Genomic DNA, 72,089 nt, shown 5'->3' on the forward strand with positions numbered 1-72,089 from the left:
CAAGGGTCTATTGCTTGTTGTGGCACCTAATGGTCGTTCTCCTGTGAGTCTAGATGTTCGAATCCGACGAAAAACGGATAGTTAATTGTAACGTTCAGGGCCACCTAATGACGATGGAACACTCAAATGGCGTCGAGATTCAATTCATCGTCCTCCAGCCGACTTGTCGTCAAGGGGATATTGCTGCCTTGGTACCATACGGTTCGTCTCTTGTGAGTCTAGGTTATCGAATCCGACCCGATACTGAATGTTTATTGTAACGTTCAGGTCCTCCTAATGACGATGGAACTCTCAAATTCCGTCGGGATTCAATACATCGTCCTCCAGTAGATTTGTCTCCAAGGGTCTATTGTTGCCTCGGGCGCCTTTTGGTCGTCCTCCTGTGAGTCTAGATTATCGAATCCGACGCAAAGCGGATAGTTAATTGTAACGTTCAGGGCCTCCTAATGACGATGGAACACTCAAAAGGCGTCGAGATTCCATGCATCGTCCTCCAGCCGATTTGTCTCCAAAGGTCTATTGCTGCGTGTGGCACCTAATGGTCGTCCTCCTGTGAGTCTAGATTTTCGCATCCGACGCGAAACTGATGCTTAATTGTAACGTTCAGGGCCTCCTAATGACGATGGAACACTCAAACTGCGTCGCGATTCAATACATCGTCCTCCAGCCGATTTGTCTCCAAGGGTCTATTGCTGCCTGTGGCACCTAATGGTCGTTCTCCAGTGAGTCTAGATTTTCGAATCCGACGCTAAACTGATAGTTAATTGTAACGTTCAGGGCGTTCTAATGACGATGGAACCCTCAATTTGCATCGAGATTCAATACATCGTCCTCCAGCCGATTTGTCTCCAAGGGTCTATTGCTGCCTTGGGCATCTTCTTGTCGTTCTCCTGTGACTCTAGATTTTCGATTCCCACGCATAACTGATAGTTAATTGTAAAGTTCAGGGTCTCCGAGAGACGATGCAACACTCAAAATGCGTCGAAATTTAATACATCGTCCTCCAGCCGACTTGTCTCCAAGGGTCTACTGCTGCCTCTGGCACCTTATGGTCGTGCACCTGTGAGTCCAGATTTTCTAATCCGACGCTAAACTCATCTTTGATTGTAAGGTTCAGGGCCTCCTAATGATGATGGAACACTCAAATTGCGTCGAGATTCAATACATCTTCCTCCAGCCGACTTGTCTCCAAGGGGATATTGCTGCCTCGGGAACCTTATGGTCCGTATCCTGTGAGAATAGATTTTCGAATCCGACGCAAAACTGATGGTTAATTGTAATGTTCAGGGCCTTCTAATGACGATGGAACACTCAAATTGCGTCGCGATTCAATACATCGTCCTCCAGCCGATTTGTCTTCAAGGGTCTATTGCTGCCTGTGGCACCTAATGGTCGTTCTCCTGTGAGTCTAGATTTTCGAATCCGACGCAAAACGGATAGTTAATTGTAACGTTCAGGGCCTCCTAATGACGATGGAACCCTCAATTTGCGTCGAGATTCAATACATCGTCCTCCAGCCGACTTGTCTCCAACGGGATATTGCTGCGTCGGGCACCATATGATCCGTCCCTGCGAGTCTAGATTTTCGAATCCGACGAAAAACAGATGGTTAATTGTAACGTTCTGGGCCTCCTAATGACGATGGGACACTCAAATTGCGTCGCGATTCAATACATCGTCCTCCAGCTGACTTGTCTTCAAGTGGATTTTGCTGCCTTGGGTACAATACGGTCCGTCTCTTGTGAGTCTACATTATCAAATCGGACGCGGTACTGATAGTTTATTGTAACGTTCACGACCTCCTAATGACGATGGAACACTCAAATTCCGTCGCGATTCAATACATCGTCGTCCAGTCGTCTTGTCTCCAAGGGTCTATTGTTGCCTCGGGCGCCTTTTGGTCGTCCTCCTGTGAGTCTAGACTATCGAATCCGACGCAAAACTGATAGTTAATTGTAACGTTCAGGGCCTCCTAATGACGAAGGGTCTATTGCTGCCTCGGGCATCTTCTTGTCGTTCTCCTGTGACTCTAGATTTTCGATTCCCACGCAAAACTCATAGTTAATTGTAAAGTTCAGGGCCTACGAGAGACGATGAAACAATCAAATTTCGTCGAAATTCAATACATCGACCTCCAGCCGACTTGTCTCCAAGGGGATACTGCTGTCTCGGGCACCATATGGTCCGTCTCTAGATTTTCGAATCCGACGCAAAACTGATAGTTAATTTTAACGTTCAGGGCCTCCTAATGACGAAGGGTCTATTGCTGCCTCGGGCATCTTCTTGTCGTTCTCCTGTGACTCTAGATTTTCGATGCCCACGCAAAACTGATAGTTAATTGTAACGTTCAGGGCCTCCTAATGACGATGGAACACTCAATTTGCGTCGAGATTCAATACATCGTCCTCCAGCCGACTTGTCCCCAAGGGTCTATTACTCCCTCTGGCACCTTATGGTCGTGCTCCTGTGAGTCCAGATTTTCGAATCCGACGCTTAACTGATGGTTAATTGTAACGTTCATGGTCTTCTAATGACGATGGAACACTCAAATTGCCTCGAGTTTCAGTCTATCGTCTTCCAGGCGACTTGTCTCCAAGAGGATATTGCTGCCTCGGGAACCTTATGGTTCGTCTCCTGTGAGAATCGATTTTCGAATCCGACGCAAAACTGATGGTTAATTGTAATGTTCAGGGCCTCCTAATGACGATGGAACACTCAAATTGCGTCGCGATTCAATACATCGTCCTCCAGCCGATTTGTCTTCTAGGGTCTATTGCTGCCTGTGGCACCTAATGGTCGTTCAACTGTGACTCTAGATTTTCGATTCCCACGCAAAACTGATAGTAATTGTAAAGATCAGGGCCTCCAAGAGACGGTGGAACACTCAAATTGCGTCGAGATTCAATACATCGTCCTCCAGCCGACTTGTCTCCAAAAGGATATTGCTGCCTCGGGAACCTTCTGGTCCGTCTCCTGTGAGAATAGATTTTCGAATCCGACGCAAAACTGATAGTTAATTGTAATGTTCAGGGCCTCCTAATGACGATGGAACACTCAAATTGCGTCGCGATTCAATACACCGTCCTCCAGCCGATTTGTCTTCAAGGGTCTATTGCTGCCTGTGGCACCTAATGGTCGTTCTCTTGTGAGTCTAGATTTTCGAATCCGACGCAAAACGGATAGTAACGTTCAGGGCCTCCTAATGACGATGGAATACTCAAATGGCGTCGAGATTCAATTCATCGTCCTCCAGCCGACTTGTCTTCAAGGGGATATTGCTGCCTTGGGTACCATACGGTCCGAATCTTGTGAGTCTAGATTATCGAATCCGACGCGATACTGATAGTTTATTGTAACGTTCAGGTCCTCCTAATGACGATGGAACACTCAAATTCCGTCGCGATTCAATACATCGTCCTCCAGTCGACTTGTCTCCAAGGGTCTATTGTTGCCTCGGGCGCCTTTTGGTCGTCCTCCTGTGAGTCTAGATTATCGAATCCGACGCAAAACGGATAGTTAATTATAACGTTCAGGGCCTCCTAATGACGATGGAACACTCAAATAGCGTCGAGATTCAATACATCGTCCTCCAGCCGACTTGTCTCCAAGGGGATATTGCTGCGTCGGGCACCATATGATCCGTCCCTGCGAGTCTAGATTTTCGAATCCGACGCGATACTGATAGTTAATTGTAACGTTCAGGGCCTCCTAATGACGATGGATCATTCAAATTGCGTCGCGATTCAATACATCGTCCTCCAGCCGACTTGTATCCAAGGCTCCATTGTTGCCTCGGGCGCCTTTTGGACGTCCTCCTGTGAGTCTAGTTTTTCGAATCCATCGCATAACTAATAGTTAATTGTAATGTTCACGGCCTCGTAATGACGTTGGAACACTGAAATTGCGTCGAGAAACAATACACCGTCCTCTAGCCGACTTGTCTCCAAGGGGATATAGCTGCCTCGGGCACATTATGTTCGTTCTCCTGTGAGTCTAGTTTTTGGAATCCGACGCAAAACTGATACTCAGTTGTAATGCTGAGGGCCTCCTAATGACGATGGAACACTCAAATGGCGTCGAGATTGAATTCATCGTCCTCTAGCCGGCTTGTCACCAAGGGGATATTGCTGCCTCGGGCACCAAATGGTCCGTCTCCTGTGAGTCTAGATTTTCGAATCCGACCCGAAGCTGATTGTTAACTGTAACGTTCAGGGCCTCCTAATGACGATGGAACACTCAAATTGCGTAGAGATTCAATACATCGTCCTCCAGCCGACTTGTCTCCAAGGGTCTATTGCTGCCTCGGGCACTTTATGGTCGATCTCCTGTGAGTCTAGATTATCGAATCCGACGCAAAACTGATACTTAATTTTAACGTTCAGGACCTCCTAATGACGATGGAACATTGAAATTGGTTCGAGATTCAATACATCGTCCTTCAGCCGACTTGTCTTTAAGGGTCTGTTGCTGCCTCGGGCACCTTATGGTCGTTCTCCTGTGACTCTAGATTTTCGAATCCGACGCAAAACTGGTAGTTAATTGTAACGTTCAGGGCCTCCTAATGACGATGGAGCACTCAAATTGCTTCGAGATTCAATACATCGTCCTTCAGCCGACTTGTCTCCAAGGGTCTATTGCTGCATCGGGCACCTTATGGTCGATCTCCTGTGAGTCTAGATTTTCGAATCCGACGCAAAACTGATAGTTAATTGTAACGTTCAGAGCGTCCTAATGACGATGGAACACTCAATTTGCGTCGAAATTCAATACATCGTTCTCCAGCCGACTCGTCTCCAAGGGGATATTGCTGCGTCGGGCACCATATGATCTGTCCCGGCGAGTCTAGATTTTCGAATCCGACGCGATACTGATAGTTAATTGTAACGTTCGGGGCCTCCTAATGACGATGGAACACTCAAATTGCGTCGAGATTCAATAGATCGTCCTTCAGCCGAATTGTCTCCAAGGGTCTATTGCTGCCTCGGGCACCTTATGGTCGATCTCTTGTGAGTCTAGATTTTCGAATCCAACGTAAAACCGATAGTTAATTGTATCTTCCGGGTCTCCTAATGACGATGAAACACTCAAATGTCGTCGTGATTCAATTCATCGTCCTCTAGCCGACTTGTCACCAAGGGGATATTGCTGCCTCGGGCACCTTATGGTCCGTCTCCTGTGAGTCTAGATTATCGAATCCGACGCAAAACTGATACTTAATTTTAACGTTCAGGACCTCCTAATGACGTTGGAACACTCAAATTGCGTCGAGATTCAATACATCGTCCTCCAGCCGACTTGTCTCCAAGGGATAATTGATGCCTCGGGCACCATATGTTCCGTCTTCTGTGAGTCTTGATTTTCGAATCCGTCACATAACTGATAGTTAATTGTAACATTCAGGGCCACCTAATGACGATGGAACACTCAAATTGCGTCGAGATTCAATACATCGTCCTCCAGCCGACTTGTCTCCAAGGGTCTATTGCTGCCTCGGGCACCATTATGGTCGTTCTCCTGTGAGTCTAGATGTTCGAATCCACCGCAAAACTGATAGTTAATTGTAACGTTAAGGGCCTCCTAATGACGATGGAACACTCAAATTGCGTCGCGATTCAATACATCGTCCTCCAGCCGACGTGTCTCCCAAGGTCTATTGCTGCCTCGGACACCTTATGGTCGTTCTCCTATGAGTGTAGATTATCGAATCCGACGCAAAACTGATAGTTAATTGTAGCGTTCATGGCCTCCTAAAGACGGTGGAACACTCAAATTGCGTCTAGATTCAATACATCGTTTCACGGGGCACCAAATGATCCGTCTCCTGTGAGTCCACATTTTCGCATCCGACGCGAAACTGATAGTTAATTGTAACGTTCAGGTCCTCCTAATGACGATGGAACACTCAAATTGCCTCGCGATTGAATTCATCGTCCTCCAGCCGACTAGTCTCCAAGGGTCTATTGCTGCCTCGGGCACAAGACTTAAGTGGTCATTGTGCCTTTTGTATTTAATTCCGATGCAATTTCTGTGTTTCATCGTCAGGTTTACTGTATCCCTCTGACCTTCTTATTGACGATGAAACACAGAAATTGCATCGGAATTACATACAAAAGGCACAATGCCGACTTAAGTACAAGAAAACTGATCTTGTTACTGTCTATGTTTTGAACCATTCCTGTGAAACTAGTTATAGATTCCGATGCTTCACTTCAGGTTTACTGTATCCCTCGCACCTTCTTATTGACGATGAAACACAGAAATTGCATCAGAATTAAATACAAAATGCACAATGTCGACTTAACTACAAGAAAACTGACTCTTCTAACTGTTTATATTTTGAACCATTCCTGTGACACTAGTTCTAGATTCCTACGCTTCTCTTCAGGTTTACTGTATCCCTGTGACCCTCTTATTGACGATGAAACACAGAAATTGCATCGGAATTAAATACAAAAGGCACAATGCCGACTTAAGTACAAGAAGACTGACTCTTCTTACTGTCAATGTTTTGAACTATTCCTGTGACACTAGTTATAGATTCCGATGCTTCACGTCAGGTTTACTGTATCCCTCTGACCGTCGTATTGACGATGAAACACAGAAATTGCATCGGAATTAAATGCAAAAGGCACAATGCCGACTCAAGTACAAGAAGAGTGGCTCTTCTTACTGTCTATGTTTTGAATCTTTCCTGTGGGACCAGTTTAGATTCCGACGCTTCACTTGAGGTTTACTGTATCCCGTGGACCTTCTCTTTGACGACGAAACACAGAAATTGCATCGGAATTAAATAGAAAAAGCACAATGCCGACTTAAGTACAAGAAAAAAGACTCTTCTTAATATCTATGTATTGAACCATTTCTGTGACACTAGTTATAGATTCCGATGCTTCACTTCAGATTCACTGTATCCCTCTGACCTTCTTATTGACGACGAAACACAGAACTAGCATCGGAACTAAATAGAAAAAGCACAATGCCGACTTAAGTACAAGAAAACAGACTCTTTTTAATATCTATGTTTTGAACCATTCCTGTGACACTAGTAATAGACTCCGGTGCATCACTTCATGTTACTGTATCAATCTGACCTTCTTATTGACGATGAAACACAGAAATTGTATCGGAATTAAATACAAAAGGCACAATGCCGACATAAGTACAAGAAGACTGCCTCTTCTTACTGTCTATGTTTTGAAACATTCCTGTGACACTAGTTATAGATTCCGATGCTTCACTTCAGGTTTACTGTATCCCTCTGACCTTCTGATTGACGATGAAACACAGAAATTGCATCAGAATTAAATACAAAAGCCACTATGCCGACTCAAGTACAAGAAGACTGGCTATACTTCCTGTCTATGTTTGAACGATTTCTGTGACACTAGTCGTAGATTCCGATGCTTCACTTCAGGTTTACTGTATCCAGGTGACCTTCTTAGTGACGATGAAGCACAGAAATTGCATCGGAATTAAATACAAAAGGCACAATGCCGACTTAAGTACAAGAAAACTCACTCTTCTTACTGTTTATGTTTTGAATTATTCCTGTGACACTAGTTATAGATTCCGATGCTTCACTTCAGGTTTACTGTATCCCTCTGACCTTCGAATTGACGATGAAACACAGAAATTGCATCGGAATTAAATACAAAAGGCACAATGCCGACTCAAGTAAAAAAAGACTGACTCTTCTTACTGTCTATGTTTTGAAACATTCCTGTGACACTAGTTATAGATTCCGATGCTTCACTTCAGGTTTACTGTATCCCTCTGACCATCTTATTGACGATGAAACACAGTAATTGCATCGGAATTAAATACAAAAGGCACAATGCCGACTTAAGTACCTCTTACTGTCTATGGTTTGAACTATTCCTGTGACACTAGTTATAGATTCCGATGCTTCACTTCAGGTTTACTGTATCCCTCTGACCTTCTTATTGACGATCAAACACAGAAAATTCATCGGAATTAAATACAAAGGGCACAATGCCGACTCCAGTACAAGAACACTGACTCTTCTTACTGTCTATGGTTTGAACCATTCCTGTGACACTAGTTATAGATTCCGATGCTTCACTTCAGGTTTACTGGATCCCTCTGACCTTCTTATTGATGATCAAACACAGAAAATTCATCGGAATTAAATACAAAAGGCACAATGCCGACTCAAGTACAAGAAGACTGGCTCTTCTTACTCTCTAAGTTTTGAACCATTCTTGTGACACTAGTTATAGATTCCGATGCTTCACTTCAGGTTTATTGTATCCAGCTGACCTGCTTATTGACGATGAAGCACATAAATTGCATCGGAATTAAATACAAAAGGCACAATGCCAACGTAAGTAAAAGAAGTCTGGCTCTTCTTACTGACTATGTTTTGAACCTTACCTGTGAGACCGGTTTTAGATTCCAGTGCTTCACTTCAGGTTTACTGTATCCCTTGGACCTTATTGACGACGAAACACAGAAATTGCATCGGAATTAAATAGAGAAAACACAATGCCGACTTAAGTACAAGAAAACAGACTCTTCTTAATATCTATGCTTTGAACCATTCCTGTGACACTAGTTATAGATTCCGGTGCATCACTTCAGTTTTACTGTATCATTCTGACATTCTTATTGACGACGAAACACAGAAAATGCATCGGAATTATATACAAAAGGCACAATGCCGACATAAGTACAAGAAGACTGACTCTTCTTACTGTCTATGTTTTGAACCATTCCTGTGACACTAGTTATAGATTCCGGTGCATCACTTCAGTTTTACTGTATCATTCTGACATTCTTATTGACGACGAAACACAGAAAATGTATCGGAATTATATACAAAAGGCACAATGCCGACATAAGTACAAGAAGACTGACTCTTCTTACTGTCTATGTTTTGAACCATTCCTGTGACACTAGTTATAGATTCCGATTCTTCACTTCAGGTTTACTGTATCCCTCTGACCTTCTGATTGACGATGAAACACAGAAATTGCATCGGAATTAAATACAAAAGTCACTATGCCGACTCAAGTACAAGAAGACTGGCTATACTTCCTGCCTATGTTTGAACCATTCCTGTGACACTAGTTGTAGATTCCGATGCTTCACTTAAGGTTAACTGTATCCAGCTGACCTTCTTATTGACGATGAAGCACAGAAATTGCATCGGAATTAAATACATAAGGCACAATGCCGACTTAAGTACAAGAGAACTCACTCTTCTTACTGTTTATGTTTTGAATTATTCCTGTGACACTAGTTATAGATTCCGATGGTTCACTTCAGGTTTACTGTATCCCTGTGACCCTCTTATTGACGATGAAACACAGAAATTGCATCGGAATAAAATACAAAAAGCACAATGCCGACTTAAGTACAAGAAATCTGACTCTTCTTACTGTTTATGAATTGAAACATTCCTGTGACACTTGTTATAGATTCCGATGCTTCTCTTCAGGTTTACTGTATCCCTGTGACCCTCCTATTGACGATGAAACACAGATATTGCTTCGGAATTAAATACAAAAGACACAATGCCGACTGAAGTACAAGAAAACTGACTCTTCTTACTGTCTATGTTTGAACCATTCCTGTGACACTAGTTACAGATTCCGATGCTTCACTTCAGGTTTACTGTATCCCTCTGACCTTCGAATTGACGATGAAACACAGAAATTGCAAAGGAATTAAATACAAAAGGCACAATGCCGACTTAAGTACAAAAAGACTGACTCTTCTTACTGTCTATGTTTTGAACCATTCCTGTGACACTAGTTATAGATTCCGATGCTTCACTTCAGGTTTACTGTATCCCTCTGACCTTCTTATTGACGATGAAACACAGTAATTGCATCGGAATTATATACAAAAGGCACAATGCCGACTTAAGTACCTCTTACTGTCTATGGTTTGAACCATTCCTGTGACACTTGTTATAGATTCCGATGCTTCACTTCAGGTTTACTGTATCCCTCTGACCTTCTTATTGACGATCAAACACAGAAAATTAATCGGAATTAAATACAAAAGGCATAATGCCGACTCCAGTACAAGAACACTGACTCTTCTTACTGTCTATGGTTTGAACCATTCCTGTGACACTAGTTATAGATTCGGATGCTTCACTTCAGGTTTACTGGATCCCTCTGACCTTCTTATTGACGATCAAACACAGAAAATTCATCGGAATCAAATACAAAAGGCACAATGCCGACTCAAGTACAAGAAGACTGGCTCTTCTTACTCTCTATGTTTTGAACCATTCCTGAGACACTAGTTATAGATTCCGATGACTCACTTCAGGTTTACTGTATTCAGCTGACCTGCTTATTGACGATGAAGCACATAAATTGCATCGGAATTAAATACAAAAGGCACAATGCCGACTTAAGTACAAGTAGACTGACTGTACTTACTGTTTATGCTTTGACTCATTCCTGTGACACTACTTATAGATTCCGATGCTTCACTTGAGGTTTACTGTATCCAGCTGACCTTCTTATTGACGATGAAACACAGAAATTGCATCGGAATTAAATACAAAAAACACAATGCCGACTTAAGTACAAGAGAACTGACTCTTCTTACGGTCTATGTTTTGAACCATTCCTGTGACACTAGTTCTAGATTCCGATGCTTCACTTCAGGTTTACTGTATTCATCTGACCTTCTTATTGACGATGAAACACAGAAATTGCATCGGAATTAAATCCAAAGGCACAATGCCGACATAAGTACAAGAAGACTGACTCTTCCTACTGTCTATGTATGAACCAATCCTGTGACACTAGTTATAGATTCCGATGCTTCACTTCAGGTACCGTATCCCTCTGACCTTCTTATTGACGATCAAACACAGAAAATTCATCGGAATTATATACAAAAGGCACAATGCCGACTCAAGTAGAAGAAGACTGGCTCTTCTTACTCTCTATGTTTTGAGCCATTCCTGTGACACTAATTATAGATTCCGATGCTTCACTTCAGTATTACTGTATCGCTCTGACCTTCTTATTGACGATGAGACACGGAAATTGCATCGGAAATAAATACAAAAGTCACAATGCCGACTCAAGTACAAGAAGACTGACTCTTCTTATTGTCTATGTTTTGAACCATTCCTATGACACTAGTTATAGATTCAGATGCTTCACTTCAGTTTTACTGTATCCCTCTGACCTTCTTATTGACGATGAAACACAGAAATTGCTTCGGAGTTAAATACAAAAGGCACAATGCCGACTCATGTACAGGAAGTCTGGCTCTTCTTACTGTCTATGTTTTGAACCTTACCTGTGAGACCGGTTATAGATTCCGATGCTTCACTTCAGGTTTACTGGATCCCTCTGACCTTCTTATTGACGATCAAACACAGAAAATTCATCGGAATCAAATACAAAAGGCACAATGCCGACTCAAGTACAAGAAGACTGGCTCTTCTTACTCTCTATGTTTTGAACCATTCCTGAGACACTAGGGTTAGATTCCGATGACTCACTTCAGGTTTACTGTATTAAGCTGACCTGCTTATTGACGATGAAGCACATAAATTGCATCGGAATTAAATACAAAAGGCACAATGCCGACTTAAGTACAAGTAGACTGACTGTACTTACTGTTTATGCTTTGACTCATTCCTGTGACACTACTTATAGATTCCGATGCTTCACTTGAGGTTTACTGTATCCAGCTGACCTTCTTATTGACGATGAAACACAGAAATTGCATCGGAATTAAATACAAAAAACACAATGCCGACTTAAGTACAAGAGAACTGACTCTTCTTACGGACTATGTTTTGAACCTTGCCTGTGACACTAGTTATAGATTCCGATGCTTCACTTCAGGTTTACTGTATTCCTCTGACCTTCTTATTGACGATGAAACACAGAAATTGCATCGGAATTAAATACAAAAGGCACAATGCCGAAATAAGTACATGAAGACTGACTCTTCCTACTGTCTATGTATGAACCAATCCTGTGATACTAGTTATAGATTCCGATGCTTCACTTCAGGTTTACTGTATCCCTCTGACCTTCTTATTGACGATGAAACACAGAAACTGCATCGGAATTAAATACAAAAGGCAGAATGCCGACTTAAGTACAAGAAAACTCACGTTTCTTACTGTTTATGTTTTGAATTACTCCTGTGACACTAGTTATAGATTCCGATGGTTCACTTCACGTTCACTGTATCCCTGTGACCCTCTTATTGACGATGAAACACAGAAATTGCATCGGAAAAAAATACAAAAAGCACAATGCCGACTTAAGTAGAAGAAAAATGACTCTTCCCACTGTCTATGTTTGACCCATTCCTGTGACACTAGTTATAGATTCCGATGCTTCACTTCAGGTTTACTGTATCCCTCTGACCTTCTTATTGACGATGTAACACGTAAATTGCATCGGAATTAAATACAAAAGGCACAATGCCGACTTAGATACAAGAAGATTGACTCTTCTTACTGTCTATGTTTTCAACCATTCCTGTGACATTAGTTATAGATTCAGATGCTTCTCTTCAGGTTTACTGTATCCGTCTGACCTTCTTATTGATGATGAAACTCATTAATTGCATTGGAATTAAATACAAAAGCACAATGCCGACTTAAGTACAAGAAGACTGCTTCTTCTTAGTGACTATGTTTTGAACCATTCCTGTGAATCTAGTTATAGATTCCGATGCTTCTCTTCAGGTTTACTGTATCCAGCTGACCTTCTCATTGACAATGAAATATAGAAATTGCATCGGAATTATATACAAAAGGGCACAATGCCGACTTAAGTACAAGAAGACTGACTCTTCCTACTGTCTATCTTTTGAACCAATCCTGTGACACTAGTTATAGATTCCGAAGCTTCACTTCAATATTTACTGTATCCCTCTGACCTTCTTATTGACGATGAAAAACAGAAATTGCATCGGAATTAAATACAAAAGGCACAATGCCGACTCAGGTACAAGAAGACTGGCTCTTCTTACTGTCTATGTTTTGAACTATTCCCGTGACACTAGTTATAGATTCCGATGCTTCACTTCAGGTTTAGTGTATCCCTCTGACCTTCTTATTGACGATCAAACACAGAAAATTCATCGGAATTAAATACAAAAGGCACAATGCCGACTCCAGTACAAGAACACTGACTCTTCTTACTGTCTATGGTTTGAACCATTCCTGTGACACTAGGTATAGATTCCGATGCTTCACTTCAGGTTTTCTGGATCCCTCTGACCTTCTTATTGACGATCAAACACAGTCAATTCATCGGAATTAGATACAAAAGGCACAATGCCGACTCAAATACAAGAAGACTGGCTCCTCATACTCTCTATGTTTTGAACCATTCCTGTGTCACTAGTTATAGATTCCGATGCTTCACTTCAGGTTTACTGTATCCAGCTGACCTGCTTATTGACGATGAAGCACATAAATTGCATAGGAATTAAATACAAAAGGCACAATGCTGACTTAAGTACAAGTAGACTGACTGTACTTACTGTTTATGCTTTGACTCATTCCTGTGACACTACTTATAGATTTCGATGCTTCACTTGGGGTTTACTGTATACCTCTGACCTTCTTATTGACGATAAAAAACAGAAATTGCATCGGAATTAAATACAAAAAACACAATGCCGACTTAAGTACAAGAAAACTGACTCTTCTTACTGTCTATGTTTGAACCATTCCTGTGACACTAGTTATAGATTCCGATGCTTCACTTCAGGTTTACTGTATCCCTCTGACCTTCGTATTGAAGATGAAACAAAGAAATAGCATCGGAGTTAAATGCAAAAGGCAATATGCCGACTCAAATACAAGAAGACTGGATCTTCTTACTGTCTATGTTTTGAACCATTCCTGCGACACTAGTTATAGATTTCGATGCCTCACTTCAGGTTTACTGTGTCCCTCTGACCTTTTTATTGGCGATGAAACACAGAAATTACATCGGAATTAAATACAAAAGGCACAATGCCGATACCAGTAAAAGAACACTGACTCATCTTACTGTCTATGGTTTGAACCATTCCTGTGACACTAGGTATAGATTCCGATGCTTCACTTCAGGTTTACTGGATCCCTCTGACCTTCTTATTGACGATCAAACACAGAAAATTCATCGGAATTAAATACAAAAGGCACAATGCCGACTCAAATACAAGAAGACTGGCTCCTCATACTCTCTATGTTTTGAAACATTCCTGTGACACTAGTTATAGATTCCGATGCTTCACTTCAGGTTTACTGAATCCAGCTGACCTGCTTATTGACGATGAAGCACATAAATTGCATCGGAATTTAATATAAAAGGCACAATGCTGACTTAAGTACAAGTAGACTGACTGTACTTACTGTTTATGCTTTGACTCATTCCTGTGACACTACTTATATATTCCGATGCTTCACTTGAGGTTTACTGTATCCAGCTGACCTTCTTATTGACGATAAAACACAGAAATTGCATCGGAATTAAATACAAAAAACACAATGCCGACTTAAGTACAAGAAAACTGACTCTTCTTACTGTCTATGTTTTGAACCATTCCTGTGACACCAGTTATAGATTCCGATGCTTCACTTCAGGTTTACTGTACCCCTTTGTCTTCTTATTGACGATGAAACACAGAAATTGCATCTCAATTAAATACAAAAGGCAGAATGCCGACATAAGTACTTCTTACTGTCTATGGTTTGAACCATTCCTGTGACACTAGTCATAGATTCCGAAGCTTCACTTCAGGTTTACTGTATCCCTCTGACCTTCTTATTGACGATCGAACACAGATAATTCATCGGAATTAAATACGAAAGGCACAATGCCGACTCAAGTACAAGGAGACTGGCTCTTCTTACTGTCTATGTTTGAACCATTCCTGTGACCCTAGTTATAGATTCCGCTGACCTTCTTATTGACGAAGAAACACAGATATAGCATCGAAATTAAATACAAAAGGCACAATGCCGACTTAAGTACAAAAAGACTGACTCTTCTTACTGTCTATGTTTTGAACTATTCCCGTGACACTAGTTATAAATTCCGATGCTTCACTTCAGGTTTACTGTATCCCTCTGACCTTCTTATTGACGATCAAACACAGAAATTTCATCGGAATTAAATACAAAATGCACCATACCGACTCAAGTACAAGAAGACTGGCTCTTCTTACTCTCTATGCTTTGAACCATTCCCGTGACCCTAGTTATAGATTCCGATGCTTCACTTCAGGTTTACTGTATCCCGCTGACCTTCTTATTGACGAAGAAACACAGATATTGCATCGTAATTAAATACAAAAGGCGCAATGCCGACTTAAGTACAAAAAGACTGACTCTTCTTACTGTCTATGTTTTGAACCATTCCTGCGACACTAGTTATAGATTTCGATGCTTCACTTCAGGTATACTGTGTCCCTCTGACCTTCTTATTGGCGATGAAACACAGAAATTACATCGGAATTAAATACAAAAGGCACAATGCCGACTTAAGTACAAGATGACGGATTCTTCCTACTGTCTATCTTTTGAACCAATCCTGTGACACTAGTTATAGATTCCGAATCTTCACTTCAATATTTACTGTATCCCTCTGACCTTCTTATTGACAATGAAAAACAGAAATTGCATCGGAATTAAATACAAAAGGCACAATGCCGACTTAAGTACAAGAAGACTGACTCTTCTTACTGCCTATGTTTGAACCATTCATTCCTGTGACACTAGTTATAGATTCCGATGCTTCACTTCAGGTTTACTGTATACCTCTGACCTTCTTATTGACGATAAAACACAGAAAATTCATCGGAATTAAATACAGAAGGCACAATGCCGACTCAAGTACAAGAGGACTGGCTCTTCTTACTCTCTATGCTTTGAACCATTCCTGTGACCCTAGTTATAGATTCCGATGCTTCACTTCAGGTTTACTGTATCCCGCTGACCTTCTTATTGACGAAGAAACACAGATATTGCATCGGAATTAAATACAAAAGCACAATGCCGACTTAAGTACAAGAAAACTCACTCTTCTCACTGTTTATGTTTTGAATTATTCCTTTGACACTAGTTATAGATTCCGATGCTTCACTTCAGGTTTACTGTATCCCTGTGACCCTCTTATTGACGATGAAACACAGAAATTGCATCGGAATAAAATACAAAAAGCACAATGCCGACTTAAGTACAAGAAAACTGAATCTTCCCACTGTCTATGTTTGAACCATTCCTGTGACACTAGTTATAGATTCCGATGCTTCACTTCAGGTTTACTGTATCCCTCTGACCTTCTTATTGACGATGTAACACTTAAACTGCATCGGAATTAAATACAAAAGGCACAATGCCGACTTAGATACAAGAAGACTGACTCTTGTTACTGTCTATGTTTTGAACCATTCCTGTGACACTAGTTAAAGATTCCGATGAATCTCTTCAGGTTTACTGTATACCTCTGACCTTCTCATTGACGATGAAACACAGAAATTCCATTGGAATTAAATACAAAAGGCACAATGCCGACTAAAGTACAAGAATACTGTCTCTTCTTACTGTTTATGAATTGAGCCATTCCTGTGACACTTGTTATAGATTCCGATGCTTCTCTTCAGGTTTACTGTATCCCTGTGACCCTCCTATTGACGATGAAACACAGATATTGCATCGGAATTAAATACAAAAGACACAATGCCGCCTTAAGTACAAGAACACTTACTCTTCTTTCTGTCTATGTTTGAACCATTCCTGTGACACTAGTTATAGATTCCGATGCTTCACTTCAGGTTTACTGTGTCCCTCTTACCTTCGAATTGACGATGAAACACAGAAATTGCATCGGAATTAAATACAAAAGGCACAATGCCGACATAAGTACAAAAAGACTGACTCTTCTTACTGTCTATGTTATAAACCATTCCTGTGACACTAGTTATCGATTCCGATGCTTCTCTTCAGGTTTACTGTATCCCTGTGACCCTCTTATTGACGATGAAACACAGAAATTGCATCGGAATTAAATACAAAAAGCACAATGCCGACTTAAGTACAAGAAGACTGACTCTTCTTACTGTCTATGTTTTCAACCATTCCTGGGACACTAGTTATAGATTCCGATGCTTGACTTCAGGTTTACTGTATCCCTCTGACCTTCTTATTGACGACGAAACACAGATATTGCATCGGAATTAAATACAAAAGGCACAATGCCGACTTAAGTTCAAGAAAACTGACTCTCCTTACTGTCTATGTTTTGAACCATTCCTGTGACACTAGTTATAGATTCCGATGCTTCACTTCACATTTACTGTATCCCTCTGACCTTCTTATTGACGATGAAACACAGAAATTGCATCGGAATTATATACAAAAGGCTCAATGCCATCTTAAGTACAAAAAGACTGACTCTTCTTTCTGTATATGTTTTGAACCATTCCTGTGACACTAGTTACAGACTCCGATGCTTCACTTCAGGTTTACTGTACCCCTTTGACTTCATACTGACGATGAAACACAGAAATTTCATCAGAATTAAATACAAAAGGCACAATGCCGACTTAAGTACAAGAAGACTGCTTCTTCTTAGTGCCTATGTTTTGAACCATTCCTGTGAATCTAGTTATAGATTCCGATGCTTCACTTAAGGTTTACTGTATCCCTCTGACCTTATTATTGACGATGAAACACAGAAATTGCATCTTAATTAAATACAAAAGGCAAAATGCCGACTTCAGTACAACAACACTGACTCTTCTTACTGTCTATGGTTTAACCATTCCTGTGACACTAGTTATAGATTCCGGTGCTTCACTTCAGGTTAACTGTATCCCTCTGACCTTCTTATTGACGTTGAAACACAGAAAATTCATCGGAATTAAATAAAAAAGGCACAATGCCGACTCAAGTACAAGAAGACTGGCTCTTCTTACTCTCTATGCTTTGAACCATTCCTGTGACACTAGTTATAGATTCCGATGCTTCACTTCAGGTTTACTGTATCCAACTGACCTGCTTATTGACGATGAAGCACATTTATTGCATCGGAATTAAATACAAAAGGCACAGAGCCGACTTAAGTACAAGTAGACTGACTCGACTTACTGTTTATGCTTTGAACCATTCCTGTGACACTACTTATAGATTCCGATGCTTCACTTGAGGTTTACTGTATCCAGCTGACCTTCTTATTCACGATGAAACACAGAAATTGCATCGGAATTAAATACAAAAAACACAATGCCGACTTAAGTACAAGAAAACTGACTCTTCTTACTGTCTATGTTTGAACCATTCCTGTGACACTAGTTATAGATTCCGATGCTTCACTTCAGTTTTACTGTATCCCTCTGACCTTCGTATTGAAGATAAAACACAGAAATTGGATCGGAGTTAAATACAAAAGGCAATATGCCGACTCAAGTACAAGAAGACTGGATCTTCTTACTGTCTATGTTTTGAACCATTCCTGTGACCCTAGTTATAGATTCCGATGCTTCACTTCAGGTTTACTGTATCCCGCTGACCTCCTTATTGACGAAGAAACACAGATATTGCATCGGAATTAAATACAAAAGGCACAATGCCGACTTAAGTACAAAATGACTGACTCTTCTTACTGTCTATGTTTTGAACTATTCCCGTGACACTAGTTATAAATTCCGATGCTTCACTTCAGGTTTACTGAATCCCTCTGACCTTCTTATTGACGATCAAACACAGAAATTTCATCGGAATTAAATACAAAATGCACCATACCGACTCAAGTACAAGAAGACTGGCTCTTCTTACTCTCTATGCTTTGAACCATTCCTGTGACCCTAGTTATAGATTCCGATGCTTCACTTCAGGTTTACTGTATCCCGCTGACCTTCTTATTGACGAAGAAACACAGATATTGCATCGTAATTAAATACAAAAGGCGCAATGCCGACTTAAGTACAAAAAGACTGACTCTTCTTACTGTCTATGTTTTGAACCATTCCTGCGACACTAGTTATAGATTTCGATGCTTCACTTCAGGTATACTGTGTCCCTCTGACCTTCTTATTGGCGATGAAACACAGAAATTACATCGGAATTAAATACAAAAGGCACAATGCCGACTTAAGTACAAGAAGACGGATTCTTCCTACTGTCTATCTTTTGAACCAATCCTGTGACACTAGTTATAGATTCCGAATCTTCACTTCAATATTTACTGTATCCCTCTGACCTTCTTATTGACAATGAAAAACAGAAATTGCATCGGAATTAAATACAAAAGGCACAATGCCGACTTAAGTACAAGAAGACTGACTCTTCTTACTGTCTATGTTTGAACCATTCATTCCTGTGACACTAGTTATAGATTCCGATGCTTCACTTCAGGTTTACTGTATCCAACTGACCTGCTTATTGACGATGAAGCACATTTATTGCATCGGAATTAAATACAAAAGGCACAGAGCCGACTTAAGTACAAGTAGACTGACTCGACTTACTGTTTATGCTTTGAACCATTCCTGTGACACTACTTATAGATTCCGATGCTTCACTTGAGGTTTACTGTATCCAGCTGACCTTCTTATTGACGAAGAAACACAGATATTGCATCGTAATTAAATACAAAAGGCGCAATGCCGACTTAAGTACAAAAAGACTGACTCTTCTTACTGTCTATGTTTTGAACCATTCCTGCGACCCTAGTTATAGATTTCGATGCTTCACTTCAGTTTTACTGTATCCCTCTGACCTTCGTATTGAAGATGAAACACAGAAATTGGATCGGAGTTAAATACAAAAGGCAATATGCCGACTCAAGTACAAGAAGACTGGATCTTGTTACTGTCTATGTTTTGAACCATTCCTGTGACCCTAGTTATAGTTTCCGATGCTTCACTTCAGGTTTACTGTATCCCTCTGACCTTCTTATTGACGATGTAACACTTAAACTGCATCGGAATTAAATACAAAAGGCACAATGCCGACTTAGATACAAGAAGACTGACTCTTGTTACTGTCTATGTTTTGAACCATTCCTGTGACACTAGTTATAGATTCCGATGAATCTCTTCAGGTTTACTGTATACCTCTGACCTTCTTATTGACGATCAAACACAGAAAATTCATCGGAATTAAATACAAAAGGCACAATGCCGACTCAAATACAAGAAGACTGGCTCCTCATACTCTCAATGTTTTGAACCATTCCTGTGACACTTGTTATAGATTCCGATGCTTCACATCAGGTTTACTGTATCCAGCTGACCTGCTTATTGACGATGAAGCACATAAATTGCATCGGAATTAAATACAAAAGACACAATGCCGCCTTAAGTACAAGAACACTGACTCTTCTTACTGTCTATGTTTGAACAATTCCTGTGACACTAGTTATAGATTCCGATGCTTCACTTCAGGTTTACTGTGTCCCTCTTACCTTCGAATTGACGATGAAACACAGAAATTGCATCGGAATTAAATACAAAAGGCACAATGCCGACTTAAGTACAAAAAGACTGACTCTTCTTACTGTCTATGTTATAAACCATTCCTGTGACACTAGTTATCGATTCCGATGCTTCTCTTCAGGTTTACTGTATCCCTGTGACCCTCTTATTGACGATGAAACACAGAAATTGCATCGGAATTAAATACAAAAAGCACAATGCCGACTTAAGTACAAGAAGACTGACTCTTCTTACTGTCTATGTTTTCAACCATTCCTGGGACACTAGTTATAGATTCCGATGCTTGACTTCAGGTTTACTGTATCCCTCTGACCTTCTTATTGACGACGAAACACAGATATTGCATCGGAATTAAATACAAAAGGCACAATGACGACTTAAGTTCAAGAAAACTGACTCTCCTTACTGTCTATGTTTTGAACCATTCCTGTGACACTAGTTATAGATTCCGATGCTTCACTTCACATTTACTGTATCCCTCTGACCTTCTTATTGACGATGAAACACAGAAATTGCATCGGAATTATATACAAAAGGCTCAATGCCATCTTAAGTACAAAAAGACTGACTCTTCTTTCTGTATATGTTTTGAACCATTCTTGTGACACTAGTTACAGACTCCGATGCTTCACTTCAGGTTTACTGTACCCCTTTGACTTCATACTGACGATGAAACACAGAAATTTCATCAGAATTAAATACAAAAGGCACAATGCCGACTTAAGTACAAGAAGACTGTTCCTTCTTAGTGCCTATGTTTTGAACCATTCCTGTGAATCTAGTTATAGATTCCGATGCTTCACTTAAGGTTTACTGTATCCCTCTGACCTTATTATTGACGTTGAAACACAGAAATTGCATCTTAATTAAATACAAAAGGCAAAATGCCGACTTCAGTACAACAACACTGACTCTTCTTACTGTCAATGGTTTGAACCATTCCTGTGACACTAGTTATAGATTCCGGTGCTTCACTTCAGGTTTACTGTATCCCTCTGACCTTCTTATTGACGTTGAAACACAGAAAATTCATCGGAATTAAATAAAAAGGCACAATGCCGACTCAAGTACAAGAAGACTGGCTCTTCTTACTCTCTATGCTTTGAACCATTCCTGTGACACTAGTTATAGATTCCGATGCTTCACTTCAGGTTTACTGTATCCAACTGACCTGCTTATTGACGATGAAGCACATTTATTGCATCGGAATTAAATACAAAAGGCACAGAGCCGACTTAAGTACAAGTAGACTGACTCGACTTACTGTTTATGCTATGAACCATTCCTGTGACACTACTTATAGATTCCGATGCTTCACTTGAGGTTTACTGTATCCAGCTGACCTTCTTATTCACGATGAAACACAGAAATTGCATCGGAATTAAATACAAAAAACACAATGCCGACTTAAGTACTAGAAAACTGACTCTTCTTACTGTCTATGTTTGAACCATTCCTGTGACACTAGTTATAGATTCCGATGCTTCACTTCAGTTTTACTGTATCCCTCTGACCTTCGTATTGAAGATGAAACACAGAAATTGGATCGGAGTTAAATACAAAAGGCAATATGCCGACTCAAGTACAAGAAGACTGGATCTTCTTACTGTCTATGTTTTGAACCATTCCTGTGACCCTAGATATAGATTCCGATGCTTCACTTCAGGTTTACTGTATCCCGCTGACCTCCTTATTGACGAAGAAACACAGATATTGCATCGGAATTAAATACAACAGGCACAATGCCGACTTAAGTACAAAATGACTGACTCTTCTTACTGTCTATGTTTTGAACCATTCCTGCGACACTAGTTATAGATTTCGATGCTTCACTTAAGGTTTACTGTGCCCCTGTGACCTTTTTATTGGCGATGAAACACAGAAATTACATCGGAATTAAATACAAAAGGCACAATGCCTACTCCAGTACAAGAAAACTGACTCTTCTTACTGTCTATGGTTTGAACCATTCCTGTGACACTAGGTATAGATTCCGATGCTTCACTTCAGGTTTACTGGATCCCTCTGACCTTCTTATTGACGATCAAACACCGAAAATTCATCGGAATTAAATACAAAAGGCACAATGCCGACTCAAATACAAGAAGACTGGCTCCTCATACTCTCAATGTTTTGAACCATTCCTGTGACACTTGTTATAGATTCCGATGCTTCACATCAGGTTTACTGTATCCAGCTGACCTGCTTATTGACGATGAAGCACATAAATTGCATCGGAATTAAATATAAAAGGCACAATGGCGACTTAAGTACAAGTAGACTGACTGTACTTACTGTTTATGCTTTGACTCATTCCTGTGACACTACTTATAGATTCCGATGCTTCACTTGAGGTTTACTGTATCCAGCTGACCTTCTTATTGACGATAAAACAAAGAAATTGCATCGGAATTAAATACAAAAAACACAATGCCGACTTAAGTACGAGAAAACTGACTCTTCTTACTGTCTATGTTTGAACCATTCCTGTGACACAAGTTATAGATTCCGATGTTTCACTTCAGGTTTACTGTATACCTCTGACCTTCTTATTGACGATGAAACACAGAAATGGCATCGGAATTATATACAAAAGGGTCAATGCCATCTTAAGTACAAAATGACTGACTCTTCTTACTGTCTATGTTTTGAACCATTCCTGTGACACTAGTTACAGACTCCGATGCTTCACTTCAGGTTTACTGTACCCCTTTGTCTTCTTATTGACGATGAAACACAGAAATTGCATCTCAATTAAATACAAAAGGCACAATGCCGACTTAAGTACTTCTTACTGTCTATGGTTTGAACCATTCCTGTGACACTAGTCATAGATTCCGAAGCTTCACTTCAGGTTTACTGTATCCCTCTGACCTTCTTATTAACGATCAAACACAGATAATTCATCGGAATTAAATACGAAAGGCACAATGCCGACTTAAGTACAAAACAACTGGCTTTTCTTACTCTCTATGTTTTGAACCATTCCTGTGACACTAGTTATAGATTCCGATGCTTCACCTCAGGTTTACTCTATCCCTCTGACCTTCTTATTGACGAAGAAACACAGATATTGCATCGGAATTAAATACAAAAGGCACAATGCCGACTTAAGTACAAGAAGTCTGACTCTTCTTACTGTCTATGTTTGAACCATTCCTGTGACCCAAGTTATAGATTCCGATGCTTCACTAAAGGTTTACTGTCTCCCGCTGACCTTCTTATTGAAGAAGAAACACAGATATTGCATCGAAATTAAATACAAAAGGCACAATGCCGACTTAAGTACAAAAAGACTGACTCTTCTTACTGTCTATGTTTTGAACTATTCCCATGACACTAGTTATAGATTCCGATGCTTCACTTCAGGTTTACTGTATCCCTCTGACCTTCTTATTGACGATCAAACACAGAAATTTCATCGGAATTAAATACAAAAGGCACAATGCCGACTCAAGTACAAGAAGACTGGCACTTCTTACTCTCTATGCTTTGAACCATTCCTGTGACCCTAGTTATAGATTTCGATGCTTCACTTCAAGTTTACTGTGTCCCTCTGACCTTCTTATTGGCGATGAAACACAGAAATTACATCGGAATTAAATACAAAAGGCACAATGGCGACTTAAGTACAAGAAGACTGACTCTTCCTACTGACTATCTTTTGAACCATTCCTGTGACACTAGTTATAGATTCCGATGCATCACTTCAGGTTTACTGGATCCCTCTGACCTTCTTATTGACGATAAAACACAGAAAATTCATCGGAATTGAATACAAAAGGCACAATGCTGACTCAAGTACAAGAAGACTGGCTTTTCTTACTCTCTATGTTTTGAACCATTCCTGTGACACTAGTTATAGATTCCGATGCTTCACTGCAGGTTTACTGTATCCAGCTGACCTGCTTATTGACGATGAAGCACATAAATTGCATCGGATTTAAATACAAAAGGCACAATGCCGACTTAAGTACAAGTAGGCTGACTGTACTTACTGTTTATGCTTTGAACCATTCCTGTGACACTACTTATAGATTCCGATGCTTCGCTTGAGGTTTACTGTATCCCGCTGACCTTCTTATTGACGATGAAACACAGAAATTGCATCGGAATTAAATACAAAAACACAATGACGACTTAAGTACAAAAGAACTGACTCTTCTTACGGTCTATGTTTTGAACCATTCCTGTGAAACTAGTTATAGATTCCGATGCTTCACTTCAGGTTAACTGTATTCCTCTGACCTTCTTATTTTCGATGAAACACAGAAATTGCATCGGAATTTAATACAAAAGGCACAATACCGACATAAGTACAAGAAGACTGACTCTTCCTACTGTCTATGTATGAACCAATCCTGTGACACTAGTTATAGATTCCGATGCTTCACTTCAGGTTTACTGTATCCCTCTGACCTTCATATTGACGAAGAAACACAGATATTGCATCGGAATTAAATACAAAAGGCACCATGCCGACTTAAGTACAAGAAAACTGACTCTTCTTACTGTTTATGATTTGAACCATTCTTGTGACACTTGTTATAGATTCCGATGCTTCTCTTCAGGTTTACTGTATCCCTGTGACCCTCCTATTGACGATGAAAGACAGATATTGCATCGGAATTAAATACAAAAGACACAATGCCGCCTTAAGTACAAGTACACTGACTCTTCTTACTGTCTATGTTTGAACCATTCCTGTGACACTAGTTATAGATTCCGATGGTTCACTTCAGGTTTACTGTATCCCTCTTACCTTCGAATTGACGATGAAACACAGAAATTGCATCGGAATTAAATACAAAAGGCACAATGCCGACTTAAGTACAAAAAGACTGACTCTTCTTACTGGCTATGTTTTAAACCATTCCTGTGACACTAGTTATAGATTCCGATGCTTCACCTCAGGTTTACTCTATCCCTCTGACCTTCTTATTGACGAAGAAACACAGATATTGCATCGGAATTAAATACAAAAGGCACAATGCCGACTTAAGTACAAGAAGTCTGACTCTTCTTACTGTCTATGTTTGAACCATTCCTGTGACCCAAGTTATAGATTCCGATGCTTCACTAAAGGTTTACTGTCTCCCGCTGACCTTCTTATTGAAGAAGAAACACAGATATTGCATCGAAATTAAATACAAAAGGCACAATGCCGACTTAAGTACAAAAAGACTGACTCTTCTTACTGTCTATGTTTTGAACTATTCCCATGACACTAGTTATAGATTCCGATGCTTCACTTCAGGTTTACTGTATCCCTCTGACCTTCTTATTGACGATCAAACACAGAAATTTCATCGGAATTAAATACAAAAGGCACAATGCCGACTCAAGTACAAGAAGACTGGCACTTCTTACTCTCTATGCTTTGAACCATTCCTGTGACCCTAGTTATAGATTTCGATGCTTCACTTCAAGTTTACTGTGTCCCTCTGACCTTCTTATTGGCGATGAAACACAGAAATTACATCGGAATTAAATACAAAAGGCACAATGCCGACTTAAGTACAAGAAGACTGACTCTTCCTACTGACTATCTTTTGAACCATTCCTGTGACACTAGTTATAGATTCCGATGCATCACTTCAGGTTTACTGGATCCCTCTGACCTTCTTATTGACGATCAAACACAGAAAATTCATCGGAATTGAATACAAAAGGCACAATGCTGACTCAAGTACAAGAAGACTGGCTTTTCTTACTCTCTATGTTTTGAACCATTCCTGTGACACTAGTTATAGATTCCGATGCTTCACTGCAGGTTTACTGTATCCAGCTGACCTGCTTATTGACGATGAAGCACATAAATTGCATCGGATTTAAATACAAAAGGCACAATGCCGACTTAAGTACAAGTAGGCTGACTGTACTTACTGTTTATGCTTTGAACCATTCCTGTGACACTACTTATAGATTCCGATGCTTCGCTTGAGGTTTACTGTATCCCGCTGACCTTCTTATTGACGATGAAACACAGAAATTGCATCGGAATTAAATACAAAAACACAATGACGACTTAAGTACAAAAGAACTGACTCTTCTTACGGTCTATGATTTGAACCATTCCTGTGAAACTAGTTATAGATTCCGATGCTTCACTTCAGGTTAACTGTATTCCTCTGACCTTCTTATTTTCGATGAAACACAGAAATTGCATCGGAATTGAATACAAAAGGCACAATACCGACATAAGTACAAGAAGACTGACTTTTCCTACTGTCTATGTATGAACCAATCCTGTGACACTAGTTATAGATTCCGATGCTTCACTTCAGGTTTACTGTATCCCTCTGACCTTCTTATTGACGAAGAAACACAGATATTGCATCGGAATTAAATACAAAAGGCACCATGCCGACTTAAGTACAAGAAAACTGACTCTTCTTACTGTCTATGTTTGAACCATCCCTGTGACACAAGTTATAGATTCCGATGCTTCACTTCAGTTTTACTGTATCCCTCTGACCTCCGTATTGAAGATGAAACACAGAAATTGCATCGGAGTTAAATACAAAAGGCAATATGCCGACTCAAGTACAAGAAGACTGGCTCTTCTTACTGTCTATGTTTTGAACCATTCCTGTGACCCTAGTTATAGATTCCGATGCTTCACTTCAGGTTTACTGTATCCCGCTGACCTCCTTATTGACGAAGAAACACAGATATTGCATCAGAATTAAATACAAATGGCACAATGCCGACTTAAGTACAAAATGACTGACTCTTCTTACTGTCTATGTTTTGAACCATTCCTGCAGCACTAGTTATAGATTTCGATGCTTCACTTCAGGTTTACTGTGTCCCTCTGACCTTTTTATTGGCGATGAAACACAGAAATTACATCGGAATTAAATACAAAAGGCACAATGCCGACTTAAGTACAAGAAGACTGACTCTTCCTACTGTCTATCTTTTGAACCAATCCTGTGACACTAGTTATAGATTCCGAAGCTTCACTTCAATATTTACTGTATCCCTCTGACCTTCTTATTGACGATGAAAAACAGAAATTGCATCGGAATTAAATTCAAAAGGCACAATGCCGACTCAGGTACAAGAAGACTGGCTCTTCTTACTGTCTATGTTTTGAACTATTCCCGTGACACTAGTTATAGATTCCGATGCTTCACTTCAGGTTTCGTGTATCCCTCTGACCTTCTTATTGACGATGAAACACAGAAAATTCATCGGAATTAAATACAAAAGGCACAATGCCGACTCCAGTACAAGAACACTGACTCTTCTTACTGTCTATGTTTTGAACCATTCCTGTAACACCAGTTATAGATTCCGATGCTTCACTTCATGTTTACTCTATCCCTCTGACCTTCTTATTGACGAAGAAACACAGATATTGCATCGGAATTAAATACAAAAGGCACAATGCCGACTTAAGTACAAGAAGACTGACTCTTCTTTCTGTCTATGTTTGAACCATTAATGTGACACTACATATAGATTCCGATGTTTCTTTTCAGGTTTATTGTATACCTCTGACCTTCTTATTGACGATGAAACACAGAAATGGCATCGGAATTATATACAAAAGGGTCAATGCCATCTTAAGTACAAAATGACTGACTCTTCTTACTGTCTATGTTTTGAACCATTCCTGTGACACTAGTTACAGACTCCGATGCTTCACTTCAGGTTTACTGTACCCCTTTGTCTTCTTATTGACGATGAAACACAGAAATTGCATCTCAATTAAATACAAAAGGCACAATGCCGACTTAAGTACTTCTTACTGTCTATGGTTTGAACCATTCCTGTGACACTAGTCATTGATTCCGAAGCTTCACTTCAGGTTTACTGTATCCCTCTGACCTTCTTATTGACGATCAAACACAGATAATTCATTGGAATTAAATACAAAAGGCACAATGCCGACTCAAGTACAAGGAGACTGGCTCTTCTTACTGTCTATGTTTTGAACCATTCCTGTGACCCTAGTTATAGATTCCGATGCTTCACTAAAGGTTTACTATATCCCGCTGACCTTCTTATTGACGAAGAAACACAGATATTGCATCGAAATTAAATACAAGAGGCCCAATGCCGACTTAAGTACAAAAAGACTGACTCTTCTTACTGTCTATGATTTGAACTATTCCCGTGACACTAGTTATAGATTCCGATGCTTCACTTCAGGTTTACTGTATCCCGCTGACCTTCTTATTGACGAAGAAACACAGAAATTACATCGGAATTAAATACAAAAGGCACAATGCCGACTTAAGTACAAGAAGACTGACTCTTCCTACTGTCTACCTTTTGAACCAATCCTGTGACACTAGTTATAGATTCCGATGCTTCACTTCACATTTACTGTATCCCTCTGACCTTCTTATTGACGATGAAACACAGAAATTGCATCGGAATTATATACAAAATGCTGAATGCCATCTTAAGTACAAAAAGACTGACTCTTCATACTGTATATGTTTTGAACCATTCCTGTGACACTAGTTACAAACTCCGATGCTTCACTTCAGGTTTACTGTACCCCTTTGACTTCATACTGACGATGAAACACAGAAATTTCATCAGAATTAAATACAAAAGGCACAATGCCGACTTAAGTACAAGATGACTGCTCCTTCTTAGTGCCTATGTTTTGAACCATTCCTGTGAATCTAGTTATAGATTCCGATGCTTCACTTAAGGTTTACTGTATCCCTCTGACCATATTATTGACGATGAAACAAAGAAATTGCATCTTAATTAAATACAAAAGGCAAAATGCCGACTTCAGTACAACAACACTGACTCTCCTTACTGTCTATGGTTTGAACCATTCCTGTGACACTAGTTATAGATTCCGGTGCTTCACTTCAGGTTTAGTGTATCCCTCTGACCTTCTTATTGACGTTGAAACACAGAAAATTCATCGGAATTAAATAAAAAAGGCACAATGCCGACTCAAGTACAAGAAGACTGGCTCTTCTTACTCTCTATGCTTTGAACCATTCCTGTGACACTAGTTATAGATTCCGATGCATCACTTCAGGTTTACTGTATCCAACTGACCTGCTTATTGACGATGAAGCACATATATTGCATCGGAATTAAATACAAAAGGCACAATGCCGATTTAAGTACAAGAAAACTGACTCTTATAACTGTGTATGCTTTGAACCATTCTTGTGACACTAGTTATAGATTCCGATGCTCCACTTCAGGTTTACTGTATTCCTCTGACCTTCTTATTGACGATGAAACGCAGAAATTGCATCGGAATTAAATACAAAAAACACAATGCCGACTTAAGTACAAGAAAACTGACTCTTCTTACTGTCTATGTTTGAACCATTCCTGTGACACTAGTTATAGATTCCGATGCTTCACTTCAGTTTTACTGTATCCCTCTGACCTTCGTATGGAAGATGAAACACAGAAATTGCATGGGAATTAAATACAAAAGGCACAATGCCGACTCAGGTACAAGAAGACTGGCTCTTCTTACTGTCTATGTTTTGAACTATTCCCGTGACACTAGTTATAGATTCCGATGCTTCACTTCAGGTTTAGTGTATCCCTCTGACCTTCTTATTGACGATCAAACACAGAAAATTCATCGGAATTAAATACAAAAGGCACAATGCCGACTCCAGTACAAGAACACTGACTCTTCTTACTGTCTATGGTTTGAACCATTCCTGTGACACTAGGTATAGATTCCGATGCTTCACTTCAGGTTTACTGGATCCCTCTGACCTTGTTATTGACGATCAAACACAGAAAATTCATCGGAATTAAATACAAAAGGCACAATGCCGACTCAAATACAAGAAGACTGGCTCCTCATACTCTCTATGTTTTGAACCATTCCTGTGACACTAGTTATAGATTCCGATGCTTCACTTGAGGTTTACTGTATCCAGCTGACCTTTTTATTGACGATAAAACACAGAAATTGCATCGGAATTAAATAAAAAAAACACAATGCCGACTTAAGTACAAGAAAACTGAATCTTCATACTGTCTATGTTTTGAACCATTCCTGTGACACCAGTTATAGATTCCGATGCTTCACTTTAGGTTTACTGTATACCTCTGACTTTCTTATTGACGATGAAACACAGAAATGGCATCGGAATTATATACAAAAGGGTCAATGCCATCTTAAGTACAAAATGACTGACTCTTCTTACTGTCTATGTTTTGAACCATTCCTGTGACACTAGTTACAGACTCCGATGCTTCACTTCAGGTTTACTGTACCCCTTTGTCTTCTTATTGACGATGAAACACAAAAATTGCATCTCAATTAAATGCAAAAGGCACAATGCCGACTTAAGTACTTCATACTGTCTGTGGTTTGAACCATTCCTGTGACACTAGTCATAGATTCCGAAGCTTCACTTCAGGTTTACTGTATCCCTCTGACCTTCTTATTGATGATCAAACACATATAATTCATCGGAATGAAATACAAAAAGCACAATGCCGACTCAAGTACAAGGAGACTGGCTCTTCTTACTGTCTATGCTTTGAACTATTCCCGTGACACTAGTTATAGATTCCGATGCTTCACTTTAGGTTTACTGTATCCCTCTGACCTTCTTATTGACGATCAAACACAGAAAATTCATCGGAATTAAATAAAAAAGGCACAATGCCGACTCAAGTACAAGAAGACTGGCTCTTCTTACTCTCTATGCTTTGAACCATTCCTGTGACACTAGTTATAGATTCCGATGCATCACTTCAGGTTTACTGTATCCAACTGACCTGCTTATTGACGATGAAGCACATATATTGCATCGGAATTAAATACAAAAGGCACAATGCCGACTTAAGTACAAGTAGACTGACTCGACTTACTGTTTATGCTTTGAACCATTCCTGTGACACTACTTATAGATTCCGATGCTTCACTTGAGGTTTAGTGTATCCAGCTGACCTTCTTATTGACGATGAAACGCAGAAATTGCATCGGAATTAAATACAAAAAACACAATGCCGACTTAAGTACAAGAAAACTGACTCTTCTTACTGTCTATGTTTGAACCATTCCTGTGACACTAGTTATAGATTCCGATGCTTCACTTCAGTTTTACTGTATCCCTCTGACCTTCGTATAGAAGATGAAACACAGAAATTGCATCGGAATTAAATACAAAAGGCACAATGCCGACTCAGGTACAAGAAGACTGGCTCTTCTTACTGTCTATGTTTTGAACTATTCCCGTGACACTAGTTATAGATTCCGATGCTTCACTTCAGGTTTAGTGTATCCCTCTGACCTTGTTATTGACGATCAAACACAGAAAATTCATCGGAACTAAATACAAAAGGCACAATGCCGACTCCAGTACAAGAACACTGACTCTTCTTACTGTCTATGGTTTGAACCCTTCCTGTGACACTAGGTATAGATTCCGATGCTTCACTTCAGGTTTACTGGATCCCTCTGACCTTGTTATTGACGATCAAACACAGAAAATTCATCGGAATTAAATACAAAAGGCACAATGCCGACTCAAATACAAGAAGACTGGCTCCTCATACTCTCTATGTTTTGAACCATTCCTGTGACACTAGTTATAGATTCCGCTGCTTCACTTGAGGTTTACTGTATCCAGCTGACCTTCTTATTGACGATAAAACACAGAAATTGCATCGGAATTAAATAAAAAAAACACAATGCCGACTTAAGTACAAGAAAACTGAATCTTCATACTGTCTATGTTTTGAACCATTCCTGTGACACCAGTTATAGATTCCGATGCTTCACTTTAGGTTTACTGTATACCTCTGACTTTCTTATTGACGATGAAACTCAGAAATGGCATCGGAATTATATACAAAAGGGTCAATGCCATCTTAAGTACAAAATGACTGACTCTTCTTACTGTCTATGTTTTGAACCATTCCTGTGACACTAGTTACAGACTCCGATGCTTCACTTCAGGTTTACTGTACCCCTTTGTCTTCTTATTGACGATGAAACACAAAAATTGCATCTCAATTAAATGCAAAAGGCACAATGCCGACTTAAGTACTTCATATTGTCTGTGGTTTGAACCATTCCTGTGCCACTAGTCATAGATTCCGAAGCTTCACTTCAGGTTTACTGTATCCCTCTGACCTTCTTATTGATGATCAAACACATATAATTCATCGGAATGAAATACAAAAGGCACAATGCCGACTCAAGTACAAGGAGACTGGCTCTTCTTACTGTCTATGCTTTGAACTATTCCCGTGACACTAGTTATAGATTCCGATGCTTCAGTTAAGGTTTACTGTATCCCTCTGACCATATTATTGACGATGAAACAAAGAAATTGCATCTTAATTAAATACAAAAGGCAAAATGCCGACTTCAGTACAACAACACTGACTCTCCCTACTGTCTATGGTTTGAACCATTCCTGTGACACTAGTTATAGATTCCGGTGCTTCACTTCAGGTTTAGTGTATCCCTCTGACCTTCTTATTGACGTTGAAACACAGAAAATTCATCGGAATTAAATAAAAAAGGCACAATGCCGACTCAAGTACAAGAAGACTGGCTCTTCTAACTCTCTATGCTTTGAACCATTCCTGTGACACTAGTTATAGATTCCGATGCATCACTTCAGGTTTACTGTATCCAACTGACCTGCTTATTGACGATGAAGCACATATATTGCATCGGAATTAAATACAAAAGGCACAATGCCGACTTAAGTACAAGTAGACTGACTCGACTTACTGTTTATGCTTTGAACCATTCCTGTGACACTACTTATAGATTCCGATGCTTCACTTGAGGTTTAGTGTATCCAGCTGACCTTCTTATTGACGATGAAACGCAGAAATTGCATCGGAATTAAATACAAAAAACACAATGCCGACTTAGGTACAAGAAAACTGACTCTTCTTACTGTCTTTGTTTGAACCATTCCTGTGACACTAGTTATAGATTCCGATGCTTCACTTCAGGTTTAGTGTATCCCTCTGACCTTCTTATTGACGACCAAACACAGAAAATTCATCGGAATTAAATACAAAAGGCACAATGCCGACTCCAGTACAAGAACACTGACTCTTCTTACTGTCTATGGTTTGAACCATTCCTGTGACACTAGGTATAGATTCCGATGCTTCACTTCAGGTTTACTGGATCCCTCTGACCTTGTTATTGACGATCAAACACAGAAAATTCATCGGAATTAAATACAAAAGGCACAATGCCGACTCAAATACAAGAAGACTGGCTCCTCATACTCTCTATGTTTTGAACCATTCCTGTGACACTAGTTATAGATTCCGATGCTTCACTTGAGGTTTACTGTATCCAGCTGACCTTCTTATTGACGATAAATCACAGAAATTGCATCGGAATTAAATAAAAAAAACACAATGCCGACTTAAGTACAAGAAAACTGAATCTTCATACTGTCTATGTTTTGAACCATTCCTGTGACACCAGTTATAGATTCCGATGCTTCACTTTAGGTTTACTGTATACCTCTGACTTTCTTATTGACGATGAAACACAGAAATAGCATCGGAATTATATACAAAAGGGTCAATGCCATCTTAAGTACAAAATGACTGACTCTTCTTACTGGCTATGTTTTGAACCATTCCTGTGACACTAGTTACAGACTCCGATGCTTCACTTCAGGTTTACTGTACCCCTTTGTCTTCTTATTGACGATGAAACACAAAAATTGCATCTCAATTAAATGCAAAAGGCACAATGCCGACTTAAGTACTTCATACTGTCTGTGGTTTGAACCATTCCTGTGACACTAGTCATAGATTCCGAAGCTTTACTTCAGTTTTACTGTATCCCTCTGACCTTCTTATTGATGATCAAACACATATAATTCATCGGAATGAAATACAAAAGGCACAATGCCGACTCAAGTACAAGGAGACTGGCTCTTCTTACTGTCTATGCTTTGAACTATTACCGTGACACTAGTTATGGATTCCGATGCTTCACTTTAGGTTTACTGTATCCCTCTGACCTTCTTATTGACGATCAAACACTGAAAATTCATCGGAATTAAATACAAAACTCACAATGCTGACTCCAGTACAAGAACACTGACTCTTCTTACTGTCTATGGTTTGAACCATTCCTGTGACACTAGTTATAGATTCCGATGCTTCACTTCAGGTTTACTGGATCCCTCTGACCTTCTTATTGACGATCAAACACAGAAAATTCATCGGAAATAAATACAAAAGGCACAATGCTGACTCAAGTGCAAAAGACTGGCTTTTCTTACTCTCTATGTTTTGAACCATTCCTGTGACACTAGTTATAGGTTCCGATGCTTCACTGCAGGTTTACTGTATCCAGCTGACCTGCTTATTTACGATGAAGCACATAAATTGCATCGGAATTAAATACAAAAGGCACAATGCCGAATTAAGTACAAGTAGACTGACTGTGCTTACTCTTTATGCTTTGAACCATTCCTGTGACACTACTTATAGATTCCGATGCTTCGCTTGAGGTTTACTGTATCCAGCTGACCTTCTTATTGACGATGAAACACAGAAATTGCATCGGAATTAAATACAAAAAACACAATGCCGACTTAAGTACAAGAGAACGGACTCTTCTTACGGTCTATGTTTTGAACCATTCCTGTGACACTAGTTATAGATTCCGATACTTCACTTCAGGTTTACTGTATTCCTCTGACCTTCTTATTGTCGATGAAACACAGAAATTGCATCGGAATTAAATACAAAAGGCACAATGCCGACATAAGTACAAGAAGACTGACTCTTCCTACTGTCTAAGTATGAACCAATCCTGTGACACTAGTTATAGATTCCGATGCTTCACTTCAGGTTTACTGTATCCCTCTGACCTTCTAATTGACGATGAAAAACATAAATTGCATCGGAATTAAATACAAAAGGCACAATGCCGACTCAGGTACAAGAAGACTGGCTCTTCTTACTCTCTATGTTTTGAACTATTCCCGTGACACTAGTTATAGATTCCGATGCTTCACTTCAGGTTTACTGTATCCCTCTGAACTTCTTATTGACGATCATACACAGAAAATTCATCGGAATTGAATACAAAAGGCACAATGCCGACTCCAGTACAAGAACACTGACTCTTCTTACTGTCTATGGTTTGAACCATTCCTGTGACACTAGTTATAGATTCCGATGCTTCACTTCAGGTTTACTGGATCCCTCTGACCTTCTTATTGACGATCAAAAACAGAAAATTCATCGGAATTAAATACAAAATGCACAATGCCGACTTAAGCACAAGTAGACTGACTGTACTTTCTGTTTATGCTTAGAACCATTCCTGTGACACTACTTATAGATTCCGATGCTTCGCTTGAGGTTTACTGTATCCAGCTGACCTTCGTATTGACGATGAAACACAGAAATTGCATCGGAATTAAATACAAAAAACACAATGCCGACTTAAGTACAACAGAACTGACTCTTCTTACGGTCTATGTTTGAACCATTCCTGTGACACTACTTACAGATTCCGATGCTTCATTTCAGGTTAACTGTATTCCTCTGACCTTCTTAATGACGATGAAACACAGAAATTGCATCGGAATTAAATACAAAAGGCACAATACCGACATAAGTACAAGAAGACTGACTCTTCCTATTGTCTATGTATGAACCAATCCTGTGACACTAGTTATAGATTCCGATGCTTCACTTCAGGTTTACTGTATCCCTCTGACCTTCTAATTGACGATGAAAAACATAAATTGCATCCGAATTAAATACAAAAGGCACAATGCCGACTCAAGTACAAGAAGACTGGCTCTTCTTACTGTCTATGCTTTGAACCTATCCTGTGACACTAGTTATAGATACCGATGCTTCACTTCAGGTTTACTGTATCCCTCTGACCCTTTTATTGACGAAGAAACACAGATATTGCTTCGGAATTAAATACAAAAGGCACCATGCCGACTTAAGTACGAGAAGACTGACTCTTCTTACTGTCTATGTTTTGAACCATTCCTGTGACACTAGTTACAGATTCCGATGCTTCACTTCAGGTTTACTGTATCCCTCTGACCTTCGTATTGACGATGAAACACAGTAATTGCATCGGAAATAAATACAAAAGTCACAATGCCGACTCAAGTACAAGAAGACTGGCTCTTCTTACTGTCTATGCTTTGAACCATTCCTGTGACACTAGTTACAGATTCCGATGCTTCACTTCAGGTTTACTGTATCCCTCGGACCTTCGTATTGACGAAGAAACTCAGATATTGCTTCGGAATTAAATACAAAGGGCACAATGCCGACTTCAGTACAAGAAGACTGACTCTTCTTACTGTCTATGTTTTGAACCATTCCTGTGACAGTAGTTATAGATTCCGATGCTTCACTTCAGGTTTACTGTATCCCTCTGACCTTCGTATTGGCGATGAAACACAGAATTTGCATCGGAATTAAATACAAAATGCACAATGCCGACTTAAGTACAAAAAGACTGACTCTTCTTACTGTCTATGTTTTGAACCATTTTTGTGACACAAGTTATAGATTCCGATGCTTCACTTCAGGTTTACTGTATCCCTCTGACCTTCTTTTTGACGATGAAACACAGAAATTGCATCGGAATTTTAAACAAAAGGCACAATGCCGACTTAAGTACAAGCAAACTGACTCTTCTTACTGTCTATGTTTTGAACCATTCCTGTGACACTAGTAATAGTTTCCGATGCTTCACTTCAGGTTTACTGTATACCTCTGACCTTCTTATTGAGGATGAAACACAGAAAATTCATCGGAATTCAAAACAAAAGGCACAATGCCGACTTAAGTACAAGAAGACTGACTCTTCTTACTGTCTATGCTTTCAACCATTCCTGTGACACTAGTTACAGATTCCGATGCTTCACTTCAGTTTTACTGTATCCCTCTGCCCCTCTTATTGACGATGAAACACAGAAAATGCATCGGAATTAAATACAAAAGGCACAATGACGGTTTATTTACGAGAAGACTGACTCCTCCTACTGTCTATGTATGAACCAATCCTGTGACACTAGTTATAGATTCCGGTGCTTCACTTCAGGTTTACTGTATCCCTCTGACCTTCTTGTTGACGATGAAACACAAAAACTGCATCGGAAATAAATACAAAAGGCACAACGCCGACTTAAGTACAAGAAGACTGACTCTTCTTACTCTCTATGATTTGAACCATTCCTGTGACACTAGTTATAGATGCCGATGCTTCACTCCATTTTTACTGTATCCCTCTGACCTCCTTATTGACGATGAAGCACAGAAATTGCATCGGAATTAAATACAAAAGGCACAATGTCGACCTAAGTCCAAGAAGACCGACTCTTCCTACTGTCTATGTTTTGAACCATTCCTGTGACACTCGTTTTAGATTCCGATGCTTCACTTCAGGTTTACTGTATCCCTCTGCCCTCCTTATTGACGATGAGACACGGAAATTGCATTTTAATTAAATACAAAACGCACAATGCCGACTTAAGTACAAGAAGACTGACTCTTCTTACTGTCTATGCTTTGAACCATTCCTGTGACACTAGTTATAGATTGCGATGTTTCACTTCAGGTTTACTCTATCCCTCCGACCTTCTTATTGACGATGAAACACAGAAATTGCATCTTAATTAAATACAAAAGGCACAATGCCGACTTCAGTACAAGAACACTGACTCTTCTTACTGTCTATCCTTTGAACCAATCCTGTGACACTATTTATGGAATCCGATGCTTCACTTCTGGTTTACTGTATCACTCTGACCTTCTTATTGACGATCACACACAGAAAATTCATCGGAATTAAATACTTAAGTCACAATGCCGACTTAAGTACAAGAAAACTGACACTTCTTACTGTCTATGTTTTGAACCATTCCTGTGACACTAGTTATAGATTCCGATGCTTCACTTCAGGTTTACTGTATCCCTCTGACCTTCTTATTGACGATCAAACACATATAATTCATCGGAATTAAATACAAAAGGCACAATGCCGACTCAAGTACAAGGAGACTGGCTCTTCTTACTGTCTATGTTTTGAACCATTCCTGTGACACAAGTTATAGATTCCGATGCTTCACTTCAGGTTTACTGTATCCCTCTGACCTTTTTAATGACGATCAAACACAGAAAATTCATCGGAATTAAATACAATAGGCACAATGCAGACTCAAGTACAAGAAGACTGGCTCTTCTTACTGTCTATGTTTTGAACCATTCCTCTGACACTAGGTATAGATTCCGATGCTTCACTTCAGGTTTACTGTATCCAGCTGACCATCTTATTGTCGATGAAACAAAGAAATTGCATCGGAATTAAATACAAAAGGCACAATGCCCACTGAAGTACAAGAAGACTGACTCTTTCAATTGTCTATGTTTTGAACCATTCCGGTGACACTAGTTATAGATTCCGATGCTTCACTTCAGGTTTACTGTATCCCTGTGACCTTCTTATTGACGATGAAACACAGAAATTGCATCGGAATTGAATACAAAAGGCACAATGCCGACTTAAGTACAAGAAAACTGTCTCTTCTTACTGTCTATGTTTTGAACGATTCCTGTGACACTAGTTATAGTTTCCGTTGCTTAACTTCAGCTTTACTGTATCCCCCTGACCTTCGTATTGACGATGAAACACAGAAATTGCATCGGAATTAAATACAAAAGGCACAATGCCGACTGAAGCACAAGAAGACTGACTCTTTCAATTGTCTATGTTTTGAACCATTCCGGTGACACTAGTTATAGATTCCGATGGTTCACTTCAGGTATACTGTATCCCTCTGACCTTCTTATTGACGATGAAACACAGAAATTGCATCGGAATTAAATACAAAAGGCTCAATACCGACTCAAGTACAGGAAGACTGGCTCTTCTTACTGTCTATGTTTAGAACCATTCCTGTGACTCTAATTATATATTCCGATGCTTCACTTCCGGTTTACTGTATCCAGCTGACCTTATTTTTGACGATGAAGCACAGAAATTGCATCGGAATTAAATACAAAAGGCACAAGGCCGACTTAAGTACAAGAAGACTGACTCATCTTACTGTCTATGTTTTGAACCATTCCTGTGACACTAGTTATAGATTCCGATGCTTCACTTCAGGTTTACTGTATCCCTGTGACTTTCTTATTGACGATGAAACACAGAAATTTCATCGCAATTAAATACAAAAGGCGCAATGCCGACTCAAGTACAAGAAGACTGGCTCTTCTAACTGCCTATGTGTTGAAACATTCCAGTGACACTAGTTATAGATTCCGATGCTTCACTTCAGGTTTACTGTATCCAGCTGACCTTCTTATTGACGATGAAACACAGAAATTGCATCGGAATTATATACAAAAGGCACAATGCCGACTTAAGTACAAGAAGACTGACTCTTCTTACTTTCTATGTTTTGAACCATTCCTGTGACACTAGTTATTGATTCCGATGCTTCACTTCAGGTTTACTCTATCCCTCCGACCTTCTTATTGACGATGAAACACAGAAATTGCATCTTAATTAAATACAAAAGGTACAATGCCAACTTCAGTAGAAGAACACTGACTCTTCTTACTGGCTATGGTTTGAACCATTCCTGTGGCACTAGTTATAGATTCCGATGCTTCACTTCATGTTTACTGTATCCCTCTGACCTTCTTATTGACGATGATACACAGAAATTGCATCGTAATTAACTACAAAAGGCACAATGCCGACTTAAGTACTAAAAGACTGTCCCTTCTTACTCTCTATGTTTGAACCATTCCTCTGACAATAGTTATAGTTTCCGATGCTTCACTTCAGGTTTACTGTATCCCTCTGAAATTCTTATCGACGATGAAACACAGAAATTGCATCGGAATTAAATACAAAATGCACAATGCCGACTAAAGAACAAGATAACTGACTCTTCTTACTGTCTATGTTTGAACCATTCCTGTGACACTAGTTTTAGATTCCGATGCTTCACTTCAGGTTAACTGTATCCCTCTGACTTTCTTATTGACGATGAAACACAGAAATTGCATCGGAATTAAATACAAAAGGCACAATGGCACACAAGTACAAGAAGACTGGCTCTTCTTACTGTCAATGCTTTGAACCATTCCTGTGACACTAGTTATATATTCCGATGCTTCACTTCAGGTTTACTGTATCCCTCTGACCTTCTTCTTGACGATGAAACACAGAAATTGCATCGGAATTATATAGAAAAGGCTCAATGCCGACTTAAGTACAAGTAGACTTACTCTTCTTACTGTCTATGCTTTGAACCATTCCTGTGAAACTAGTTATAGATTCCGATGCTTCACTTCAGGTTTACTGTATCCCTCTGACCTTCTTATTGACGATGAAACACAGAAATTGCATCTTAATTAAATACAAAAGGCACAATACTAACTTAAGAACAAGAAGACTGACTCTTATTACTGTCTATGTTTTGAACCATTCCTGTGACACTAGTTATAGATTCCGATGCATCACTTCAGGTTTACAGTATCCTTCTGACCTCCTTGATGACGATGAAACACAGAAATAGCATCGGAATTAAATACAAAAGGCACATTGCCGACTTAAGTACAAGAAAACTGACTCTTCTTACTGCCTATGCTTTCAACCATTCCTGTTACACTACGTATAGATTCCGATGCTTCACATCAGGTTTACTGTACCCCTCTGACCTCCTTGTTGACGATGAAACACAGAAATAGCATCGGAATTAAATACAAAAGGCACAATGCCGCTTAAGTACAAGAAAACTGACTATTCTTACTGCCTATGTTTCGAACCATTCCTGTGACACTAGTTATAGAGTCCGATGCTTCACTTCAGGTTTTCTGTAACACTCTGACCTCCTCATTGACGATCAAACACAGAAATTTCATCGGAATTAATTACAAAAGGCACAATGCCGGCTCAGGTACAAGAAGACTGGGTCTTCTTAATGTCTATGTTTTGAACCACTCCCGTGACACTAGTTATAGATTCCGATGCTTCACTTGAGGTCTACTGTATCCGGCTGACCATCTAATTGGCGATGAAATACAGAAATTGCATCGGAATTAAATACAAAAGGCACAATGCCGACTCAAGTACTAGAAGACTGACTCTTCTTACTGTCTATGTTTTGAACCATTCCTGTGACACTAGTTATAGATTCCGATGCTTCACTTCAGGTTTACTGTATCCCCATGACCGTCGTATAAACGATGAAACTCAGAAATTGCAGCGGAATTAAATACAAAAGGCACAATGCCCACTCAAGTACTAGAAGACTTGCTCTTCTTCCTCTCTATGATTTGAACCATTCCTGTGACACTAGTTATAGATTCCGATGCTTCACTTCAGGTTTACTGTATCCAGCTGACCTTCGTATTGACGATGAAACACAGAAATTGCATCAGAATTAAATACAAAAGTAACAATGCCGCTCAAATACAAGAAGACTGGCTCTTCTTACTGTCTATGTTTTGAAACATTCCCGTGACACTAGTTTTAGATTCCGATGCTTCACTTCAGGTTTACTGTATCACTCTGATCTCCTCATTGACGATGAAACAAAGAAATTGCATCTTAATTAAATACAAATGGCACAATGCTAACTTAAGAACAAGAAGACTGACTCTTATTACTGTCTATGTTTTGAACCATTCCTGTGACACTAGTTATAGATTCCGATGCTTCACTTCAGGTTTACTGTATCCCCATGACCGTCGTATAAACGATGAAACTCAGAAATTGCAGCGGAATTAAATACAAAAGGCACAATGCCCACTCAAGTACAAGAAGACTTGCTCTTCTTCCTGTCTATGATTTGAACCATTCCTGTGACACTAGTTATAGATTCCGATGCTTCACTTCAGGTTTACTGTATCCAGCTGACCTTCGTATTGACGATGAAACACAGAAATTGCATCAGAATTAAATACAAAAGTAACAATGCCGCTCAAATACAAGAAGACTGGCTCTTCTTACTGTCTATGTTTTGAAACATTCCCGTGACACTAGTTTTAGATTCCGATGCTTCACTTCAGGTTTACTGTATCACTCTGATCTCCTCATTGACGATGAAACAAAGAAATTGCATTTTAATTAAATACAAATGGCACAATGCTAACTTAAGAACAAGAAGACTGACTCTTATTACTGTCTATGTTTTGAACCATTCCTGTGACACTAGTTATAGATTCCGATGCTTCACTTCTGGTTTACCGTATCCCTCTGACCTTCTTATTGACGATGAAACACAGAAATTGCATCGGAATTAAATACAAAAGTAACAATGCCGCTCAAATACAAGAAGACTGGCTCTTCTTACTGTCTATGTTTTGAAACATTCCCGTGACACTAGTTTTAGATTCCGATGCTTCACTTCAGGTTTACTGTATCTCTCTGATCTCCTCATTGACGATGAAACAAACAAATTGCATCTTAATTAAATACAAATTGCACAATGCTAACTTAAGAACAAGATGACTGACTCTTATTACTGTCTATGTTTTGAACCATTCCTGTGACACGAGTTATACATTCCGATGTTTCACTTCAGGTTTACTGTATCCCTATGCCCTTCTTATTGACGATGAAACACAGAAATTGCATCTTAATTAAATACAAAAGGCACAATGCTAACTTAAGTACAAGAAGACTGACTTTTATTCCTGTCAATGTTTTGAACCATTCCTGTGACACTATTATAGAGTCCGATGCTTCACTTCAGGTTTACTGTATCCCTCTGACCGTCGTATTGCCGATGAAACACAGAAATTGCAATCGGAATTAAATACAAAAAGCACAATGCCGACTCAAATACAATTGGACTAGCTCTTCTTACTGTCTATGTTTTGAACCTATCCTGTGCCACCGGTTTTAGATTCCGATGCTTCACTTCAGGTTTACTGTATCCCTTGGACCTTCTTATTGACTACGAAACACAGAAACTGCATCGGAATTAAATAGAAAATGCACAATGCCGACTTAAGTACAAGAAAACTGACTATTCTTACTGCCTATGTTTCGAACTATTCCTGTGACACTAGCTATAGAGTCCGATGCTTCACTTCAAGTTTTCTGTAACCCTGTGACCTCCTCATTGACGACCAAACACAGAAATTTCATCGGAATTAATTACAAAAGGCACAATGCCGACTCAGGTACAAGAAGACTTGCTCTTCTTCCTGTCTATGATTTGAACCATTCCTGTGACACTAGTTATAGATTCCGATGCTTCACTTCAGGTTTACTGTATCCAGCTGACCTTCGTATTGACAATGAAACACAGAAATTGCATCAGAATTAAATACAAAAGGCAAAATGCCGACTTACGTGCAAGAAGTCTCACTCTTCCTACTGCCTATGTTTTGAACCATTCGTGTGACACTAGTTTTAGATTCCGATGCTTCACTTCCGGTTTACTGTATCCCTCTGACATCCTTATTGACGATGAAACACAGAAATAGCATCTTAATTAAATACAAAAGACACAGTGTTGACTTAAGTACAAGAAGACTGACTCTTCTTACTGTCTATGTTTTGAACCATACCTGTGACACGAGTTATAGATTCCGATGCTTCACTTCAGGTTTACTGTATCCCTATGACCTTCTTATTGACGATGAAACACAGAAATTGCATCTTAATTAAATACAAAAGGCACAATGCTAACTTAAGTACAAGAAGACTGACTTTTATTACTGTCTATGTTTTGAACCATTCCTGTGACACTAGTTATAGATTCCGATGCTTCACTTCTGGTTTACCGTATCCCTCTGACCTTCTTATTGACGATGAAAAACAGAAATTACATCGGAATTAAATACAAAAGTAACAATGCCGCTCAAATACAAGAAGACTGGCTCTTCTTACTGTCTATGTTTTGAACCATTCCTGTGACACGAGTTATAGATTCCGATGTTTCACTTCAGTTTTACTGTATCCCTATGACCTTCTTATTGACGATGAAACACAGAAATTGCATCTTAATTAAATACAAAAGGCACAATGCTAACTTAAGTACAAGAAGACTGACTTTTATTACTGTCAATGTTTTGAACCATTCCTGTGACACTAGTTATAGATTCCGATGCTTCACTTCAGGTTTATTGTATCCCTCTGACCGTCGTATTGCCGATGAAACACAGAAATTGCAATCGGAATTAAATACAAAAGGCACAATGCTAACTTAAGTACAAGAAGACTGACTTTTATTCCTGTCTATGTTTTGAACCATTCCTGTGACACTAGTTATAGATTCCGATGCTTCACTTCAGGTTTACTGTATCCCTCTGACCGTCGTATTGCCGATGAAACACAGAAATTGCAATCGGAATTAAATACAAAGAGCACAATGCCGACTCAAATACAATTGGACTAGCTCTTCTTACTGTCTATGTTTTGAACCTATCCTGTGCCACCGGTTTTAGATTCCGACGCTTCACTTCAGGTTTACTGTATCCCTTGGACCTTCTTATTGACTACGAAACACAGAAACTGCATCGGAATTAAATAGAAAATGCACAATGCCGACTTAAGTACAAGAAAACTGACTATTCTTACTGCCTATGTTTCGAACTATTCCTGTGACACTAGTTATAGAGTCCGATGCTTCACTTCAAGATTTCTGTAACACTCTGACCTCCTCATTGACGACCAAACACAGAAATTTCATCGGAATTAATTACAAAAGGCACAATGCCGACTCAAGTACAAGAAGACTTGCTCTTCTTCCTGTCTATGATTTGAACCATTATTGTGGCACTAGTTATAGATTCCGATGCTTCACTTCAGGTTTACTGTATCCAGCTGACCTTCGTATTGACGATGAAACACAGAAATTGCATCAGAATTAAAAACAAAAGGCACAATGCCGACTTACGTGCATGAAGTCTGACTCTTCCTACTGCCTATGTTTTGAACCATCCGTGTGACACTAGTTTTAGATTCCGATGCTTCACTTCCGGTTTACTGTATCCCTCTGACATCCTTATTGACGATGAAACACAGAAATTGCATCTTAATTAAATACAAAAGTAACAATGCCGCTCAAATACAAGAAGACTGGCTCTTCTTACTGTCTATGTTTTGAAACATTCCCGTGACACTAGTTTTAGATTCCGATGCTTCACTTCAGTTTTACTGTATCTCTCTGATCTCCTCATTGCCGATGAAACAAAGAAATTGCATCTTAATTAAATACAAATGGCACAATGCTAACTTAAGAACAAGAAGACTGACTCTTATTACTGTCTATGTTTTGAACCATTCCTGTGACACGAGTTATAGATTCCGATGTTTCACTTCAGTTTTACTGTATCCCTATGACCTTCTTATTGACGATGAAACACAGAAATTGCATCTTAATTAAATACAAAAGGCACAATGCTAACTTAAGAACAAGAAGACTGACTCTTTTTACTGTCTATGTTTTGAACCATTCCTGTGACACGAGTTATAGATTCCGATGTTTCACTTCAGTTTTACTGTATCCCTATGACCTTCTTATTGACGATGAAACACAGAAATTGCATCTTAATTAAATACAAAAGGCACAATGCTAACTTAAGTACAAGAAGACTGACTTTTATTCCTGTCTATGTTTTGAACCATTCCTGTGACACTAGTTATAGATTCCGATGCTTCACTTCAGGTTTACTGTATCCCTCTGACCGTCGTATTGCCGATGAAACACAGAAATTGCAATCGGAATTAAATACAAAGAGCACAATGCCGACTCAAATACAATTGGACTAGCTCTTCTTACTGTCTATGTTTTGAACCTATCCTGTGCCACCGGTTTTAGATTCCGACGCTTCACTTCAGGTTTACTGTATCCCTTGGACCTTCTTATTGACTACGAAACACAGAAACTGCATCGGAATTAAATAGAAAATGCACAATGCCGACTTAAGTACAAGAAAACTGACTATTCTTACTGCCTATGTTTCGAACTATTCCTGTGACACTAGTTATAGAGTCCGATGCTTCACTTCAAGATTTCTGTAACCCTCTGACCTCCTCATTGACGACCAAACACAGAAATTTCATCGGAATTAATTACAAAAGGCACAATGCCGACTCAAGTACAAGAAGACTTGCTCTTCTTCCTGTCTATGATTTGAACCATTATTGTGACACTAGTTATAGATTCCGATGCTTCACTTCAGGTTTACTGTATCCAGCTGACCTTCGTATTGACGATGAAACACAGAAATTGCATCAGAATTAAAAACAAAAGGCACAATGCCGACTTACGTGCATGAAGTCTGACTCTTCCTACTGCCTATGTTTTGAACCATCCGTGTGACACTAGTTTTAGATTCCGATGCTTCACTTCCGGTTTACTGTATCCCTCTGACATCCTTATTGACGATGAAACACAGAAATTGCATCTTAATTAAATACAAAAGTAACAATGCCGCTCAAATACAAGAAGACTGGCTCTTCTTACTGTCTATGTTTTGAAACATTCCCGTGACACTAGTTTTAGATTCCGATGCTTCACTTCAGTTTTACTGTATCTCTCTGATCTCCTCATTGCCGATGAAACAAAGAAATTGCATCTTAATTAAATACAAATGGCACAATGCTAACTTAAGAACAAGAAGACTGACTCTTATTACTGTCTATGTTTTGAACCATTCCTGTGACACGAGTTATAGATTCCGATGTTTCACTTCAGTTTTACTGTATCCCTATGACCTTCTTATTGACGATGAAACACAGAAATTGCATCTTAATTAAATACAAAAGGCACAATGCTAACTTAAGTACAAGAAGACTGACTTTTATTACTGTCAATGTTTTGAACCATTCCTGTGACACTAGTTATAGATTCCGATGCTTCACTTCAGGTTTATTGTATCCCTCTGACCGTCGTATTGCCGATGAAACACAGAAATTGCAATCGGAATTAAATACAAAAGGCACAATGCCGACTCAAATACAATTGGACTAGCTCTTCTTACTGTCTATGTTTTGAACCTATCCTGTGCCACCGGTTTTAGATTCCGATGCCTCACTTCAGGTTTACTGTATCCCTTGGACCTTCTTATTGACTACGAAACACAGAAACTGCATCGAAATTAAATAGAAAATGCACAATGCCGACTTAAGTACAAGAAAACTGACTATTCTTACTGCCTATGTTTCGAACCATTCCTGTAACACTAGTTATAGAGTCCGATGCTTCACTTCAGGTTTTCTGTAACCCTCTGACCTCCTCATTGACGATCGAACACAGAAATTTCATCGGAATTAATTACAAAAGGCACAATGCCGACTCAAGTACAAGAAGACTGGGTCTTCTTAATGTCTATGTTTTGAACCACTCCCGTGACACTAGTTATACATTCCGATGCTTCACTTGAGGTCTACCGTATCCGGCTGACCATCTAATTGGCGATGAAATACAGAAATTGCATCGGAATTAAATACAAAAGGCACAATGCCGACTCAAGTACTAGAAGACTGACTCTTCTTACTGTCTATGTTTTGAACCATTCCTGTGACACTAGTTATAGATTCCGATGCATCACTTCAGGTTTACAGTATCCCTCTGACCTCCTTGTTGACGATGAAACACAGAAATAGCATCGGAATTAAATACAAAAGGCACATTGCCGACTTAAGTACAAGAAAACTGACTCTTCTTACTGTCTATGTTTTCAACCATTCCTGTTACACTACTTATAGATTCCGATGCTTCACTTCAGGTTTACTGTAAACCTCTGACCTTCTTATTGACGATGAGACACAGAAATTGCATCGGAATTACATACAAAAGGCACAGTGCCGACTTAAGTACAAGAAAACTGACTCTTCTTACTGTTTATGTTTTGAACCATTCCTGTGACACTAGTTATAGATTCCGATGCTTCGCTTCAGGTTTACTGTATCCCTGTGACCTTCTAATTGACGATGAAACACAGAAATTGCATCGGAATTGAATACAAAAGGCACAACGCCGACTTAAGTACAAGAAGACTGACTCATCTTACTGTCTATGTTTTGAACCATTCCTGTGACACTAGTCATAGATTCCGATGCTTCACTTCAGGTTTACTGTATCCCTGTGACTTTCTTATTGACGATGAAACACAGAAATTTCATCGCAATTAAATAGAAAGGCGCAATGCCGGCTCAAGTGCAAGAAGACTGGCTCTTGTCACTGCCTATGTGTTGAACCATTCCAGTGTCACTAGTTATAGATTCCGATGCTTCACTTCAGGTTTACTGTATCCAGCTGACCTTATTGACGATGAAACACAGAAATTGCATCGGAATTATATACAAAAGGCACAATGCCGACTAAAGTACAAGAAAACTGACTCTTCTTACTGTCTATGCTTTGAACCATTCCTGTGACACTAGTTATAGATTCCGATGCTTCACTTCAGGTTTACAGTATCCCTCGGACCTTCTTATTGACGGTGAAACACAGAAATTGCATCGGAATTAAATGCAAAAGGCACAATGCCGACTCAAGTACAAGAAGACTGGCTCATCTTACTGTCTATGCTTTGAACCATTCCTGTGACACTAGTTATAGATTCCGATGATTCACTTCAGGTTTACAGTATCCCTCTGACCTTCTTCTTGACGATGAAACACAGAAATTGCATCGGAATTATATAGAAAAGGCTCAATGCCGACTTATGTACAAGTAGACTTACTCTTCTTACTCTCTATGTTTTGAACCATTCCTGTGAAAATAGTTATAGATTCCGATGCTTCATTTCAGGTTTATTGTATCCCTCTGACCGTCTTATTGACGATGAAACACAGAAATTTCATCGGAATTAAATCCAATAGGCACAATGCCGACTCAAGTACAAGTAGACTGGCTCTTCTTACTGTCTATGCTTTGAACCATTCCTGTTACACTAGTTATAGATTCCGATGCTTCACTTAGGGTTTACTGTATCCCTCTGACCTTCTTCTTGAGGATGAAACACAGAAATTGCATCGGAATTATATAGAAAAGGCTCAATGCCGACTTAAGTACAAGAAGACTGACTCTTCTTAGTGTCTATGTTTTGAACCATTCCTGTAACTCTAGTTATAGATTCCCATGCTTCACATCAGGTTTACTGTATCCCTCTGACCTTCTTATTGACGATGAAACACAGAAATTGAATCTTAATTATATACAAAAGGCACAATAGCGACTTAAGTACAAGAAGACTGACTCTTCTTACTGTCTATGTTTTGAACCATTCCTGTGACACTAGTTATAGATTCCGATGCTTCACTTCAGTTTTACTGTATCCCTCTGACCTTCGAATTGACGATGAAACACAGAAATTGCATCCGAATTAAATACAAAAGCACAATGCCGACTCAAGTACTAGAAGACTGACTCTTCTTACTGTCTATGTTTTGAACCATTCCTGTGACACTAGTTATAGATTCCGATGCTTCACTTCAGGTTTACTGTATCCCTCTGACCGTCGTATTGCCGATGAAACGCAGAAATTGCAATCGGAATTAAATACAAAAGGCACAATGCCGACTCAAATACAATTGGATTAGCTCTTCTTACTGTCTATGTTTTGAACGTAGCCTGTGCCACCGGTTTTAGATTCCGATGCTTTTACTGCAGGTTTACTGTATCCCTTGGACCTTCTTATTGACTACGAAACACAGTAACTGCATCGGAATTAAATAGAAAATGCACAATGCCGACTTAAGTACAAGAAAACTGACTCTTCTTACTGTCTATGTTTGAACCATTCCTGTGATACTAGTTATAGATTCCGATGCTTCACATCAGGTTTACTGTACCTCTCTGACCTCCTTGTTGACGATGAAACACAGAAATAGCATCGGGATTAAATACAAAAGGAACAATGCCGCTCAAGTACAACAAAACTGACTATTCTTACTGCCTATGTGTCGAACCATTCCTGTGACACTAGTTATAGAGTCCGATGCTTCACTTCAGGTTTTCTGTAACCCTCTGACCTCCTCATTGACGATCAAACACAGAAATTTCATCGGAATTAATTACAAAAGGCACAATGCCGACTCAAGTACAAGAAGACTGACTCTTCTTACTGTCTATGTTTTGAACCATACCTGTGACACGAGTTATAGATTCCGATGCTTCACTTGAGGTCTACTGTATCCGGCTGACCATCTAATTCACGATGAAATACAGAAATTGCATCGGAATTAAATACAAAAGGCACAATGCCGACTTACGTGCAAGAAGTCTGTCTATTCCTACTGCCTATGTTTTGAACCATTCGTGAGACACTAGTTTTAGATTCCGATGCTTCACTTCCGGTTTACTGTATCCCTCTGACATCCTTATTGACGATGAAACACAGAAATAGCATCTTAATTAAATAGAAAAGACACAGTGTTGACTTAAGTACAAGAAGACTGACTCTTCTTACTGTTATGTTTTGAACCATACCTGTGACACGAGTTATAGATTCCGATGCTTCACTTCAGGTTTACTGTATCCCTATGACCTTCTTATTGACGATGAAACACAGAAATTGCATCTTAATTAAATACAAAAGGCACAAGGCTAACTTAAGTACAAGAAGACTGACTCTTATTACTGTCTATGTTTTGAACCATTCCTGTGACATTAGTTATAGATTCCGATGATTCACTTCAGGTTTACAGTATCCCTCTGACCTTCTTATTGACGATGAAACACAGAAATTGCATCGGAATTCCATAGAAAAGGCAGTATGCCGACTTAAGTACAAGCAGTCTGACTCATCATACTGTCTATGCTTAATACCATTCCTGTGACACTAGTTATAGATTCCGATGCTTCACTTCAGGTTTACTGTATCCCTTTGACCTTCTTATTGACGATGAAACACAGAAATTGCATCGGAATTCAATACAAAAGGCACAATGCCGACTCAAGTACAAGAAGACTGGCTCTTCTTACTGTCTATGCTTTGAACCATTCCTGTGACACTAGTTATAGATTCCGATACTTCACTTCAGGTTTACTGTATCCCTCTGACCTTCTTATTGACGATGAAACACAGAAATTGCATCGGAATTAAATACAAAAGGCACAATGCCCACACAAGTACAAGAAGACTGGCTCTTCTTACTGTTTATGCTTTGAACCATTCCTGTGACACTAGTTATGGATTCCGATGCTTCACTTCGGGTTTACTGTATCCAGCTGTGCTTCCTATTGACGATGAAACTCAGAAATTGCATCGGAATTAAATACAAAAGGGAGAATGCCGACTTAAGTACAAGAAGACTGACTCTTCTTACTATGTTTGTTTTGAACCATTCCTGTGACACTAGTTATAGATTCCGACGCTTCACTTCAGTTTTTCTGTATCCCTCTGACCTTGTTATTGACGATGAAACACAGAAATTGCATCGAAATTAAATACAAAAGGCACAATGCCGACTCAAGTACTAGAAGACTGACCCTTCTTACTGTCTTTGTTTTGAACCATTCCTGTGACACTAGTTATGGATTCCGATTCTTCACTTCAGGTTTACTGTATCCCTCTGATCTTCTTATTGGCGATAAAATACAGAAACTGCATCCGAATTAAATACAAAAGGCACAATGCCGACTCAAGTACTAGAAAACTGACTCTTCTTACTGTCTATGTTTTGAACCATTCCTGTGACACTAGTTATAGATTCCGATGCTTCACTTCAGGTTTACTGTATCCCCCTGACCGTCGTATTGACGATGAAACACAGAAATCGCATCGGAATTGAATACAGAAGGCACAATGCCGACTCAAGTACAAGAAGACTGGCCCTTCTTCCTGTCTATGTTTTGAACCATTTCTGTGACACTAGTTATGGATTCCGATGCTTCACTTCAGGTTTACTGTATCCCTCTGACCTCCTTATTGACGATGAAACACAGAAATTGCATCTTAATTAAATACAAAAGGCACAATGCTGACTTAAGTACAAGAAAGCTGACTCTTCTTACTGTCTATGTTTTGAACCATTCCTGTGACACTAGTTATAGATTCCGATGCTTCACTTCAGGTTTACTGTATCCCTCTGACCTTCTTATTGACGATGAAACACAGAAATTGCATCGGAATTATGTACAAAAGGTACAATGCAGACTCAAGTACAAGAAGACTGGCTCTTCTTACTGTCTATGTTTGAACCATTCCTGTGACACTAGTTATAGATTCCGATGTTTCACTTGAGATATACTGTATCCCTCTGACCTTCCTATTGACGATGAAACACAGAAATTGCATCGGAATTAAATACAAGAGGCACAATGCCGACTTAAGTACAAAAAGACTGACACTACTTACTCTCTATGTTTTGAACCATTCCTGTGACAATAGTCATAGATTCCGATGCTTCACTTCAGGTTTACTGTATCCCTCTGACCTTCTTATTTACGATGAAACACAGAAATTGCATCGGAAATAAATACAAAAGGCACAATGCCGACCTAAGTACAAGAAAACTAACTCTTCTTACTGTCTATGTTTTGAACCATTCCTGTGACACTAGTTATAGATTCCGATGCTTCACTTCACGTTTACTGTATCCCTCTGACCTTCTTATTGACGATGAAACACAGAAATTGCATCGGAATTATGTACAAAAGGAACAATGCCGACTCAAGTACAAGAAGTCTGGCTCTTCTTCCTGTCTATGTTTTGAAACATTCCTGTGACACTAATTATAGATTCCGATGTTTCACTTCAGGTTTACTGTATACAGCTGTCCTCCCTATTGACGATGAAACACAGAAATTGAATCGGAATTAATTTCAAAAGGGAGAATGCCGACTTAAGTACAAGAAGACTCACTCTTCTTACTGTCTTTGTTTTGAACCATTCCTGTGACACTAGTTATAGATTCCGATGCTTCACTTCATGTTTACTGTATCCCTCTGACCTTCTTATTGGCGATGAAATACAGAAACTGCATCCGAAATAAATACAAAAGGCACAATGCCGACTCAAGTACTAGGAAACAGACTCTTCTTACTGTCTATGTTTTGAACCATTCCTGTGACACTAGTTATAGATTCCGATGCTTCACTTCAGGTTTACTGTATCCCCCTGACCGTCGTATTGACGATGAATCACAGAAATCACATCGGAATTAAATACAAAAGGCACAATGCCGACTCAAGTACAAGAAGACTGACTCTGCTTCCAGTCTAAGATTTGAACCATTCCTGTGACACTAGTTTTAGATTCCGATGCTTCACTTCAGGTTTCCTGTATCCCTCTGACCTCCTTACTGACGATGAAACACAGAAATTGCATCTTAATTAAATACAAAAGGCACAATGCTGACTTAAGTACAAGAAGACTGACTCTTCTTACTGTCTATGTTTTGAACCATTCCTGAGACACTAGTTATAGATTCCGATGTTTCACTTCAAGTTTACTGTATCCCTCTGACGTCCTCTTTGACGATGAAACACAGAAATTGCATCTTAATTAAATACAAAAGGCACAATGCTATCTTAAGTACAAGAAGACTGACTCATATTACTGTCTATGCTTTGAACCATTCCTGTGACACTATTTATAGATTCCGATGCTTCACTTTACGTTTACCGTATCCCTTTGACCTTCTTATTCACGATGAAACACAGAAATTACATCGGAATTAAATACAAAAGGCAAAATGCCGACCTAAGTACAAGAAACTGACTCTTCCTACGGTCTATGTTTTGAACCATTCCTGTGATACTAGTTATAGATTCCGATGCTTCACTTCAGGTTTACTGTATCCCTCTGACCTTCTTATTGACATTGAAACACAGAAATTGTATCGGAATTAAAGAGAAAAAGCACAATGCCGACTTAAGTACAAGAAGACTGACTCTTCTTACTGTCTATGCTTTGAACCATTCCTGTGACACTAGTTATAGATTCCGATGCTTCACTTCAGGTTTACTGTATCCTTCTGATCTTCTTGTTGACGATGACACACAGAAATTGCATCTTAATTAAATACAAAAGGCACAATGCCGACTTAAGTACAAGATGACTAACTCTTCTTACTGTCTATGTTTTGAACCATTCCTGTGACACTAGTTATAGATTCCGATGCTTCACTTCAGGTTTGCTGTATACCTCTGACCGTCGTATTGACGATGAAACACAGAAATTTCATCGGAATTAAATACAAAAGGTTCAATGCCGACTCAAATACTAGAAGACTGGCTCTTCTTACTGTTTATGCTTTGAACCATTCCCGTGACACTAGTTATAGATTCCGATGCTTCACTTCAGTTTTACTGTATCCCTCCGACCTTCTTATTGACGATGAAACACAGATGTTGCATCGGAATTAAATACAAAAGGCACAATGCCGACTTAAGTACAAAAAGACTGACTCTACTTACTCTCTATGTTTTGAACCATTCCTGTGACAATAGTCATAGATTCCGATGGTTGACTTCAGGTATACTGTATCCCTCTGACCTTCTTATTGACGATGGAACACAGAAATTGCATCGAAATTAAATACAAAAGGCACAATGCCGACCTAAGTACAAGAAAACTAACTCTTCTTACTGTCTATGTTTTGAACCATTCCTGTGACACTAGTTATAGATTCCGATGCATCACTTCAGGTTTACTGTATCCCTCTGACCTCCTTGATGACGATGAAACACAGAAATAGCATCGGAATTAAATACAAAAGGCACATTGCCGACTTAAGTACAAGAAAACTGACTCTACTTACTGCCTATGTTTTCAACCATTCCTGTGACACTACGTATAGATTCCGATGCTTCACTTCAGGTTTACTGTATCCCTCAGACCTTCTCTTTGACGGTCAAACACAGAAATTTTATCGGAATTAAATACAAAAGGCACAATGCCGACTCAAGTACAAGAAGACTGGCTCTTCTTCCTGTCTATGTTTTGAAACATTCCTGTGACACTAATTATAGATTCCGATGCTTTACTTCAGGTTTACTGTATCCAGCTGTCCCTCCTATTGACGATGAAACACAGAAATTGCATCGGAATTAAATAGAAAAGGGAGAATGCCGACTTAAGTACAAGAAGACTGACTCTTCTTACTGTGTTTGTTTTGAACCATTCCTGTGACACTAGTTATAGATTCCGACGCTTCACTTCAGTTTTACTGTATCCCTCTGACCTTGTTATTGACGATGAAACACAGAAATTGCATCGAAATTAAATACAAAAGGCACAATGCCGACTCAAGTACTAGAAGACTGACTCTTCTTACTGTCTTTGTTTTGAACCATTCCTGTGACACTACGTATAGATTCTGATGCTTCACTTCAGGTTCACTGTATTCCTCTGACCTTCTTATTGGCGATAAAGTACAGAAACTGCATCCGAATTAAATACAACAGGCAAAATGCCGACTCAAGTACTAGAAAACTGACTCTTCTTACTGTCTATGTTTTGAACCATTCCTGTGACACTAGATATAGATTCCGATGCTTCACTTCAGGTTTACTGTATCCCCCAGGCCGACGTATTGACGATGAAACACAGAAATCGCATCGGAATTAAATACTGAAGGCACAATGCCGACTCAAGTACAAGAAGACTGGCTCTTCTTCCTGTCTATGTTTTGAACCATTTCTGTGACACTAGTTATGGATTCCGATGCTTCACTTTAGGTTTACTGTATCCAGCTGACCTTCTTATTGACGATGAAACACAGAAATTGCATCGGAATTAAATACAAAAGGCACAATCCCGACTTAAGTACAAGAAGACTGACTCTTCCTACTGTCTATGATTTGAACCATTCCTGTGACACTAGTTATGGATTCCGATTCTTCACTTCAGGTTTACTGTATCCCTCTGATCTTCTTATTGGCGATAAAATACAGAAACTGCATCCGAATTAAATACAAAAGGCACAATGCCGACTCAAGTACTAGAAAACTGACTCTTCTTACTGTCTATGTTTTGAACCATTCCTGTGACACTAGTTATAGATTCCGATGCTTCACTTCAGGTTTACTGTATCCCCCTGACCGTCGTATTGACGATGAAACACAGAAATCGCATCGGAATTGAATACAGAAGGCACAATGCCGACTCAAGTACAAGAAGACTGGCCCTTCTTCCTGTCTATGTTTTGAACCATTTCTGTGACACTAGTTATGGATTCCGAAGCTTCACTTCAGGTTTACTGTATCCCTCTGACCTCCTTATTGACGATGAAACACAGAAATTGCATCTTAATTAAATACAAAAGGCACAATGCTGACTTAAGTACAAGAAGACTGACTCTTCTTACTGTCTATGTTTTGAACCATTCCTGTGACACTAGTTATAGATTCCGATGCTTCACTTCAGGTTTACTGTATCCCTCTGACCTTCTTATTGACGATGAAACACAGAAATTGCATCGGAATTATGTACAAAAGGTACAATGCAGACTCAAGTACAAGAAGACTGGCTCTTCTTACTGTCTATGTTTGAACCATTCCTGTGACACTAGTTATAGATTCCGATGTTTCACTTGAGATATACTGTATCCCTCTGACCTTCTTATTGACGATGAAACACAGAAATTGCATCGGAATTAAATACAAGAGGCACAATGCCGAATTAAGTACAAAAAGACTGACACTACTTACTCTCTATGTTTTGAACCATTCCTGTGACAATAGTCATAGATTCCGATGCTTCACTTCAGGTTTACTGTATCCCTCTGACCTTCTTATTTACGATGAAACACAGAAATTGCATCGGAAATAAATACAAAAGGCACAATGCCGACCTAAGTACAAGAAAACTAACTCTTCTTACTGTCTATGTTTTGAACCATTCCTGTGACACTAGTTATAGATTCCGATGCTTCACTTCACGTTTATTGTATCCCTCTGACCTTCTTATTGACGATGAAACACAGAAATTGCATCGGAATTATGTACAAAAGGAACAATGCCGACTCAAGTACAAGAAGACTGGCTCTTCTTCCTGTCTATGTTTTGAAACATTCCTGTGACACTAATTATAGATTCCGATGTTTCACTTCAGGTTTACTGTATCCAGCTGTCCTCCCTATTGACGATGAAACACAGAAATTGAATCGGAATTAATTTCAAAAGGGAGAATGCCGACTTAAGTACAAGAAGACTCACTCTTCTTACTGTCTTTGTTTTGAACCATTCCTGTGACACTAGTTATAGATTCCGATGCTTCACTTCATGTTTACTGTATCCCTCTGACCTTCTTATTGGCGATGAAATACAGAAACTGCATCCGAAATAAATACAAAAGGCACAATGCCGACTCAAGTACTAGGAAACAGACTCTTCTTACTGTCTATGTTTTGAACCATTCCTGTGACACTAGTTATAGATTCCGATGCTTCACTTCAGGTTTACTGTATCCCCCTGACCGTCGTATTGACGATGAATCACAGAAATCAAATCGGAATTAAATACAAAAGGCACAATGCCGACTCAAGTACAAGAAGACTGACTCTTCTTCCAGTCTAAGATTTGAACCATTCCTGTGACACTAGTTTTAGATTCCGATGCTTCACTTCAGGTTTCCTGTATCCCTCTGACCTCCTTACTGACGATGAAACACAGAAATTGCATCTTAATTAAATACAAAAGGCACAATGCTGACTTAAGTACAAGAAGACTGACTCTTCTTACTGTCTATGTTTTGAACCATTCCTGAGACACTAGTTATAGATTCCGATGTTTCACTTCAAGTTTACTGTATCCCTCTGACGTCCTCTTTGACGATGAAACACAGAAATTGCATCTTAATTAAATACAAAAGGCACAATGCTATCTTAAGTACAAGAAGACTGACTCATATTACTGTCTATGCTTTGAACCATTCCTGTGACACTATTTATAGATTCCGATGCTTCACTTTACGTTTACCGTATCCCTTTGACCTTCTTATTCACGATGAAACACAGAAATTACATCGGAATTAAATACAAAAGGCAAAATGCCGACCTAAGTACAAGAAACTGACTCTTCCTACGGTCTATGTTTTGAACCATTCCTGTGATACTAGTTATAGATTCCGATGCTTCACTTCAGGTTTACTGTATCCCTCTGACCTTCTTATTGACATTGAAACACAGAAATTGTATCGGAATTAAAGAGAAAAAGCACAATGCCGACTTAAGTACAAGAAGACTGACTCTTCTTACTGTCTATGTTTTGAACCATTCCTGTGACACTAGTTATAGATTCCGATGCTTCACTTCAGGTTTACTGTATCCTTCTGATCTTCTTGTTGACGATGACACACAGAAATTGCATCTTAATTAAATACAAAAGGCACAATGCCGACTTAAGTACAAGATGACGGACTCTTCTTACTGTCTATGTTTTGAACCATTCCTGTGACACTAGTTATAGATTCCGATGCTTCACTTCAGGTTTACTGTATCCCTCTGACCGTCGTATTGACGATGAAACACAGAAATTTCATCGGAATTAAATACAAAAGGTTCAATGCCGACTCAAATACAAGAAGACTGGCTCTTCTTACTGTTTATGCTTTGAACCATTCCCGTGACACTAGTTATAGATTCCGATGCTTCACTTCATGTTTACTGTATCCCTCTGACCTCCTTATTGACGATGAAACACAGAAATGGCATCGGAAATAAATACAAAAGGCACAATGCCGACCTAAGTAGAAGAAAACTAACTCTTCTTACTGTCTATGTTTTGAACCATTCCTGTGACACTAGTTATAGATTCCGATGCTTCACTTCAGGTTTACTGTATCCCCCTGACCGTCGTATTGACGATGAAACACAGAAATCACATCGGAATTAAATACAAATGGCATAATGCCGACTCAAGTACAAGAAGACTGTCTCTTCTTCCTGTCTATGATTTGAACCATTCCTGTGACACTAGTTATGGATTCCGATGCTTCACTTCATGTTTACTGTATCCCTCTGACCTTCTTATTGGCGATGAAATACAGAAACTGCATCCGAAATAAATACAAAAGGCACAATGCCGACTCAAGTACTAGGAAACAGACTCTTCTTACTGTCTATGTTTTGAACCATTCCTGTGACACTAGTTATAGATTCCGATGCTTCACTTCAGGTTTACTGTATCCCCCTGACCGTCGTATTGACGATGAATCACAGAAATCAAATCGGAATTAAATACAAAAGGCACAATGCCGACTCAAGTACAAGAAGACTGACTCTTCTTCCAGTCTAAGATTTGAACCATTCCTGTGACACTAGTTTTAGATTCCGATGCTTCACTTCAGGTTTCCTGTATCCCTCTGACCTCCTTACTGACGATGAAACACAGATGTTGCATCGGAATTAAATACAAAAGGCACAATGCCGACTTAAGTACAAAAAGACTGACTCTACTTACTCTCTATGTTTTGAACCATTCCTGTGACAATAGTCATAGATTCCGATGTATCACTTCCGGTTTACTGTATCCCTCTGACCTTCTTATTGACGATGAAACACAGAAATTGCATCGGAATTAAATACAAAAGGCACAATGCCGACCTAAGTACAAGAAAACTAACTCTTCTGACCTATGTTTTGAACCATTCCTGTGACACTAGTTATAGATTCCGATGCATCACTTCCGGTTTACTGTATCCCTCTGACCTCCTTATTGACGATGAAACACAGAAATGGCATCGGAAATAAATACAAAAGGCACAATGCCGACCTAAGTAGAAGAAAACTAACTCTTCTTACTGTCTATGTTTTGAACCATTCCTGTGACACTAGTTATAGATTCCGATGCTTCACTTCAGGTTTACTGTATCCCCCTGACCGTCGTATTGACGATGAAACACAGAAATCACATCGGAATTAAATACAAATGGCATAATGCCGACTCAAGTACAAGAAGACTGTCTCTTCTTCCTGTCTATGATTTGAACCATTCCTGTGACACTAGTTATGGATTCCGATGCTTCACTTCAGGTTTACTGTATCCAGCTGACCTTCTTATTGACGATGAAACACAGAAATTGCATCGGAATTAAATACAAAAGGCACAATGCCGACTTAAGTACAAGAAGACTGACTCTTCCTACTGTCTATGATTTGAACCATTCCTTTGACTCTAGTTTTAGATTCCGATGCTTCACTTCAGGTTTACTGTATCCCTCTGACCTCCTTTTTGACGATGAAACACAGAAATTGCAACTTCATTAAATTCAAAAGGCACAATGCTGACTTAAGTACAAGAAGACTGACTCTTCTTACTGTCTATGTTTTGAACCATTCCTGTGACACTAGTTTTAGATTCCGATGCTTCACTTTAGGTTTACTGTATCCCTCTGACCTCCTTATTGACGATGAAACACAGAAATGGCATCTTATTTAAACACAAAAGGCACAATGCTGACTTAAGTACAAGAAGGCTGACTCTTCTTACTGTCTATGTTTTGAACCATTCCTGTGACACTAGTTATAGATTCCGATGCTTCACTTCAGGTTTACTGTATCCCTCTGACCTTCTTATTGACGATGAAACACAGAAATTGCATCGGAATTATGTACAAAAGGTACAATGCCGACTCAAGTACAAGAAGACTGGCTCTTCTTACTGTCTATGTTCGAACCATTCCTGTGACACTAGTTATAGATTCCGATGCTTCACTTCAGTTTTACTGTATCCCTCTGACCTTCTTATTGACGATGAAACACAGAAATTGCATCGGAAATAAATACAAAAGGCACAATGCCGACCTAAGTAGAAGAAAACTAACTCTTCTTACTGTCTATGTTTTGAACCATTCCTGTGACACTAGTTATAGATTCCGATGCTTCACTTCAGGTTTACTGTATCCCCCTGACCTTCTTATTGACGATGAAACACAGAAATTCCATCGGAATTATGTACACAAGGAACAATGCCGACTCAAGTACAAGAAGACAGGCTCTTCTTCCTGTCTATGATTTGAAACATTCCCGTGACACTAATTATAGATTCCGATGCTTCACTTCAGGTTTACTGTATCCAACTGTCCTTCCTATTGACGATGAAACACAGAAATTGCATCGGAATTAAATTCAAAAGGGAGAATGCCGACTGAAGTACAAGAAGAGTGACTCTTCTTACTGTCTTTGTTTTGAACCATTCCTGTGACACTAGTTATAGATTCCGACGCTTCACTTCAGTTTTACTGTATCCCTCTGACCTTGTTATTGACGATGAAACACAGAAATTGCATCGAAATTAAATACAAAAGGCACAATGCCGATTCAAGTACTAGAAGACTGACTCTTCTTACTGTCTTTGCTTTTAACCATTCCTGTGACACTACTTATAGATTCCGACGCTTCACTTCAGTTTTACTGTATCCCTCTGACCTTGTTATTGACGATGAAACACAGAAATTACATCGAAATTAAATACAAGAGGCACAATGCCGATTCAAGTACTAGAAGACTGACTCTTCTTACTGTCTTTGCTTTTAACCATTCCTGTGACACTAGTTATAGATTCCGATGCTTCACTTCAGGTTTACTGTATCCCCCTGACCGTCGTATTGACGATGAAACACAGAAATTTCATCGGAATTAAATACAAAAGGTTTAATGCCGACTCAAATACAAGAAGACTGGCTCTTCTTACTGTTTATGCTTTGAACCATTCCCGTGACACTAGTTATAGATTCCGATGCTTCACTTCAGTTTTACTGTATCCCTCTGACCTTCTTATTGACGATGAAACACAGAAGTTACATCGGAATTAAATACAAAAGGCACAATGCCGACTTAAGTACAAAAAGACAGACTCTACTTACTCTCTATGTTTTAACCATTCCTGTGACAATAGTCATAGATTCCGATTCTTCACTTCAGGTATACTGTATCCCTCTGACCTTCTTATTGACGATGAAACACAGAAATTGCATCGGAATTAAATACAAAAGGCACAATGCCGACCTAAATACATGAAATCTAACTCTTCTTACTGTCTATGTTTTGAACCATTCCTGTGACACTAGTTATAGATTCCGATGCTTCACTTCAGGTTTACTGTATCCCTCTGACCTTCTTATTGACGATGAAACACAGAAATTGCATCAGAATTAAACACAAAAGGAACAATGCCGACTCAAGTACAAGTCGACTGGCTCTTCTTACTGTCTATGTTTTGAACCATTCCTGTGACACTAGTTTTAGATTCCGATGCTTCACTTCAGGTTTACTCTATCCGACCTCCTCATTGACGATGGAACACAGAAATTGCATCTTAATTAAATACAAAAGGCACAATGCTAACTTAAGTACAAGAAAACTGACTCTTCTTACTGCCTATGATTTGAACCTTTCCTGTGACACTACTTATAGATTCCGATGCTTCACTTCAGGTTTACTGTATCCCTCTGACCTTCTCATTGACGGTCAAACACAGAAATTTCATCGGAATTAAATACAAAAGGCACAAAGCCGACTCAAGTACACGAAGACTGGCTCTTCTTACTGTCTATGTTTTGAACCATTCCCGTGACACTAGTTATAGATTGCGATGCTTCACTTCAGTTTTACTGTATCCCTCCGACCTTCTTATTGACGATGAAACACATAAATAGCATCGGAATTAAATACAAAAGGCACAAAGCCGACTCAAGTACTAGAAGACTGACTGTTCTTACTGTCCATGTTTTGAACTAATCCTGTGACACTAGTTTTAGATTCCGATGCTTCACTTCAGGTTTACTGTATCCCTCTGACCTCCTTATTGACGATGAAACACAGAAATTCCATCTTAATTAAATACAAAAGGCACAATGCTGACTTAAGTACAAGAAGACTGACTCCTCATACCGTCTAAGTTTTGAACCATTCCTGTGACACTAGTTATAGATTCCGATGCTTCACTTCAGGTTTACTGTATCCCTCTGACCTTCTTATTGACGATGAAACACAGAAATTGCATCGGAATTATATACAAAAGGCACAATGCCGACTAAAGTAGAAGAAGACTGATTGTTCTTTCTGTCTATGTTTTGAACCTTTCCTGTGACACTAGTTAGAGATTCGGATGCTTCACTTCTGGTTTACTATATCACTCTGACCTTCATATTGACGATGAAACACAGAAATTGCATCGGAATTATATACAAAAGGCAAAATGCCGACTTAAGTTCAAGAAGACTGATTCTTCTTTCTGTCTATGTTTTTAACCTTTCCTGTGACACTAGTTATAGATTCCGATGCTTCACTTTAGGTTTACTGTATCCCTCTGACCTTCTTATTGACGATGAAACACAGAAATTGCATCAGAATTATATACAAAAGGCACAATGCCGACTTAAGTACAAGAAGACTGGCTCTTCTTACTGTCTATGTTTTGAACCATTCCTGTGACACTAGTTATAGATTCCGATGCTTCACTTCAGGTTTACTGTATCCCTCTGACCTTCTTATTGACGATGAAACACAGAAATTGCATCGGAATTATATACAAAAGGCACAATGCCGACTTAAGTACAAGAAGGCTGATTCTTCTTTCTGTCTATGTTTTGAACCTTTCCTGTGACACTAGTTATAGATTCCGATGCTTCACTTTGACCTTCATATTGACGATGAAACACAGAAGTTGCATCGGAATTATATACAAAAGGCACAATGCCGACTTAAGTTCAAGAAGACTGATTCTTCTTTCTGTCTATGTTTTGAACCTTTCCTGTGACACTAGTTACAGATTCCGATGCTTCACTTTAGGTTTACTGTATCCCTCTGACCTTCTTATTGACGATGAAACCCAGAAATTGCATCAGAATTATATACAAAAGGCACAATGCCGACTTAAGTACAAGAAGACTGACTCTTCTTACTGTCTATGTTTTGAACCATTCCTGTGTCACTAGTTATAGATTGCGATGCTTCACTTCAGGTTTACTGTATCCCTCTGACCTTCTTATTGACGATGAAACACAGAAATTGCATCTTAATTAAATACAAAAGGCACAATGCCGACTTAAGTCCAAGATGACTGACTCTTCTTACTGTCTATGTTCTTATCCATTCCTGTGACACTAGTTATAGATTCCGATGCTTCACTTCAGGTTTAATGTATCCCTCTGACCGTCTTATTGACGATGAAACACAGAAATTGCATCGGAATTAAATACAAAATGTACAATGCCGACTGAAGTACAAGAAGTCTTGCTCTACTTACTGTCTATGTTTTGAACCTTTCCTGTGACATCGGTTTTAGATTCCGATGCTTCACTTCAGGTTTACTGTATCCCTTGGACCTTCTTAGTGACGACGAAACACAGAAATTGCATCGGAATTAAATACAAAAGGCACAATGCCGACTTAAGTACAAGAAGACTGACTCTTCTTACTGTCTATGTTTTGAACCATTCCTGTGACAATAGTCATAGAATCCGATGCTTCACTTCAGGTTTACTGTATCCCTCTGACCTTCTTACTGACGATGAAACCCAGAAATTGCATCGGAATTAAATGCTAAAGGCACAATGCCGACTTAAGTACAAGAAAACTAACTCTTCTTACTGTCTATGTTTTGAACCTTTCCTGTGACACCTGTTTTAGATTCCGATGCTTCACTTCAGGTTTACTGTATCCCTTGGACCTTCTTAGTGATGACGAAGTACAGAAATTGCATCGGAATGAAATACAAAAGGCACAATGCCGACTTATGTACAAGAAGACTGACACTTCTTACTGTCTATGTTTAGAACCATTCCTGTGACGATAGTCATAGATTCCGATGCTTCACTTCAGGTTTACTGTATCCCTCTGACGTTCTTATTGACGATGAAACACAGAAATGGCATCGGAATTAAATACAAAAGGAACAATGCCGACTGAAGTACAAGAAGACTGGCTCTTCTAACTGTCTATGACTTGAACCATTCCTGCGACACTAGTTATAGATTCCGATGCTTCACTTTAGGTTTACTGTATCCCTCTGACCTATTTATTGACGATGAAACACAGAAACTGCATCAGAATTATATACAAAAGGCACAATGCCGAATTAAGTACAAGAAGACTGACTCTTCTTACTGTCTATGTTTTGAACCATTCCTGTGACACTAGTTATAGATTCCGATGCTTCACTTCAGGTTTACTGTATCCCTCTGACCTTCTTATTGACGATGAAACACAGAAATTGCATCTTAATTAAATACAAAAGTTACAATGCCGAATTAAGTACAAGATGACTGACTCTTCTGACTGTCTATGCTTTGAGCCATTCCTGTGACACTAGTTATAGATTCCGTTGCTTCACTTCAAATTTACTGTATCCCTCTGACCGTCTTATTGACGATGAAACACAGAAATTGCATTGGAATTAAATACAAAAGGTACAATGCCGACTGAAGTACAAGAAGTCTGGCTCTTCTTTCTGTCTATGCTTTGAACCTTTCCTGTGACACCGGTTTTAGATTCCGATGCTTCACTTCAGGTTTACTGTATCCCTTGGACCTTCTTAGTGACGACGAAACCCAGAAATTGCATCGGAATGAAATACAAAAGGCACAATGCCGTATTAAGTACAAGAAAACTAACTCTTCTTACTATGTTTGGAACCATTCCTGTGACACTAGTTATAGATTCCGATGCATCACTTCAGTTTTACTGTATCCCTCCGACCTTCTTATTGACGATGAAACACAGAAATTGCATCGGAAATAAATACAAAAAGCACAATGCCGACTTAAGTACAAGAAGACTGACTCTTCTTACTGTCTATGTTTTGAACCATTCCTGTGACACCAGTTATATATTCCGATGCTTCACTTCAGTTTTACTGTATCCCTCTGACCTTCTTACTGACGTTGAAACCCAGAAATTGCATCGGAATTAAATACACAAAGCACAATGCCGTCTCAAGTACTAGAAGACTGACACTTCTTACTGTCTATGTTTTGAACCATTCCTGTGACACTAGCTATAGATTCCGATTCTTCACTTCAGGTTTACTGTATCACCCTGACCGTCGTATTGACGATGAAACACAGAAATTGCTTCGGAATTAAATACAAAAGGCACAATGCCGACTCAAGTACAAGAAGACTGTCTCTTCTTCCTGTCCATGTTTTCAACCATTCCTGTGACACTAGTTATAGATTCCGATGCTTCACTTTAGGTTTACGGTATCCAGCCGACCTTCTTATTGACGATGAGACACAGAAATTGCATCGGAATTAAATACAAAAGGCACATTGCCGAATTAAGTACAAGAAGACTGACTCATCCTACTGTCTATGTTTTGAACCTTTCCTGTGACACTAGTTATAGATTCCGATGCTTCAGTTTAGGTTTACTGTATCCCTCTGACCTTCTTATTGACGATGAAACACAGAAATTGCTTCAGAATTATATACAAAAGGCACAATGCCGACTTAAGTACAAGAAGACTGACTCTCCTTACTGTCTATGTTTTGAACCATTCCTGTGACACTAGTTACAGATTCTGATGCTTCACTTCAGGTTTACTGTATCCCTCTGACCTTCTTATTGACGATGAAACACAGAAATTGCATCTTAATTAAATACAAAAGGCACAATGCCGACTTAAGTACAAGATGACTGACTCTTCTTACTGTCTATGTTCTTATCCATTCCTGTGACACTAGTTATAGATTCCGATGCTTCACTTCAGTTTTAATGTATCCCTCTGACCGTCTTATTGACGATGAAACACAGAAATTGCATCGGAATTAAATACAAAATGTACAATGCCGACTGAAGTACAAGAAGCCTGGCTCTTCTTACTGTCTATGCTTTGAACCTTTCCTGTGACATCGGTTTTAGATTCCGATGCTTCACTTCAGGTTTACTGTATCCCTTGGACCTTCTTAGTGACGACGAAACACAGAAATTGCATCGGAATTAAATACAAAAGGCACAATGCCGACTTAAGTACAAGAAGACTGACTCTTCTTACTGTCTATGTTTTGAACCATTCCTGTGACAATAGTCATAGATTCCGATGCTTCACTTCAGGTTTACTGTATCCCTCTGACGTTCTTACTGACGATGAAACCCAGAAATTGCATCGGAATTAAATGCTAAAGGCACAATGCCGACTTCAGTACAAGAAAACTAACTCTTCTTACTGTCTATGTTTTGAACCTTTCCTGTGACACCGGTTTTAGATTCCGATGCTTCACTTCAGGTTTACTGTATCCCTTGGACCTTCTTAGTGACGACGAAACACAGAAATTGCATCGGAATTAAATACAAAAAGCACAATGCCGTCTCAAGTACTAGAGGACTGACACTTCTTACTGTCTATGTTTTGAACCATTCCTGTGACACTAGCTATAGATTCCGATTCTTCACTTCAGGTTTACTGTATCACCCTGACCGTCGTATTGACGATGAAAGACAGAAATTGCATCGGAATTAAATACAAAAGGCACAATGCCGACTCAAGTACAAGAAGACTGTCTCTTCTTCCTGTCCATGTTTTCAACCATTCCTGTGACACTAGTTATAGATTCCGATGCTTCACTTTAGGTTTACGGTATCCAGCTGACCTTCTTATTGATGATGAGACACAGAAATTGCATCGGAATTAAATACAAAAGGCACATTGCCGATATAAGTACAAGAAGACTGACTCATCCTACTGTCTATGTTTTGAACCTTTCCTGTGACTCTAGTTATAGATTCCGATGCTTCACTTTATGTTTACTGTATCCCTCTGACCTTCTTATTGACGATGAAACACAGAAATTGCATCAGAATTATATACAAAAGGCACAATGCCGACTTAAGTACAAGAAGACTGACTCTCCTTACTGTCTATGTTTTGAACCGTTCCTGTGACACTAGTTATAGATTCCGATGCTTCACTTCAGGTTTACTGTATCCCTCTGACCTTCTTATTGACGATGAAACACAGAAATTGCATCTTAATTAAATACAAAAGGCACAATGCCGACTTAAGTACAAGATGACTAACTCTTCTTACTGTCTATGTTCTTATCCATTCCTGTGACACTAGTTATAGATTCCGATGCTTCACTTCAGTTTTAATGTATCCCTCTGACCGTCTTATTGACGATGAAACACAGAAATTGCATCGGAATTGAATACAAAATGTACAATGCCGACTGAAGTACAAGAAGTCTGGCTCTTCTTACTGTCTATGCTTTGAACCTTTCCTGTGACATCGGTTTTAAATTCCGATGCTTCACTTCAGGTTTACTGTATCCCTTGGACATTCTTAGTGACGACGAAACACAGAAATTGCATCGGAATTAAATACTAAAGGCACAATGCCAACTTAAGTACAAGAAGACTGACTCTTCTTACTGTCTATGTTTTGAACCATTCCTGTGACAATAGTCATCGATTCCGATGCTTCACTTCAGGTTTACTGTATCCCTCTGACCTTCTTACTGACGGTGAAACCCAGAAATTGCATCGGAATTAAATAATAAAGGCACAATGCCGACTTAAGTACAAGAAAACTAACTCTTCTTACTGTCTATGTTTTGAGCCTTTCCTGTGACACCAGTTTTATATTCCGATGCTTCACTTCAGGTTTACTGTATCCCTTGGACCTTCTTAGTGACGACGAAACACAGAAATTGAATCGGAATTAAATACAAAAAGCACAATGCCGTCTCAAGTACTAGAAGACTGACACTTCTTACTGTCTATGTTTTCCACCATTCCTGTGACACTAGTTTTAGATTCCGATGCTTCACTTTTGGTTTACTGTATCCCTCTGACCTTCTTATTGACGATGAAACACAGAAATTGCATCGGAATTAAATACAAAAGGCACAATGCCGACATAAGTACAAGAAAACTAACTCTTCATACTGTCTAAGTTTTGAACCATTCCTGTGACACTTGTTATAGATTCCGATGCTTCACTTCAGGTTTACTGTATCCCTCTGACCTCCTTGTTGACGATGAAACACAGAAATAGAATCGGAATTAAATACAAAAGGCACATTGCCGACTAAGTACAAGAAAACTGACTCTTCTTACTGCCTATGTTTAGAACCATTCCTGTGCCACTAGTTATATATTCCGATGCTTCACTTCAGGTTTACTGTATCCAGCTGTCCTTCCTATTGACGATGAAACACAGAAATTGCATCGGAATTAAATACAAAGGGCACAATACCGACTTAAGTACAAGAAGACTGACTCTTCTTACTGTCTATGTTTTGAACCATTCCTGTGACACTAGTTTTAGATTCCGATGCTTCACTTCTGGTTTACTGTATCCCTCAGTCCCCCTTATTGACAATGAAACGCTGAAATTCCAACATAATTAAATACAAAAGGCACAATGTTGACTAAAGTACAAGAAGACTGACTCTTCTTACTGTCTATTTTTTGAACCATTCCTGTGACACTAGTTATAGATTCCGATGCTTCACTTCAGGTTTTTCTGTATCCCTCTGACCTTCTTATTGACGATGAAACACAGAAATAGCATCGGAATTAGATACAAAAGGCACAATGCGAACTTAAGTACAAGAAAACTGACTCTTCTTACTGCCTATGTTTTGGACCATTCCTGTGCCACTAGTTATAGATTCCGATGCTTCACTTCAGATTTACTGTATCCAGCTGTCCTTCCTATTGACGAAGAAACACAGTAATTGCATCGCAATTAAATACAAAAGGCACAATGCCGACTTAAGTACAAGAAGACTGACTCTTCTTACTGTCTATGTTTTGAACCATTCCTGTGACACTAGTTATATATTCCGATGCTTCACTTCAGTTTTACTGTATCCCTTGGACCTTCTTAGTGACGACGAAACACAGAAATTGCATCGGAATTAAATACAAAAAGCACAATGCCGTCTCAAGTACTAGAAGACTGACACTTCTTACTGTCTATGGTTTGAACCATTCCTGTGACACTAGCTATAGATTCCGATTCTTCACTTCAGGTTTACTGTATCACCCTGACCGTCGTATTGACGATGAAAGACAGAAATTGCATCGGAATTAAATACAAAAGGCACAATGCCGACTCAAGTACAAGAAGACTGTCTCTTCTTCCTGTCCATGTTTTCAACCATTCCTGTGACACTAGTTATAGATTCCGATGCTTCACTTTAGGTTTACGGTATCCAGCTGACCTTCTTATTGACGATGAGACACAGAAATTGCATCGGAATTAAATACAAAAGGCACATTGCCGACTTAAGTACAAGAAGACTGACTCATCCTACTGTCTATGTTTTGAACCTTTCCTGTGACTCTAGTTATAGATTCCGATGCTTCACTTTATGTTTACTGTATCCCTCTGACCTTCTTATTGACGATGAAACACAGAAATTGCATCAGAATTATATACAAAAGGCACAATGCCGACATAAGTACAAGAAGACTGACTCTCCTTACTGTCTATGTTTTGAACCGTTCCTGTGACACTAGTTATAGATTCCGATGCTTCACTTCAGGTTTACTGTATCCCTCTGACCTTCTTATTGACGATGAAACACAGAAATTGCATCTTAATTAAATACAAAAGGACAAATGCCGACTTAAGTACAAGATGACTAACTCTTCTTACTGTCTATGTTCTTATCCATTCCTGTGACACTAGTTATAGATTCCGATGCTTCACTTCAGTTTTAATGTATCCCTCTGACCGTCTTATTGACGATGAAACACAGAAATTGCATCGGAATTGAATACAAAATGTACAATGCCGACTGAAGTACAAGAAGTCTGGCTCTTCTTACTGTCTATGCTTTGAACCTTTCCTGTGACATCGGTTTTAAATTCCGATGCTTCACTTCAGGTTTACTGTATCCCTTGGACATTCTTAGTGACGACGAAACACAGAAATTGCATCGGAATTAAATACTAAAGGCACAATGCCAACTTAAGTACAAGAAGACTGACTCTTCTTACTGTCTATGTTTTGAACCATTCCTGTGACAATAGTCATCGATTCCGATGCTTCACTTCAGGTTTACTGTATCCCTCTGACCTTCTTACTGACGATGAAACCCAGAAATTGCATCGGAATTAAATAATAAAGGCACAATGCCGACTTAAGTACAAGAAAACTAACTCTTCTTACTGTCTATGTTTTGAGCCTTTCCTGTGACACCAGTTTTATATTCCGATGCTTCACTTCAGGTTTACTGTATCCCTTGGACCTTCTTAGTGACGACGAAACACAGAAATTGCATCGGAATTAAATACAAAAAGCACAATGCCGTCTCAAGTACTAGAAGACTGACACTTCTTACTGTCTATGTTTTCAACCATTCCTGTGACACTAGTTTTAGATTCCGATGCTTCACTTTTGGTTTACTGTATCCCTCTGACCTTCTTATTGACGATGAAACACAGAAATTGCATCGGAATTAAATACAAAAGGCACAATGCCGACATAAGTACAAGAAAACTAACTCTTCATACTGTCTAAGTTTTGAACCATTCCTGTGACACTTGTTATAGATTCCGATGCTTCACTTCAGGTTTACTGTATCCCTCTGACCTCCTTGTTGACGATGAAACACAGAAATAGAATCGGAATTAAATACAAAAGGCACATTGCCGACTAAGTACAAGAAAACTGACTCTTCTTACTGCCTATGTTTAGAACCATTCCTGTGCCACTAGTTATATATTCCGATGCTTCACTTCAGGTTTACTGTATCCAGCTGTCCTTCCTATTGACGATGAAACACAGAAATTGCATCGGAAT

The sequence above is a fragment of the Schistocerca serialis genome, chromosome 10 (assembly GCF_023864345.2).
Source record: "Schistocerca serialis cubense isolate TAMUIC-IGC-003099 chromosome 10, iqSchSeri2.2, whole genome shotgun sequence".
Taxonomy (NCBI): domain Eukaryota; kingdom Metazoa; phylum Arthropoda; class Insecta; order Orthoptera; family Acrididae; genus Schistocerca; species Schistocerca serialis.